The sequence below is a fragment of the Bos taurus genome, chromosome X (assembly GCF_002263795.3).
Source record: "Bos taurus isolate L1 Dominette 01449 registration number 42190680 breed Hereford chromosome X, ARS-UCD2.0, whole genome shotgun sequence".
In the NCBI taxonomy this organism is placed as follows: domain Eukaryota; kingdom Metazoa; phylum Chordata; class Mammalia; order Artiodactyla; family Bovidae; genus Bos; species Bos taurus.
Genome location: NC_037357.1, coordinates 50625079 through 50696818, shown reverse-complemented (window position 1 = coordinate 50696818; position 71740 = coordinate 50625079). Strand labels below are relative to the sequence as shown.

Below are 71740 nucleotides of genomic sequence, written 5' to 3'. Positions count from 1 at the left end.
TAAGCTACTTAAGAATAAAGTTTAAAAATATGCAAAATATATTCATTCACACAAGTATTTAGTGATAGCCTACAGTGTGCCAAGCAATGTTCTACATTTGTTTATAATTTGTAAAAAACACATTTCAAAATAAAAAAATCCCACATCATACAAATGTTTATAATGATTAATTAATCTAAGCAACACACATACATGTTCAGTTGTAAAATGTTAAATTTCTGTGACAAATATGCTTTTTTAAATACCAAGAACATTACAGAGTTAACAAGAGTCCTACAGATAATCTAGTAGTCAATGTGTTTTTCTTAAGTCTTCACTTTAACGGTGTTATTTCAGCACAGGTAAGCAAGCAGAGTCTTTCATATGCAGGAACACCGGAATCTTTGGTTGCTACCGTATCAGCTGCCTTGCAAACAAGAAACCAACCATTTAAAAAATGTTTTAAGTGAACAACTTGCGGAACCCAGGGGTGAATAGACCTTAAGAATGCACAATTGTGAGCATTTACAACCGTCTCATGGCAACCCACTCCAGTGTTCTTGCCCGGAGAATCCCAGGGACGGGGGAGTCTGGTGGGCTGCCGTCTATGGAGTCACGCAGATTCGGACACGACTGATGCGACTTTGCAGCAGCAGCAGTAGCAGTAGCACAACCATCTCAACTGTGGCAGAAGACTGTTCATGCCCTGTTTCTGAAACGAGATCTCAAAGCAACATAGTTGAAAATAAACGATGTTAACAAAAAACTGGCATATGCACAATTTCTCCACCAATGTGTGTGTGAACCAGTTAACTTTTCCACCTGAAAGAATGCAACAAAAAACTGGACAACACGTTTCACAATCTCATTAATATTCACAATTACAGCGGCTACAACTCAGCACACTGCATCACCAATGCTGCCCAGAGCCAGTTTATACTTAAATTACGTTCTTTACCCCAAGTGAACGTTTGTCCACAGTCACTGGCCAGTGTACATATGAACGAAAATTTCTAGATTTGGGGAGAAACATGCTGCTGCAATCATCTTACTCTGCTGCTTCTGCTCCTTGACTCGGGCTTACAAACCTTTTCATGTTACTCTTTTTTTTGGTCAGTTTTCTTGCCTGTGGTGGTGGCGGTTTGGGCCTGCTGACCCTGCCCACTTGAAGAGGCTGCCTGCTGTGCTGCTCTCTGCTTTAATATCCAATCAAATGCGTAGTCATATTGGTAATTCAGGGTCCTGAAAAGACTGCGGAAAAGCTGCCTGAGGTAGGTGTAATCCGGGGCTTCCTCAAAGCGCAGTCCACGACAATAGTTTAAGTACGTAGCAAATTCTGAGGGAAATCCATTACATAAAGCTTCAATAGGTGTGGCCATCTTACTTTCGCAAATCTTTTCGTATTTTTGCTTCATTGTTGCAGTCTTTATTCCTTGCCACGGCAGGCTGCTTCTATTAAAATACATCAAAACATATCCTAATGATTCCATGTCATCTCGTCGACTCTGTTCAATACCAAGATGTGAATTGAGGCTAGCATACCGAGCAGTACCAGTGAGACTTTTCTTTTCTTTGTATGGAATGTGTTGCTTTGTCTTGCTGTCTCTGTACCTTTTGGCCAAACCAAAATCAACAAGGAATAACTGGTTTGAGTTTGAGGAAGCTGGGTCCTGAGAAGTACTACCAGACATGCCCCTTTTCCTCTTCCTTGCTTGACATTCTAAACACATATTACAGTGAGACCCAGCACCCATTAGAAAGTTATCTGGTTTAATATCTCTGTGTATAAAATCCTTTGTATGCAAATATTCGATTCTACTGATCATCTGGTCAGCTAACATAAGTACAGTTTTCATTGTGAACCGTCTTGAACAGTAATTGAAGAGCTCTTCGAGGCTGGGGCCAAGAAGATCCATGACTAGCACATTATAGTCCTTTTCCTGACCATACCACCATATGCGGGGAATGCCAACCCCGCCCTGAAGAAGCTTATAGAGTCTGCTCTCATACAGCAACTGGGGTTGTCTCGCTTTCTGAGGTTCTAGCTTCACTGCCACTTCCTCACCGTTGGTGATATTGATCGCCAAATAGACTTTCCCGAAGGAGCCAGACCCAATCTTTCTTACCAGCTTGTATTTCCCTCCAGCAATGAATTCGGACCTGGAGCCACTGCTGCTCGCCATTCTTCGAGACAAAGATGGAGGCTGGGGCTAAACCCGGACACCTCTGAGGAGAAGATAGAGGCCTCGAGAGCTCGTCCACCGAGCAAAGCAGCGGAAGCCGGCAGGAAACCGAAACCGCTGGCTCTTTCTTGGGATTACAGACCCCAAAATAGGCCAAGCAGAACCGGATCACTGCTGCCGTCAGTTTCTTTTGGCCAAGCCGCTGATGGTTGAGGGGGTTCTCGAGGTTACTAGGTTTCTGGTGGTTGCCACCTCTGCCTCACTTTCTCAGTGAAAAAGGCGAGCACTGAGTTAGGCCGCGAAACCGCTGCCACGGGCTCGAGGGACTTCCGTTACACCACAAACGCCACCATCTCGGGAGTCCGGCACCAGCCAACCCAATATGTCTCCAGCTCCCAGAAGCCTCTTCTGCAGCGCGGGGCATTCTGGGAAAGGAATCTGGGAGTCTTATATTTTTAACGTACAAATTCTGCTGGGAAAATAAATGAAGGCAAATAACTAGAAAAACTGGGTTCCCAAGGGGAAAAAATATTCGTTTCCCCAGAAACTTATTTATCTTGTAACTTCATTTAGATTCCTCAGAACTTATTCATCTTATAACTGGAAGTTGGTACCCTTTGACTAACAGTCCCCCATTTCCCCTTTCCCGCAGTCCCTAGCACCCACCATTCTACCCTGTTTTTATGAATTTGGCTTTTAGGTTCCACATATAGTACCATCCATCTTGTCAAAAATAGAATTTCCTTCTTTTCTATGGCTGAATAATATTCCGTTATACACATATAAAAATAAGCTACTTAAAAATTAACAGGTTTTTCTCCACATCCTCACCAACACTTGTTATCTCTCTTTTTTTTTTTTTTTTTAATAGCCATTCTAACTGAGGTGAAGTGGTAATATTGTTTTTAATGCAAGGCTTTATTGGAGCCTCTGCAGCAGCAGCAGGGAGCAAGAACAAACAATAGATTCCCTTGCTTGCTCGCTCCCTGAGGGGAGGTGAACTTGTTCCTTATATGGGGTGAGGGTAGGGGTGTGTTCAGGGGCTGGGCCAGAGGGGTGGCTTAGGTGGTTTGCAGGGGGCATGCTCAGTACCCTGCTTTTACACCCTGTTTTTGCTCCACTCTCTTCAAAAGTGGCAGTTGAGTTTTTTTTGTCTGTATCTTGTGTCCACAGTTTGCCCCAACCGTGTATTCTTGCAGTTACTTTTAGTCCCATAGTGTCTTTGTATTGAGTTGCTCTAAGAGAGGTATGTCTAAGTACAAGCATTGCAGCACTGCAGCAAAAGGTCTCAGGTCCCTGCCTGTCCCTTTCCCCTCTGAGAGACTCCACATCCTTATTCTTAATCTGTAAGGACTTGACTGTCTCTTCTTCTGACACTTCTTCCAACTGGATGGGGGCCACAGACACTAGCCTATCCTAGAGATGTAGAAGTCCCTCAATGACTGTTTCAAGGATCTGTTTTGACCTGGGCCAACTGCTGGAATAGGTTGAACTAGAAGCATCAGGAGCCTTACTTCAAGCTTTGTATCCTAGAAGACACAAACTTACAAACTTAACCAAAATGTTAAACAAACAAGTGCTAAAAAAGGAGAACTATAATAGCCATTAAAGGGCCTAGAAAGGGAAGGAACCAGGTTAACTTTGGGAGGGTTCCCTTAACTGTTGACCAGACAGAGGAAGTGATGTTGCCCCTGCCAGGACCATTCTGCTTAGGTATATATTTTTGTTAATCTCAGGGTTAAAGCTTAACATATTTATCTATTTTAGAATGGAAGATCTGGACTTGTTGGTCCTAGGAGTCCTCCCTTGGACTGAAAAGTCTTAGTCACAGGTTTACAACAGTAGGGAAGACAACAGAGCACTAGAGAAGATACAGTATAAATCAGTATGACTGATTTACTGAAAAGAAAAGCGTTATAAAAAAAATGAAACTCTCCTGCCAGAAATCTTTTTATACCTTGTGAGATCCAAGAGAACAAACTAGAGAACCATTTTTCAGTTTTCCCACCCATATTGAATAGTGAGGATTGGTGGTTAATTGCCTGCTGAAATCCAAGTGGCTTGTCGAATTTTCTCAGTGTTGGTTTCTACCTGTTATGGGCATCAGGGTTGCTTTTTCTGGGAAACCCTGGTGCCCCAGGTTCCAAGGAAATTAAGGACTTCAATAGTATTCTGATCTGAGGCCTCCATGGTGGGGATGCATATTAATATGTCCTCTACATACTACAGAATGGCCCCTTCTTTTAGGTGTATTTCCCTCACCCAGGGCCTAGGTGAACAAGTGTGGCCTGTCCTGAAAACTCTGAGGCAATACTGTCCAATTATATTGGCCAGAGTGGGGGTTAGTCCACCTGGAGGCAAATAGATACTGAAGTGAGAGATGAACTGGGATGCAAAAGACGGCATCCTTGAGGTCAAGCACAGTAAAATATTTGGCACCTCCAGAAATCTGGACTAATATATTATAAGGATTGGCCACAGGTGATGGATAGGGATCACTGCATTGTTTACTACTCTAAGGTCTTGTACCACTCTATATTCCCAATTTGGCTTAGCTGGCAGAATAGGGGTATTGCATGGAGACTGACAAGGTACTAAGAGGTGATGTCTTAAGTATTTATCTATGAGGGATTGCAAACCTTTTTTTCTTCCAACTTTATGGGATCCTGTCTCGTTAGGATAAGCGACTTATGGCTTAAGGTTAATTTTTACAGATTGGACATTTATAGCCTTCCCAGGGATTCCTTTGTCCCAGACATAGGGATGGGTTTCTGCATGTAGAATATGGCTGTGAATAGCACCTTGCTACATGCAGGGTTTACTGCATGTAGAATATGGCTGTGAATAGCACCTTGCTCTTCCAGCTGGTCTGTCTTAGAGTCAAGAAAAGGGACTGCTCAGGGCCTCCTTATCATAATATGGCTCCTAATAATAACATGGATCCCAGAGGTCTTCCCTAGTAGTGGAGTAGAGCACTCAGGCACAACCAAAAAGGCATGTGAGATCAAAAACTGTTCAAACTGGCAAGTGAGAGGCCCAGTGAAGTAACAGGCATGAGTCTTTCCATCAACACCAGTCACAGTACAGCTTTTGGAGGAAAGATGCTCAGTGCAAGAGATCAGAGCAGAGTAAATGGCTCCTGCATCCATTTAAAAATTGAATTTCTTAACCTTCTATGTTAGGCTTCCCTGGTGGTTCAGTGGTAAAGGATCTGCCTGCAACGCAGGAGACTCAGAAGACTTGAGTTCAATCCCTGGGTTGGGAATGATCCCCTGGAGAAGGAAATGGCTATCCACTCCAGTAGTTTTGCCTGGGAAACCCCATGGACAGAGGAGCCTGGAAAGCTACAGCTCATGGGGTCGCAGAGAGCTGGACACAAAAACTGAAGTTACTGAGCACACACCTGCCATGTCAAGAACCATCCAAGGCTCCTCAGTGGAGGTACACATTTAGTTGGGGGTTGCCACCAGAATCCCTGGGCCACCTCAGTCATCCAGCATGGCCATATCGGGAGCAGGAGCCCCCTTTCACCCTCAGAACTGGGGACAGTTCTACTTCTAATGACCTATTTGTTTGTAGACTGGGCATGGGCCAGGGGGTTCTTTTGGTACTTTGGAGCTCAATGGCCAGTTGACTTACATCTGAAGCATTCTTCCTTGCTGGTTTACCTCTAAGGTGGATGGTTAAACTTCCTCAGCCCCCTTGGGCTGTCCTGAGTTTGCAATGCATGGCTAACAGCTATAGCCATCAGTTTAGCTTGATCCATGGCCTGCCTGTTTTCACACTGGGTTCTCTCTTCCTCCTCAGCTTGATCTCTATTATTAAATACTCCAAAAGACAACTGTAGGAGTTGTGTAATTGGGGTTTGTGGGCCTAATTGTTAACTTTTGGAGTTTCTACCTAATATCAGGGGCAGACTGATAGGGTGCTGTCCCAGCAGGGACTGATCTTTGGGAGTGGATGAATCAGTGTTAGTAAATTTTCTAAAAGCTTCCACAAGCCAACCTTGAAAGAGAGTTAGATTTTCTTTCTTTTCTTGGGTTACTCCTTTAACCTTTTTCATAGTTAAATGGCTTTTTGATATATTTTCTCATCCTTTCTAATACACATTGGATTGTGTGCTTCCTGGCTTCTCTTCCATCCTGGGGCTTATAATTCCAATGGGGCTCCTGATTTGGGACTCCATCTCCACCCATAATGAAATGTTTGAATTAGTCCTTGCCAAGTTGGTCACCATGCACCTGGGCTGCTGCCCAAATTCTTTGTTTTTCCTCAGGGATATAGCAAGTAGACAAGACTATTTGAACATCCTTCTGAGTTAAATCAAAGGCCATAGTTAGGGCCTGAGGCCCTTCAACAAACTTACTAGGGTCTTCCAGTCTCTGTTTGGGTTGGTCTAAATTGGTTACAAGGAGGGGGGGCATATATTCTGATTGTCCCTTCACCATTTGCCACTTCCCTAAGAAGGCACATTTTTCCTGATCCTGGGTGACAGGAAGTTTCACTATGAGTTGCTCCAGAAGGACTAGTATCTCCCTTCTGAAGTAAAGGAGGCTATAAAAGGACATAGGGAGGTGAAGTGTGGAATTGGTCAGAGGAATCTGAAGAAATAGATGCTTCTAGGGAAGTAGGTAGCCCTGGAAAAGCAGGGGAGACTTGGTTTCCTCCCTGAAAATTGGGGTAATTAAAGGAGGATCATCTAAAATGTCAGAAGTGTTTTCTGATTCCCCATGCTTTCAATTACAGGAGCCACATAGAGTAGGGTTTTGGTAACGGACCATGAAGGCTTGAACATAGGGAACCCCAGTCCATTTTCCTATCTTGGGACAGTAAAGATTCAATTTCACAGTGGTATTGTAATTTAGAGACTCATTTTTCTCCACCCCTCCAACTTATATAAAGGCCAGACAGTGTTAAGAGTTTAATTTTTTCCATTTTATGCAATTTCCAGTTTTTGAGGATATATTCCAGAGGTGTTTCTTCTGGCTTAGAAGAGGATCCTCCCATGTTGAGTAACTTGCAACTAAGACTGCTCCTAGAAATGATGTCCAGCATCTCAGAGACATTTACTAGGAAGCTTTTGTCAGAAGAGAGTCAGAGAGTTCTCTGAATTCCCTTCTTACCTAATGGGATTTTGAGCCTCCACTACTCTCCCATCACATAACCAGATATCTCTGGTTGACCCAGCCCCTCATGCTATAGTTCTGTGATAAGGGATGTTTGAACCAGTGCCAGTGCATTGCCAGGGCTCTCTTTGAGGGGGATCTGTTGTCTATAAGGCTTATGGACTAGCAACAATTTCCCCTAGGTTGGGGTGTATTCCTTGAGACTGAACATTTATGAAGTCTAAAGGATGTGGCCTGCTTGGAAGTGCCCAGCAATAGGTAGTCTGTAACAGTGTATGGGCTGCCAAGGCCTGGAGTAAAGGGGGTCCCTGGGGTACAAAAAGGAACTCCTGGAGGAAATAGAGTTGGGTGCAATAGACAATGCCACAGGATCAGGCCTAGAGGTGGGAGTATTCCCACAGGGGATTTTTTTGAACATAGAGTAAGGTGAAAGACTAAACAGCAGAAGAACCCCAAAGCCTTTCCCCTATCTGTTTGGTGGCTGTGATAAAACTGGGGAGAGCCTGATGATCCCATCTGATACGTGCAGCAGCAAGTGTGGACCATGTTTCTCATGTAATTTAACATAATAAATGAACCAGTTTAGGATCTCTCTTTGGGATGCTCCAGAGATCCTTTGAAGCATCCAAAGTTAGTTGGAGGTCAAAAGTACTGTAATTAGAATTTAATATTTGGGAAATTTGTAAAAAAAGATAGCAAAAATTTTACCTGGTCAGATAGGATCATAGGTCACTGTGAAACAATTATTCCCTGAGCCAAGGTGAAAAAAAAATTCTCAAAAGTTAATACAGATCACTTAAAGGCACAGAAACTCACATAATCTGTTATCAAGAGCAGCATTCCAAGAAAACTGTTCTTTTATGACAGAAACCAAAACCAGACTTTCATCAACCTACTCCTAATAAAATTCACTTACTTAATTAAATTTAATCCAACTTTAGAAAATCCTAGCCACATACAAAATTCTTTTCTCAACTTCCTCTTCTGCAAACTTTCTGTAGTCATACTTTGTGCCTTATTCTTTCCACTTAGAATTAACAAGCTTTAGGACAAAATCACCCCTTTTTCCTTTAAAAAAATATATATTTCCATTCCTCATACCTTCTTTTCTGAAAACACACATCCTACTTTCCTTAGGCAACCATGAACTGTCTTTTACATTAACATTCTACAGATTGGTAAAGAAAATCTCAAGATGACACAAAATAGCTTTAGTTTCTCTCTCAGAAGAAGGTAAATTTACCTTCTCAAAAGTAGGCAAATTTAGACCTGTTTTGCAATTAATGTTCCAATTGCTTGCTTGCTTCCTTTGCTTTAGTTGTATCTGACTTCGCAACCCTATGGATTGTAGCCCACCAGGCTCCTCTGTCCATGGGATTCTCCAGGCAAGAATACTGGAGTGGGTTGCCATTTCCTTCTTCAGGGGATCTTTCCAGGCCAGGGACTGAACCCATGACTCCTGTGTCTCCTGCATTGGCAGGCCAATTCTTTACCACTAGTAGCACCTGGGAAGCCCAATAGTTTATTTAAAATGGCCTGAATATTCAATGAATTCCTATTATTTAACTTGATTTAGGTTACCAAAATTTGAAGAGACTATCTTTAGATGGGCATTTCCAAAGCATAATTATTCTTGTAGAGTTAACCAAAAAGCTCTTATCCTAGTTACATTTACTTAAAAATGTAATCATATCAGGTTGTTTTCCCTGTTGACAAATCTCATAACAGAAAGAATGTGCACTTATTGACTTTCAGTAACCCTAGCTGCAATAAGAATATAATACTTGACATTGATGATTCTAAAAACAAGACTATATTAATTAAACCCACAAGCTTAAGCTAGCTCTAATAACAGATATTAATTAAATACTGACTATCTCCCAGACCACATGAATGCAAAATGTATTCTGGTGAGTTTTCTTTTATATTTCTAAGAATGTGTATAAACACTTAATTTCCTTTAAGCTAATTAAATACAGCTCATTTACAAGTTAATTTTTATATAAAAACAAACAGAACCAGAGACCTCATAGTTTTTCTGCTTGAATTTAGAATGGCCCTTTCCCCACCTCCGTCTGGAGGACTGCAGGTGGATCAGGTAGTTCCTGAGAGCCCAGGGAGAATAGTTACATTGCAAAGGCAGAGAAGAGAGATGCAAGCTCCTGGAGCCAAGTTTAAAAGCTTAGTTTGCGAAGGCAGAGGAGGGGAAAATGCAAGCTCCTTTCTTTTCGTTTTGTTCTTTTACATCCCACCAAGGGGACTTCCCTGGTGGTCCAGTGGTTAAGAACCTGCCTGCCAATGCAGGGGACAAGGGTTTAATGTCTGGTCTTGGAAGATTTCACATGCTGCGGAGCAACTAAGCCGGGGTGCACCACAACTATTGAGCCCACATGCTGCAACTGCTGAAGGTCTTGTGCCCTAGAGCCAGTGCTCCACAACAAGAAAAGCCAGAGCAATGAGAATCCAGTGCACCACAACTAGAGGAGCCCCTCACTAGCTGCAACTAGAGAAAGCCCGTCTGTAGCCACGAAGACCCAGCACAGCCAAAAATAATTTTTTTTTTAATCCCACTAAGTAATGCAAGGCTGGAGTCTCAGGCAAGGTGGGCTGTGTTTGTATGTCAAGGTTTAAATGTTCCACTGTGCCCAAAATTTTGGCAGAGACTTGCGGAAGCAGTTGGACAAACAAAACTACATAGAACAAAGATACCAATTACAAAAACTTACAGACACAAACAAGTAGTTTTCAGGATAAAGGGGATGGGAGTGTAGGTATAAGGATCAAGGGAGAAGTAAAGGGAGGAGGTACAGAAAAGACTTAAAAAGAGAAAGAGATGATAGAGAAATAAAGGTGAGAATACTGGGATGACAGGACTTCCAGCCACTACATGATATGAGGTTTAAACCTCTATCACTTTCTTAAATGTCCCGTCAAGCAGAGCATGCTGGACTGCTCTCCTTGAGCAGTCTGGTCTGCAGGGTGTGAGGTGAGCCTTTCCCATCTTTGCTTGTCACCTGTCAATTGCTGGCCAGAGGAAGCATGGTCTCACAAGCTTAGAGGAATGATACTGTAGCTGCCCAATGTCCACTCTCTTGTAAGGAGAGGACAGAGAGAAGTAGAGAGATTTCAAGAGAGGGAAAAGGACAAATGGGAGGGGAAAGCATTGCCTGAATGAGGGTATTGAGGCCCCCAGGGCCCAGGAAGGCAGACTTATTAACCTCCATGACACTGAAACAATATGGTCAGGTGGCTACTTGTCACCCATGGGGAAGCTGTATTCAGTGGTCCTGGAGGTGCCCAGATCCTCTTCCCAGAAAGTACAACTGCCCCATGTTGGGTGCCATAAATCTGATACCAACCAGGTTTCTTGGCCTTCCTCAAGCAATAGAAATTGACTAGAGGTCAGACAGGAAATCCAGGCAAGAGTTTATTGGTGCCTGTGCTGTCTTGGGAGGTGGGGGAGGGGTCAGGATGGGGCAATCAAGAGCAAACAAGTTCCCTTGTGTGTTCTGTAACATAGTCTTATAAAAATGCCAATTAACCCTCAGTTAACTTTCGAATTAACTATAATCCAAGTGGAAATAAAAGCAAGATTTTTAAGGGAATTTAACAAAATAATTAATTTTATCTGTAAATAAACACATATGACTCAGAAGGTAAATCATGAAAAAGGATAATTAGAGAGGCCTTACTCTTCCAGATATTAAAACATAAAGACACTATAATTAAAACAGTTTTGTACATAAAAAGAAAAAATAAGAGATTAAAGGAACACAGAGAATCAAAAAATAGATCCAAATATATGTGGATATTTAGGTCATGATAAAGGTGGCATTTAAAATCAGGAACTAGAGAGGTATTATTTGATAATTGATATTAGGAATATTTGCTAACTATTTGGAAAGAAATAATTCATATGTTAATAAAGCTGTAAAAATATATTCATAATAGCATTGAGATGTCATTTGCTTTTTTCACTGTGTTGACATTTATACAAATGGTGCAAAAGGAATGTTGGGTAAAATTTCTAGCTTACTGATAACAGAGACAATACAACCAAAAAAAATTGTATATGGACCAAAATTTAAACATTAAAAAACACATCTACAAATTAGAAGAACACACAGGTCTTCCTAAGCAGGACACAAAACTCAAAAAATGTAAAGAAAGAGTTGATAAATTTTGTATCATAAAGATTTTAAAAACACAAAAAATCTATAAAGCATAAGTCCAAAGAAAATTATAAACTGGGAAAATGATTATAATGCTTATGACAATCTAAGAGCTCATTTTCTTAATATACAGGAAGTTCTTGTGTATTAATAAGAAAAAGATGAAAAACCTAGTGGAAAAATGGGGAAAAGTAGTTCACAGAAAGAGAAATACAAATAGTTAAAGTTATGGGAAGATGTTTGATCCCACTTATAATTTAAGAAATCAAAAAATTTTGAATCTCAACATGGAATATAAAACCAAAATTTAAGAGGTGAGAGTTGGGAGCATGGATAAAATTTAAAATGAACTTCTGCATAGAAGGAACATAACTCAACATAATAAAAGCCATATATGATAAACCCACAGCAAACATTATCCTCAATGGTGAAAAATTGAAAGCATTTCCCATAAAGTCAGGAACAATACAAGGATGCCCACTCTCACCACTACTATTCAACATAGCTTTGGAAGTTTTAGCCACAGCAATCAGAGAAGAAAAAGAAATAAAAGGAATCCAGATTGGAAAAGAAGAAGTAAAACTCTCACTGTTTGCAGATGACATGATCCTCTACATAGAAAACCCTAAAGACGCCACCAGAAAATTACTAGAGCTAATCAATGAATATAGTAAAGTTGCAGGATATAAATTAACACACAGAAATCCCTTGCATTCCTATGCACTAACAATGAGAAAACAAAAAGAGAAAATAGGGAAACAATTCCATTCACCATTGCAATGAGAATGTACCTAAAGAAACAAAACACTTGTATATAGAAAACTATAAAACACTCATGAAAGAAATCAAAGATGACACAGATAGATGGAGAAATATACCATATTCGTGGATCGGAACAATCAATATAGCAAAAATTAATATACTACCCAAAGAAATCTATAGATTCAATGCAATCCCTATCAAGCTACCAACAGTATTTTTCACAGAACCAGAACAAATAATTTCACAATTTGTATGGAAATACAAAAAAAACCTTGACTAGCCAAAGCAATCTTGAGAAAGAAGAATGGAACTGGAGGACTCAACCTGCCTGACTTCAGACTATACTACAAAGATATAGTCAAGACAGTATGGTACTGGAACAAAGACAGAAATATAGATCAATGGAACAAAATAGAAAGCCCAGAGATAAATCCACCCACCTATGGACACCTTGTCTTTGACAAAGGAGGCAAGAATATACAATGGAGAAAAGACAATCTCTTTAACAAGTGGTGCTGGGAAAACTGCTCAACCACTTGTAAAAGAATGAAACTAGAACACATACTAACACCACATTCAAAAATAAACTCAAAATGGATTAAAGATCTAAATGTAAGACCAGAAACCATAAAACTCCTAGAGGAGAACAGGCAAAACATTCTCTGACGTAAATCACAGCAGGATCCTCTATGACCCACCTCCCAGAGTAATGGAAATAAAAGCAAAAATAAACAAATGGGACCTCATTAAACTTAAAAGCTTTTGCACAACGAAGGAAACTATAGGCAAGGTGAAAAGACAGCCTTCAGAATGGGAGAAAATAATAGCAAATGAAACAACTGACAAAGAACTAATCTCAAAAATATACAAGCAACTCCTGCAGCTCAATTCTAGGAAAATAAACGACCCAATCAAAAAGTGGGCCAAAGAACTAAACAGACATTTCTCCAAAGAAGACATACAGATGGCTAACAAACACATGAAAAGATGCTCAGCATCATTCATTATCAGAGAAATGCAAATCAAAACCACAGTGAGGTACCATCTCACGCTGGTCAGAATGGCTGCTATCAAAAAGTCTACGAAGAATAAATGCTGGAGAGGGTGTGGAGAAAAAGGAACCCTCTTACACTGTTGGTGGGAATGCAAACTAGTACAGCCACTATGGAGAACAGTGTGGAGATTCCTTAAAAAACTGGAAATAGAACTGCCATATGACCCAGCAATCCCACTGCTGGGCATACACACCGAGGAAACCAGAATTGAAAGAGACACATGTACCCCAATGTTCATCACAGCACTGTTTATAATAGCCAGGACATGAAGGTAACCTAGATGTCCTTTGGCAGACAAATGGATAGGAAAGCTGTGGTACATATACACAATGGAGTATTACTCAGCTATTAAAAAAGAATGCACTTGAATCAGTTCTCCATGTGAAATAGATGGGGAAACTGTGGAAACAGTATCAGACTATTTTGGGGGGCTCCAAAATCACTGCAGATGGTGACTGCAGCCATGAAATTAAAAGATGCTTACTCCTTGGAAGGAAAGTTATGACCAACCTAGATAGCATATTCAAAAGCAGAGACATTGCTTTGCCAACAAAGGTCCATCTAGTCAAGGCTATGATTTTCCATTGGTCATGTATGGATGTGAGAGTTGGACTGTGAAGAAGGCTGAGCACCGAAGAATTGATGCTTTTGAACTCTGGTGTTGGAGAAGACTCTTGAAAGTCCCCTGGACTGCAAGGAGATCCAACCAGTCCATTCTAAAGGAGATCAACCCTGGGTGTTCTTAGAAAGGAATGATGCTAAAGCTGAAACTCCAGTACTTTGGCCACCTCATGTGAAGAGTTGACTCACTGGAAAAGACTCTGATGCTGGCAGGGATTGGGGGCAGGAGGACAAGGGGACGACAGAGGATGAGATGGCTGGATGGCATCACCGACTCGATGGACGTGAGTTTGAGTAAACTCCTGGAGTTGGTGATGGACAGGGAGGCCTGGCATGCTGCGATTCATGGAGTCGCAAAGAGTCGGACACGACTGAGCGACTGAACTGAACTGAATGAAGTGGATGAAACTGGAGCCTATTATACAGAGCGAAATAAGTTAGAAAGAAAAACACCAATACAGTATATTAATGCATATATATGGAATTTAGAAAGATGGTACGATGACCCTATATGCGAGACCACAAAAGAGACACAGATGTAAAGAACAGACTTCTGGACTCTGTGGGAGAAGGCAAGGGTAGGATGATTTGAGAGAATAGCATTGAAACATGTATATTATCATAGGTGAAACAGATCGCTAGTCCAGATTTGATGCATGAGACAGGGTGCTCAGGGCTGGTGCACTGAGATGACCCTGAGGGATGGGATAGGGAGGGAGGTGGGAGGGAGAGTCAGGATGGGGAACACATGTATACCCATGGCTGATTCATGTGAATGTATGGCAAAAACCACCACAATATTGTAAAGTAATTAGCCTCCAATTAAAATAAATTTTAAAAAAAGAAAAAATAAATAAAATGACCTTCCACTTTGACCCAGTGATTTCACTTCTACGAATTTCTACTGAGGAAATAGTGCTACAATTGTAAAATATATATGTAAACAAAGGTTCCCAGGTGGTGCAGCAGTAAAGAATCTGCCTGCCCATGCAGGAGACACAGGGTTCAATCCCTGGGTCTGGAAGATCCCCTGGAGGAGGAAATGACAACCCACTCCAGTATTCTTGCATGGAATATCCATGGAAAGAGGAGCCTAGCAGACTACAGCCCATAGGGTCATAAAGAGTGGGTCACAACTGAGCACACATGCATATGTAAACAAAGGTCCCCACCGTTGCAGTTTTGTAATAGACAAAGATGGGGACACGACTGAGTGACTGAACTGAACTGAACTGACTGAAGATGGGGAAGAGGCTAAATATCAACCAGTAATAGATCAGTTGAATTTTAGTAAATTCACACTATAGAATACTATTGCAGCTGATAAAATGTTGTATATGGTATATAAGGTGAAAAATAGTGTGCAGAATAATTTGCATAGTATGATCTCAAATTATTTTTAAAAGGCACATGTGTACACACACTCACATATAACGTATCTACATTATTTTCTTTTTGGTGGTGTATGTGAAACAAACAAACAAAAAAACCTGAGTCAATTGAAAAGTTAGCAGCAGTTTTCACAGGATTTATCCTAGGATTGAGGTAGATGGGTTATCATGGTGGTTATAAGAAGAGTGGAAAATTTGAGACATTTTTATTTTCTGCTTCTCTCTTTTCCTAGTTAACACTTTCTTTCCTTAATGTCAATTCAAAATTTCTCTCCTTTCACTCAGCAAGGAAACCTTACCCAATCCCCAGACACTGCCTCTTCTTTCAGCATATTAACAGTGTTCCTTTCCTTCAAAGTATTTTGTTCAGTTTGTATGTATATGTGATTATTTCATTATTTTGTTCACTATGAGAGCAGAGTTAATGTCTGCTTTTGCTCATCAACTTATTCACAATAAGCACAGTATTTGTGACAACTCTCTCTCTTCATCTCCCACTCCCAATATTTTGATGTAGACAATTACATTTTCTCAGTCTTACATAAAGAGTTATGAGAGTGCAGTTGTTAAACATCTCCTCCATCACACAAACAAAGATGAAGGAAAACACAGCAGAAACAAATAGCAAACATCACACTAAATGGTGAAATTTTAGGGGCATTCTCAAAGACAAGGTCAGGAGGCTCTCAGTCACCATTATTATTCAACATAGTTCTGGAGGTTCTGGCTGATGTAGTACACCCAGAAATTTAAAGAATAAGAGATATAATGATTGGAAAAGGCAAAATTTAAAAAAATCATCATTTTCAGATTATCATGTATGCATACTTAGAAAAACCAAAGTTATCAACTGAAAAACTACCAGCATACCTCTGAGTATTGTGGGTTCATTTCCGGACTACCATAATAAAGCTGGTATTTCAATAAAGTGAGTCATGTATTTCTTTGGCTTCTCAGTGCACAAAGAAGTTTTGTTTATACTATTGTTAGGTAGGAAGTTAGGCATGAGTAAGGAGGGGTGGCCTAGCCAAAAAGGATGCAAGCTGATCTCTAAACCCCATCCCAGACATCCCCAGGAGAGCTCACAAATCCCTACAAAAATAACCGCAGAGACTTTTCCAACTCCTGCACATGTTCCCTAAGCACACAGTGGATACAAACTAACCACAGGGGCTTCTCCAAGTAACCTTAGGCAGCTAGGAGCCCATTGTGCTGTGCTGAGTCGCTTCAGTCCAGTCTGACTCTTTGCCGTCCTATGGACTATAGCCTGCCAGGCTCCTCTGTCCATGGGATTCTCCAGGCAAGAATACTAGAGTGGGTTGCCATTCTCTTCTCCAGGGGATCTTCCCAATCCAGGGATCGAACCCACATCTCCTTCAGCTCCTGCATTGCAAGCAGATTCTTTACCCACTGACCCACCTGGGAAGCAGGAGCCCATTGCTGCTGCTGCTAAGTCGCTTCAGTCGTGTCCGACTCTGTGCGACCCCATAGACGGCAGCCCACCAGGCTCCCCTGTCCCTGGGATTCTCCAGGCAAGAACACTGGAGTGGGTTGCCATTTCCTTCTCCAATGCATGAAAGGGAAAAGTGAAAGTGAATTCGCTCAGTTGTGTCCGACTCTTCACGACCCCATGGTCTGCAGCCTACCAGGCTCCTCCGTCCATGGGATTTTCCAGGCAAGAGTACTGGAGTGGGGTGCCATTGCCTTCTCCAGGAGCTCATTAAAGGCTCATAAATATTCTACACATATATACTTCATGGCAAATAGATGGGGAAACAGTGGAAACAGTGGCTGACTTTATTTTTCTGGGCTCCAAAATCACTGCAGATGGTGATTGCAGCCATGAAATTAAAAGACCCTTGCTCCTTGGAAAGAAAGTTATGACCAACCTAGATAGCATATTCAAAAGCAGAGACATTACTTTGCCAACAAAGGTCCATCTAGTCAAGGGTGTGGTTTTTCCAGTAGTCATGTATGGATGTGAGAGTTGGACTATAAAGAAAGCTGAGTGCCGAAGAATTGATGCTTTTGAACTGTGGTGTTGGAGAAGACTCTTGAGAGTCCCTTGGACTGCAAGGAAGTCCAACCAGTCCATTCTAAAGGAGATCAGTCGTGGGTGTTCATTGGAGGGGCTGATGTTGAAGCTGAAACTTCAGTACTTTGGCCACCTGATGCAGAGAGCTGACTCATTTGAAAAGACCCTGATGCTGGGAAAGATTGAGGGCAGGATGAGAAAGGGACGACAGGGGATGAAATGGTTGGATGGAATCACTGACACAACGGACATGGGTTTGGGTGGACTCTGGGAGTTGGTGATGGACAGGGAAGCCTGGCGTGCTGCAGTTCATGGGGTTGCAAAGAGTCCAACACAACTGAGTGACTGAACTGAACTGAAACTGATAACACATTGAATTAATGGAAGACATACATAGGCTGTTATGTAACTTGCAGTTGTCAACTGGCCTTGAGTGTATGCCCATTTGCATTCCCTTTCCTTGATTGGTGGTGGGTACAAGCCGTATTTTGTACAGGGCATAACCAAAAGGAGGAGACAGGAAGTATAAAAAGGTGGAGAGCCAAGGAAGTATAAAAAAGGGGAAGCCAAGAAAGTATATAAAGGGGGAAGCCAAGAGAGATTATGAGGACAGCTCCTTTGGGATTGGCCTGTTCCCATGTCTTGGGAGAGTCTGTCTAATAAAAGATCTGTCTGCTTGAGCTAAACTGAGCTGTAACTTGCCTGGTGTTTTAAATCCTTTAGTCCACCATTCCAAATATTTGTTACAATGAGATAAGAACAGAAGAAGAAAAATAAACTGATCTGACACTATAGTGTAGCTTATTAAGTGTACAAAAGTATTATGTCTTTAAAAATGTACTTAGGATGCAGGATACAGGAAGCTTGGGGCTGGTGCACTGGGATGACCCAGAGGGATGGGCTGGGGAGGAAGGTGGGAGGGGGTTTCAGGATGGGGAACACATGTACACCCGTGGTGGATGCATGTTGATGTATGGCAAAACCAAGACAATATTGTAAAGCAAAAAAGAAAAAAAAGAAAAAACAAAACAAAAACAACAAAAAAAAGTTTGTGAATAAAACAAAGTTTTAGCAGTAAAAAAAAAGAAAATGTACTTAGGGACTTCCCTGCTGGTCCAGTGGCTAAGACTGGGCTCCCAATAAAGGGGGCCTAGGTTTGATCTCTGGTCATGGAACTGATCCCACATGCCCCAACTAAAAGTTTGCATGCTGCAACTAAAGATCCTGTGTGCCTCAACTAAGACTTGGCACAACCAAATATTTTTTTTAAATGTGTATGCTTTAATTTAAAAATGTTATTAGTAAAAAATACTAATCATCATTTGAGCTTTCAATGGGTTGTAATGTTTTTGCAATAGTAACATCAAAGATCACAGATCACCATAACGAGTATAATAATAATGAAAAAGTTTGAAATATTGCGAGAATTACCAAGCTGTAATACAGAGACATGAAGTGAGCACATGCTGTTGGAAACGTGGCACCAATAGACTTGCTTGACACAGTTGCCACGAACCTTCATTTTGTGAAAAACTCAATATCTGTGAATCACAATAAAACAAAGCACAATAAAATGAGTTATGCCCGTATTAGAAATATTAAGAAAGGTCACTAAAAGTAAACATGTCAGAATTATTTCCTTTGACAATAACCTGGTAGAAAATATAATCATAAAAGGAATATCATCCCTCCAAAGCAACAAAACCATAAAACACCTAAGAATAAACTTAACAAGTAATGAATATGAACTACCTGAAGAAACATAAAATTTATTGACGATCATAAAGCCTGGCATGCTGCAGTCCATTGGGGTTGCAAAGAGTTGGACACGGCTGTGCAACTAAACAACAACAAGCAAAGGTTGACATGGATAGAAAGACCCAATTTTTAAAGATAGCAGTTCTAAAATTAAAGTGCAGATTCACTGCACTTTAATGAGATTGTTAAAAGTGATTGCTTTCGGAACAATTACTGGTGGAACAGGCATTACAGGGAACTTTCACATTCCACTTTATACATTTCTGCATTGTTTGCACATTAAAAAATATAAAGAATGTGTATAATGTGGGAGAGAGAAAAACAGAGGTTGATTACCACTAAAGGGATATATATTTTTTTTCCTAAGAGAGTACCTCTTAGATTTTTTAAGTCATAAATGATGCCTATCTGATGAGAGTTATGACCCTTCTTTGAACTAAAATGAACACATGCATCCACTTGACTTTGATACAATTGTAGGTAGAGCACAGAGGTGGCCAGTTGAGAACGCCTACTCTACATTTATCAGGACAGTCAGTGGGGAGAGGTGTACATATGGCTGAGGGGGCACCAAGGTGAGTGTGGGCTGTGGGCAGTGACCCAGCAACAAGGCTGGGTTCCCCCTGGATGCCCTGAGGTAAGAAGGCCAGAGGTGAGAGGCCAGCAGGCTGCATCTCTCAGGTCAGGTGGATTCAGCAGACAGAATAAGGAACAAGGACAACTGGGCCACCGTGAATCAGGGCAGGGCAGGGCTGGCAGGCCTGGATGTTTCCCACCCCCCGCAATTGCTTCTTTAGGCTTCATGGAAATCTGCAGGAGTCGGTGGGAACAGCAGTCCCTTCTCTGCATCCCTGAGTTATCTCTGTGGGAATGTGAAGTATGGAGGGAGGAAAGAAGTCTAAGGTGTTTACTCAGGTTGGTCACCTGAGTAAAGTGGCATTTACCACCTTGGTCACCTGTCCATGTATATTTTAAGAGTGAGCAAAGAGAGTCAGGTGCCAGAATGCAGGGGACAAGAAACTCTGGAATATAGGGGAGGTGGGAAGGCATCACCTTCCTCCCTCCCCTCTTGACAAGGCAGGGACAACTTCTCCATCCCTCACACCCTCAACATTTTCAGCCATAGTAGGTGGTAGTTTAGTTGCTAAGTTGAATCCAACTCTTTGCAACCCCATGGACTATAGCCTGCCAGGCTCCTCTGTCCATGGGATTTCCCAGGCAAGAATACTGGAGTGGGTTGCCATTTCCTCCAGGGGATCTTCCCAACCCAGGGATCAAACCTGTGTCTCCTGCATTGGCAGGTGGATTCTCTGCCACTGAGCCACCAGGGAAGCCCTAGTAGATAAAAAGTTAATCTGGGACAGGTATTTAGAAAAGCCATAAAATCACAAGAGGTTCACACAGCAGTCAGTCAAAACTTTGAGGTTATTGAATGTCTTTCTTTCTTTAATCAAACTAGATATGATTGTATTGCTTTTATCAAATTGTAAGTTGACCCAAAATTTGAAAAAGTAAAATAGATCATTTGTTTAAAATGACCAAGATTAGACAACAAGTCATCTTTGTGGACTAATACATAGACCATGTGAAAAATAACAGTTTTCAATTTTAAAACTGTATTATATTTAGAAACTTTCTATATTTAGAAAGCTTCTTTTTGACTGTAACCAGTGGAAACATTTTCCTTGTGTTAGAAATAAATATAATAAAATTAATGAGGCCTTTGGGGTTATTCCCTCACACTTAAATTCTTCTCCACTCAAACAAAAATAGCATAATTTTCTCTATATAGGAATAATGCATTACTGATTTTTTTAAAATGAACAGAAAAGTTTAAGAAAGTAAGCTATTCCCACCGCCCATCTCCTTTTCTGAGATCTTAAATCTAATTTCATAGAGGAGTGTAGGAGAGAAGCTGTTCATTTGAGGCTGGGAAGGGGTGGAGGTGAAGGGAGAGGTGGGTGGACAGGGAGTAGAGGAGAGAAAAATTACTCCTCAAAGAGTAAGAAAAGACCGATGGACATGGGAACAGATGTTGTCTCTGTTAACCAAAGAAAGGCAAATGCCAACTACAAGAGAAGCTACTTCTGGTTTCTGGGATCAGCAGAGGAACATGAGTGGCAGGACCTGCTGTGGAGGGGAAAGAAGGGGGGTGGGCCAGCTCCTGCCGCACTGCTGGTGGGAGTGGTAATTGGGGTCCTGAGCTCACGAGTGACGTGGCTCTCACGTGAGCAGGAGCTAGACATTTGCAGACGTCCTTCTAATCCTGGTCTTCGTTTGGTCCGGTTGCCATCTCCCTTTTACCTCGAAGGCGGGCGGGCTTGTGGCCAGGAGAAGAGGAGGAGGAGGAGGTAACTCTGCTCTGCTGCCAGCAGGTCTATGTGTGGATGGGCTCTTGCCTGGGGGATTCCTGCGGTGCTAGTAGCGGAGGGTGGAGGCTACAGAGGGACACGGCTCGCTTTCTCCACACCCTTGCACTGTTTCCTCGGCATTTCCAAGAACAAAAATGGTGGACACTTGGGAGCCAGATTCCAGGGGACATCCCAGACCAGGAAAGGGGAAACCTGAAACCTTTGACATCCAGGGCCTTGTATCGGGAAGGACCCGTGTTAAGATTCTTGTCCGGTGTGCTGCTCCATCTAGCAACCAGAATCTTGGAGCTGTGCGTCTGTCTTGTCATTCCCCGTGTCTTTCAGTAGGGCGCTGTACCACTCCGAGCAAAGGAATAAAGAATCTGCCCCGAAGCCCAGCAGGTCCGTGTAAAGGTGGGATTGCCCCGCGACTCCTAGAAGGTTGAGGATGGCTGGGCTTCTCGTTCTAACCCGGGCGCATTATTGACTCCCAGTTAGCTCCTTGCTATTTGATACAGGAAATAGGATATGACAACGCGTACAGGAAAAAGAGTTGTCTTTGGGGCCGCGAATGCATTGGGGAGGGGGAATCAGATCTTGGGGTTTTCTTTGGCTCCTCTGGTTATCCGCACTCCTTCGCCCCGCCTCCCCTCTTTCCAGTTGTTCCAAAGGGGTGTGGTTTTTCCTGGGAAAATGGCTGACCGCTGGAGTTGAGACCGAGACTCTGGGCTGGGGGATGGGGTGGATGGACGCCCTTGCTGGAGAAGGCTGCTGTTATCAGAGTCCTGAGAAGTGGGGGTAGGGTGAAAGACCAAAAAGTGAAATCCGTTTGACAACCAGGACCTTGGATTCGGAAAAGCTGGTATTGGGACTGTCTGAAGTCCTATTCTGTCTGCCTAGCCATCCCATCTCTGCCGTGTCGCCTGTCTGTGTCTGTGGATCTTGCGCCTGAAGGCCAGTTCAACCCTAGGAGCAGGAAGAAGAGGAAAATTGCCCTGAAACAGGTAGGTTAGAGTGAAGGTGGTGGCACTATTTAGGGATCCCTGAGGTGGAGAAAGGTGAAGACTGCAAACTCCAGTGGGCCTATGGACGTCCCCCTCATACCCCTCCTTCTCTCTGGACCATTGCAGAGCTTGCAAAAGAAAGCGCTCTGCAGGGAAAGAAGTGGCTGGGAGGATGTAGGTGTCTGCGAGAGTTCTGGGGTGAGAGTGGGGGTAGGGAGGACCTTACTCCAAATTACTCTTCGGTCCCAGAGTTGTCAGTCCTTAGGTTACATGGGGGCGGAAACCTAGACGAGGAAGGAAGGAAATTGCTCCGGAGCAGTGAATGTAATGGGTGGGGGTAGGAGTATCCTGGTACCTCTGAGATGGTGGGGGTGGCGGAGGCCAGGGCGGAGTTCGAGAGTTTTGTGCATTTTACGCCTGTCTGGCTTCTAGATACTCACTGTGGCTCCACCACCATCCATTTTGTTACAGGGAAGGAGTTGTGGCAGTCACCTTCGAAGGCGGTGACTTTTTTCGGGGGAGGGGGTAGGGTGGAGGTTTGGAGGAGGTCGTAGGAGCGGAGTGGGGGGAGGGGTGACGGGTCAAAACAAACTTTCAAATCAAAGCCGCAGCTCAGTGAGGAGGGGAGGGTAACCGAAGATGGGAAACACTGGGCTCCGCAGGACTAGGGCCAGTGATGCCAGAGAGGAACGTGTGTCCCGTCTCGGGTGAGGTTCATCTGTCTGTCCCCTGAGCGCTCAGCTCCACCTTCCCCACCCGCTTTGTACGCATTTTTGCAGGAAATCGGTGTTACTCCAGGCCAGAAATCGAAGGAAGAAACTGCCTGGACCTGTGCGGGTGTATGTGGGGGTGCCTCTGTCCCCGGGACATCTGCAGGGGCAGGGGAGGTAGGGAACTGATTAGTTGTCGTAAATTTAACGTACTGGAGTGGGGTAGTTGAAGAGGACGTTGGAGAATCTGGAGGTGGGGAAACTTCCAAAATTCCTGATTGAAGAAAGGAATCAGTGATCTCACTTTGAGTCCCTGCCATGTCTCTATTTGTTTGGTCTGTTTGTAGGTCTGTAGGTCAGTCTGGCTGCATGCAAAGGCGCAAAAAGGAGGAGACTGAAGCCTTAAATCTTTTATCCTTATGTCCCCAAGTACATGTAGCTGCAGCAGAGCCTGCTGGCTGTAGCTGAAGACTCCGCAGCCCCATCTCCCCCGCATCTCGACTTGGGAGCACTCCTCCAGCCAGAGCAAGTCCTCCAGACACTCCCTGTATCATGGGCCGAACTCGGGAAGCTGGCTGCGTGGCTGCTGGTGTGGTGATCGGGGCTGGAGCCTGCTACTGTGTATACAGGCTGACCTGGGGAAGAGATGAGAACGAGATAATCTGGAACGAGGACGACGATGAGGAGGGGGAATCTCACGATATTTCAGAGACTGGGAAAGGAGCTAAGGCTAATGCTGGGGCGGGGGCTGGAGCCAGACTTCAGGGTGAGTCAAAGGCCAAGGCTGAGGTAGCTGTGGAACTCAAGAGTGGACCTGATGTAAAGGCAGAGGCCCACTCAAAGGCCGAGCGTGGAGGTGGCCTAGAGGCCAAGGCCAAGGCCCTTTTCAGCACCCTGAAGGAACAGGCAAGTGCAAAGGCAGTTAAAGCTGCCAAGTTGGGTACCATCTTTGGGACCAGGGCCCTCGCACCTGGTTTACCCTGCCCAGGAGTCAGGGGTGGAGGCTGCCACCCTGTGAGGAACGGAGCTAGGGCTGGGAGCAAGGCTAGTGGCAAGTCCAAGGGAAGGGCCAGAAATAAGAGCACCAGGACCCCAGCTATGTTATGGCCTGTTCGAAAGGGCAAGTTCAACTTTCCCTATAAAATTGATGATATTCTGGGTGCTACTGACCTTCAAAAGGTCCTTAACATCTTAGAAAGATCTAACGATCCTTTTATTCAAGAAGTAGCCTTGGTCACTCTGGGTAACAATGCAGCATATTCATTTAACCAAAATGCCATTCGTGAATTGGGTGGTCTCCCAATTATTGCAAAACTGATAAAAACGAAAGATCCCATTATTAGGGAAAAGGCATACAATGCCCTTAATAACCTGAGTGTGAATTCGGAAAATCAGGGCAAGATTAAGACATACATCAGTCAAGTGTGTGATGACACCATGATCTGTCGTTTGGACTCAGCTGTGCAGATGGCTGGTCTAAGACTGTTAACCAACATGACTGTGACTAATCATTACCAGCATTTGCTTTCCTATTCTTTTCCAGACTTTTTTGCTTTGTTATTCCTGGGAAATTACTTCACCAAGATTCAGATTATGAAACTAATCATAAACTTTACTGAAAATCCAGCCATGACAAGAGAACTGGTGAGTTGTAAAGTGCCGTCAGAATTGATTTCCCTCTTTAATAAAGAATGGGACAGAGAGATTCTTCTTAATATTCTTACCCTATTTGAGAATATAAATGACAACATAAAAAATGAAGGGCTTGCCTCATCCAGGAAAGAATTCAGCAGAAGTTCACTTTTTTTCTTATTCAAAGAATCTGGAGTGTGTGTCAAGAAAATCAAAGCATTAGCAAATCACAGTGATCTGGTCGTGAAAGTAAAAGTCCTAAAGGTATTGACCAAACTCTAATTGGGAGACTGTCCCAAAAAATATCGAGGAAACTTTTTTAGTTTGCAGTTGGGAACAATGCATTTTGTAAATTCTTTATTTTTCACTGTGCTTATAAGGCAAAGAGATCCTCTCAGCTGCTATTTTGGAATAATGACTATTACATGTCATCAACAGTGATGCCGACTGTGATGGTTTGTTTTAGGCTAGATCATTTTAAGGATGTCAGATGAATAATAGAGCTTGTACAAAGAAAGCATTTATTGATTTTATCTTGCTAACTAGATTGAGATATTTTTACTCTTTACTTAAACTGACAGCAAACTAACCACAAATAAACTATACTTTTGTATTGGTTTACATCTGTTAATCTTGTGTTTCATCAATAAAGTTGTATGTTTTAACCAGCAAAAAATTATCATGTTCTTGAGTTGATGATATATATGGAGAGGCAAGATGTATGGAAACAATATGGTGGTAACAAACCTGGGAGCCTCTAATCATGGCCAGCTCTTTCCTATGGCAGAAACTTATGCAGGCAACAATGCTCTCCTCTGAAGAGGGGATGCTTAAGTAGTGGGCATGAAAGATGGGATAAGAACAGGGCAGAAGAGCATTGGAGGAGGGAGGAATTGTGGGAAGAAAGGCATGGAGGTTGTAACTTTCCAGAGGAGGCTGGCCTGCATGGAATACAAAGTGTGGGGAGGGGAGTGATGGGAAATACAGTCCAGCAGTTGGGGTGAGTCCCATGCATTGAGGACCCCCAATTTCTAAACTGAGATGTCTATGTATTATTCTACACACCCCTGGGAGACACCAAAGCCTTTTGTGACCAGAGGAATGAATGACAGGATGAAAGGGAAATTATGTGACTGACTTGTGTGCAGAATGAGTCAGTTGGCTTAGGGATAGGTGTAGCCACTGGAAATTGCAACATCATATAAGGAATTTATCACCATATTTCAGTCATAGATGCTAAAGGTGTGAAATTTCACTGATGACCATGGGAGTGGTAAGGGGAGGAAGGATGTGAGAGATGCTTTGAGTGAAGAAGTGCTGCAACCTATCCTGGGAACATACAGAAAGGGACAATTTCATTGTAGGGTCCTGAGGGCATTTGACAGAAAAATATCCTCTTTTTTGTCCAACTCTGGTGTCTATGGGAGTGAATACATTAGTTATTACTCTGAAGTTATGAGAAAATAGAATAAATAATTTTTAGTGTTTCTATTAGCTTTTCTTTACAAGGTTAGTTGGGGCAGGGCCTATATGGAACCATCGAGGTGGCTGATGACATCCATACTGGAGATCTACCTCCCTTCCATCCCAGAGTGTGGTGAAGTGTAGGAGGGGCACCTTCAAACTGTACTAGTGGGACCATACTTGATACAAGATCCATCTGGATACATGTTTCAGAAGCTTTCAAGATGTGCATGCTCTTTGACCCAGAGATTGTACCTGTAGAAATTTGTCTTGAAAGAGGCACTTGGCTAAGAAATTAAGGTATGTATATGCATTAAACATTATTTAACTCTTGAAAATGTTGATGGTCAACCACGCTTTTTCACATGGAAAAAATTCAGCATATAATCTTAAGTGGAATAGCCAATTACATTACTATATTCAATTTTTGATAAACATAAAATATTTATATATATTATAATTTCTGAAAGGTTATATACCAAAATTTGAAAAATGGCTATGAGTAACAGGATAATGAATGAGTTTAATATTAAATCTTTTCCTTCATCTATATCAAAATGATTAGCTATATCTCCATCCTGTCACATAATTGCCATTTCTTTTTCTTGGTAAAAACAGTTAAAATGTACTCCATTAGCAATATTAAAGTATATAATACAGTATTACTAACTATAATCACCATGTTATACATTAGATCCCAGAACTTGTTAATCTTATAACTGGAAATTTGCACCCTTTGACCAATATCTCCCCGTTTTCTCCACCCCCCCCCAGGTCCCAGTAAATACCACTCTACTCTCTGAGTTTGTCTTTTTTAGATTCCACATGCAAGTGATATCATACAGCATTTTATTTTACACAGTCTGACATTTCACCTAGCATAAGTGCCCTCAAGTTTTACTGAAGTTGTTGAAGACAGTAAGTTTTCCTTCTTTCTCATAGCTGTGGTATATATACTGCATCTTCTTTATCTATTCATTTGTTGTTGGAAACGTAGATTGTTTTCATATCTTGGCTATTTTGAATAATGCTGCAATGCTCATGGGTGTGCAGATATCTTTTTTAGATCTTGTTTTTATTTTCTTTGGAAATATATCCATAAGTGGATTGCTGGATCACATGACAGTTCTGTTTATCAAATTTAATTTTATCAAATTTAATTTCATACTGTTTCCATAGTGACTGTACCAACTGGCATTTCCACCAGCAGTACACAAGGGTTCCCTTTCTCCATGTCCTCATCAACACTTGTTATCTCTTGTCTTTTTGATGATACCCATTATAACAGGTGTGAGGTGATACTTCGTTGTGGTTTTGATTTCTCTTTCCCTGATGATTAGTAGGTGTTGAGTACCTTTTTGTGTATCTGTTGGCCTAGGAGATTTTAAATAAACTGATACATTCCTCAGAGAAATAGGATCTTTGTTCCCTTCTGAGAGCTGAAAATGTTTCCTCAATTCCATCTCATCAATTTTTACAGCATTGTATGGGTTTAGACATGAAGACATGAAGCATAAGTGTTTCTAAGAGTAGGAGTGGTGGAATTTTGGAAATATACATACATGTTTCTGGATTTAACACATTCCTTATAAATGTTTTTTAAGTGTTCTGTTTTCATTAAAGAAATTCATTGTAAGTATACTCTGTATTTTCAAGTGTCAGTTGGTGACTTGAGAGTCAAATTTTGTGTTTATGTTAAAATATTGTCATGGCACTAAGTAGCGCCACTGTATTCAGTGATCATAAGATGGACATTTCCTTACCCCACCCCCAGTTTTAGTATTTCTGAAGTTATGATAGGTCTTACAGTCTTGTCATAGTTTAAATAAAAGTATTTTTTTCATTCTCAGTAGTATATAAAATAATGATGTATCTAATAATCAAAGGCATCTTAGATCAATGAAATTGTTTCTTGTCAATGAGACTATGCAAAGACATTTAATACACAGAAGATGCATTTGTTTCATGTTAAGTATCACTTTCTACTGATAAGAAATTTTGCAGTAGTTTGAGTTAGGAAACTGGCAGAGGGTTGAGGGGTAGTTAGGAAACTGGCAGAGGGTTGAGGAGTAGTCCTCAGACTCCCCCTACTGAAGGAATGTCTCAATCAAGAGAATCTGATTTAGGTGGAGGCTGCCACCCTGTGAGGAACGGAGCTAGGGCTGAGAGCAAGGCTAGTGGCAAGTCCAAGGGAAGGACCAGAATTAAGAGCACCAGGACTCCAGCTTTGTTATGGCCTGCTCAAAAGGGCAAGTTCAACTTTCCCTATAAAATTGATGATATTCTGGGTGCTACTGACCTTCGAAAGGTCCTTAACACCTTAGAAAGATCTAAAGATCCTTTTATTCAAGAAGTAGCCTTGGTCACTCAGGGTAACAATGCAGCATATTCATTTAACCAAAATGCCATCTGTGAATTGGGTGGTCTCCCAATTATTGCAAAACTGATAAAAATGAAAGATTCCTATTAGGGAAAAGGGAATTAGAATAATATTACTCAAATTTTGTAAGCAGGGTATTTATGTCCAAGACATGCATGTTATAGAAGAAAAGAGGTGGGTAGTACCTAGCATTTGTCAGACACTAGCATTTTATATAATTCCCTCCCACCTCCACCTTAATCTCAATAATCCTGTCAAGTAAATATTATATATTTGCTAAGGAAGAAATGAGATGTAGATAAGTTGGGTAAGATTCCCAAGATGACTCAGCAAGAGGTAGAGGCTGTGGCCTTCCAAACATGAGCAACTGTTTGCTTTAAAATCCTCATTATAGAGCCAAACATCAGTGTAATGCCTCCATAGATACCCAGCACAAAACTCCTCTTGATGAAGACAGAGATGGAGATGAGGTTCTGTATATTGATTATATAACTTTGTAGATATCCACACAGCAAAATGTAGAAGAAAGAATAAAGTCTTAGAAGTTGCCTATAGGTGAGGCTTGGGTGGGTAAGAAACAAAGATACTGATATGTATATTACTGCTCCTATGTGTCAGGTATGGTGAATAGTTGGAGATTGGAGTAAATAATAAAAAACTTCTATATTGATAACTTGAACTTGTAGTGCTGAGTGACTTTTCGACCTGGGGTGGCAATGAGGTGAAGTTGGGTAATAAAAAGCCACCCTGCAGCAGGGGCACAGGCCTGACTAGTGTCCTTCTGCTCCGCAGGTCTCTTTTCTCATCCTCTCCTCCCTTCCCATTCTCCTTCCCTTTCCCTCCTTCACACTTTTCTCTTATTTCCTCCTCCGAGAGACCATTGACAGTAGTCTCTTTGTGCTTCTGTGTCTTTTGGGGGTGATCGTTTCATCTCCATGACACCAGGTCATGCACCAGTGGGCATTTGATACAGAATGATAATTGTCGTTGCTGTGGTGACAAGATGACCCTGGGTATGTATGGCTGGATGCCAAGACTTTTCGGACCGTTGTTGAACAGAAACTGAGAAAGCACCGGTCTTAGTGTGGAACAGCCCTATGTGCATTGCATGAATTTTGATGTCCCATACCTGGTGTTATTTGAAACTGAGTCACCCGGACTTTGGGAAGTGCTGTGTGAGACAGATGTGTGACTGCCTGGTCCAGGGAAGACACAGGGCCAGCCCAGCCACACTCTGATGTCCTGATGCTTTCACATCAGAGGTTGCCACTCAAACATTTTGGGAAGGGCACCCTTCTAGTATAGTAGCCGTGATTGTGGCAGCTCATGGGGGCAGGGAGGAGCCAGTGTCCTTTCTTTAGAAAGGATGGCAGTTTCTTGGAAACTGAAGAAATATAAACTCAGGATATTCTGCTATTTTGGTTTTTATCTCATCCAATGATTTTAGTGGAAACAGTGGCAGATTTTATTTTCTTGTGCTCCAAAATCACTACGGATGGTGACTGCAGCCACAAAATTAAAAGGCACCTGCTCCTTGGAAGAAAAGCTATGACCAACCTAGTCAGCACATTTAAAAGCTTTGCTGACATCACTTTGCTGACAAATGTCCATATAGTCAAAGCTATGGTTTTTCCAGTAGTCATGTATGGATGTGAGAGTTGGACCATAAAGAAGGCTGAGTGCCAAAGAATTGATACTTTTGAAGTGTGGTCCTGGAGAAGATTCATGAAAGTCCCATGGACAGCAAGAAGATCAAACCAGTCACTACTAAAGGAAATCAACCCCGAATATTCACTGGAAGGACTGATGCTGACACTGAAGTTCCAATACTTTGGCCACCTGATACGAAGAGCTGACTCATTGAAAAAGACCCTGATGCTGGGAAAGACCAAGGGCAGGAGGAGATGTGGAAGAAGAGAGGATGAGATGGTTAGATAGCATCACCAACTCTATGAACATGCATTTGAGCAAACTCCAGAAGATAGTGAAGGACAGGGAAGTCTGGCATGCTGCAGCCCATGGGGTTGCAAACAGTTGGACATGACTTAGTGACAGACCAACATCAATGATTTTAGGAATTTGAGTGGATCTATTCCAGTCAAGTGTGTTCAAAGGCAATTTTACAAAGATGGAGTATAGTTCTCTTATAAATTGTCACCCAAAGCATAATATTTCAAGGCTCAGGAAACTGGTTTTCTATTTTTAAATTCATATTTTACTTGCTTTGTTTCAAAAGAGATTCTAAGTGTAGATTTAGCAAATTGATGTGGTTCAGGGAAATTTTGTGTTTATGCCTGTGGTTAATTTCTCTGCTGTATTCTCTTGAGACTGGTTTTGTGAAGAATGATTATGACTATTTTCTATGCTAACATTTTACATTCATTCTTCATCATAGCCCAGACCGAAGTTTTTTTTCCTGATTTCTCTGTTCAAACTGTGGCTCTTCTTGCTTTTAAACCAGAACTATCATGCTGCCATCTCCGGGTGCAGAAGACTAGGATATTGACCCCTGAGGAGCGGTATCAAGCAGGATAACACATATTTACTTTCAGAGATATGTATCTCCATGTGTCCCTCCTTTTCCCTGTCCACTGTGTCCTTCTCAGGCCTTGTGTTAAGGGCTTGGGCATTGTTGGGTTTGGGGATAAACCTGAGGGGAGGGAGGGAGTGGGAAAGAAGCCTTACTGGGGGTAGCTTCATTCTAACAGGTTCATGTCAAAGGAATTTGATCCAGCACTGACAGTGGGCTAAGTGTAACTCTTTGACCCTTGTTGACCATTTACATTTTAAAAAGTGAGAGAGTAAGTGTAGTACAAATATCTTTGGGCATTAGAACCTTCTGTTATAGAGTATTTCTAAGTTTGCACATGGACATAACGTTATTAAATTGGGTGGATTTTCATTTTGAAAAAAAAAAAAAAGAGAGTGAGAGTCTATGTTACTCTAAGAAATGTAATTACCAAGTAGAACAGATTCTTAGTGTTGGTTGCTCAGAATATTCTGTCCCTAAGATTGATGTACATCAGGAACCACATTATCATCAGAAGGTTGTTTATTTAGTGCTCAGGGAATTGGGGCGAGCTGACTTACCTAGATGTTAGTGCTGTCAAAATAGATTGATATCTAATTCATTTGGTGTTATTCTTTTTTTCCCTTTATAGGTGAACACCTATAGGTGATCTAATTTTTCATGTTTTCCCTTTCTGGCTTCTGGGTTTTTTTTCATTCTGAGGAAAGTCTTTCCTACCTCTAAGTTATAAAAATAAACTATAATACATCTTGATATTTAGTAGTATAAATCTTTTTTTTTTTTTTCAGGATTCTCTTATTCTTGGCTCTTTGTGTTTCCATATAGATTTTAAAAATTAACTTGCCAATTTATGCACACACAGACACGGACACAGGCACACACTGCAGCTGTTTGGATTTTAACTGGGATTGCAATTAATCTAGAAATCAATTTAGAAAGAATTAACATATTTACAGGGGCTTCCCAGATGGCACTATTAGTAAAGAACCAGCCTGCCGATTCAGGAGATGTTAGAGACACGGGTTCGGTCCCTGGGTCTGGAAGATCCCCTGGAAGAGGCCATGGCAACCCACTCCTATATTCTTGCCTGGAGAATCCCATGGACAGAGGAGCCTGTGGGGCTACAGCTCATAGGGTGGCAAAGAGTTGGATACTACTGAAGTGACTTAGCACGAACCAGAACATATTTACAATATTGAGTTCTCCAATCCATTAACATGATATATTCCTTCCTTTAATTATGTCTTCTTTAACATCTTTCAATAATGTCTGAACTTCCATCTTCAGTCTTCCAGGTATTTTGTTTGAATTATTAATATTTCTAAGACTTGGTAGTTTTTCAATGCTATTTCTAAGTGACTTAGTTTTTAGAATTTCATTTTCTGATTTCTTGCTGCTGATATAGGAATAGAGCTGATTGTAAAAACCATACTGACATTGTGTTGCGTGATCTTGTTGAAATAATTTAATTTTAATAGTTCATAGATTCTTTTTTGTTTTCTACATATGTAATACTTTTGTATGCAAATAGTCTTCCTTCTTCTTCAGTTTTCTTGAACTTGCATTTCTTTTTCTTCCCTTGTTGCACTGCATAGAATCCTCAGGACGGTAATGAATAAAAGTGGTGATAGTGGCCATCCTTTTCTTGTTATGCATCGCAGGTGGAAGCTCCTGATACTTTAACATTAACTATGATATTTGTTCCTTTGTTTTTGTAGGTAGTTTTTAATCAAATTATGGAAGCTTCTTTTTTATTTCCTGATGGCTAAAAGTTTAAAAACTGTTTTTAATGGAAGTACAGTTAATTTACAATATTGTGTTAGTTTCAGGTGCATAGCAAAGTGATTTGGGTATTTTATATATATATGCATATATATATGCAATTCTTTTCATCAGCTATTTGGTTCTTCTTTATTTTTCTACCTCTTTGTTGAAATTCTCACTGTGCTCATCCTTCTCCAGAGTTCAGTGAGTATCTTTATAAGCATTACCTTGAATGCTTTATCAGATAGATTGCTTATCTTTACTTCTTCTGGGGCTTTGTCTTATTCCTTCATTTGGATCATATTCCTCTGCCTCTTCATTTTGTCTAACTGTTCTGTTTATTTCTATATATTCAGTAGGTCAGTTATGTTTCCCAATCTTGGAGAAGTGGCCATATGTAGGAGATGTCCTATAGATCACAGCAGTGCATTCTTCTCTGGTCACCAGAATTATATGCTCTAGGGTTACCCCATATAAGGGGCTTCCCTGGTAGCTCAGCTGGTAAGGAATCTGCCTGCAATGCAGGAGACCATGGTTTGATTCCTGGGTCGGGAAGATCCCCTGGAGAAGGAATAGGCTTTCCATTCCAGTATTCTTGGGTTTCCCTGGTAGCTCAAACAGTAAAGAATCTGCTTGCAATGTGGGAGACCTGGGTTTGATCCCTGTGTTGGGAATGAACTACTTGGACCCTTCTGTTGTGATAGGGTTGCCTATTGTGGGCATGCTGATAGGTAGGGCTGGCTCCTGGTCTGGTTGACTACCACTCTCTGCCTCTTATGGTGGCTGTCAACCCACTGGAAGGTGGGGCTGGGTCTTGGTGCAGCTGAGCGCATGCCTGAGGGTTTCCAGGGCTGGTGCCAACCAATTAGTAGCTGAGGCCAGGTTCGCAAATAGATGGCTGCTCAGCTTGTGGTGTCCCAGGACTTGGGCTTGTCTGCTGGTGGTGAGTAAGCCCCTGGTACTAATAGGCTAGAGAGTGAAAGTGAAGTTGCTCAGTCGTGTCCGACTCTTTGCGACCCCATGGACTGTAGCCTACCAGGTTCCACCATCCATGGGATTTTCCAGGCAAGAATACTGGAGTGGGTTGCCATTGTCTGGAGGACTCCAAAATGGTCCTCATTAGCATCAGTGCTCTCATAGGAGAAAGAACTCCCCAAACAGCTGCACAAGTTTTAAGAGCAGAATCTTTGTTCCTATAGCTCTCAGGCTCTTCTGTTTGCAAGCCTCATTGGCCTTAAAAGTCAGACATTCTGGAGGCTCCTCTTCCTGACACATGACCCCCAGGCTGGGGAGCCCAATATGGGGCTCAGATCCTCTGCTCCTTGCAGGGAACATCTGTGATTGTGTATATCCTTCCATTTGTGGGTCACCTACCCAGGGACGTGAGTTTTGGCTGTATTGTGTGTCTTCCCCTCCTACCCATCTCATTGTGGTTCCTTCTTTGTATCTTCAATTGTGGAAACTATTTTATGTTAGTCTTCAGGTCATTCTCATTGATATTTGCGCTCTAAAGGCTGTAATTTTGATGCTCCCTTGGGAGGAGGTGAGTTCACAGGTGAGTGCCACAATCCTACTATCTTGGCCATAGCTGTCCTCTTTCTTATTTTCTAATACAGGTTTCCCCTGCTGTCCAAAAGTAGAGTGTTCATGTGAAACCTTTCACAAGCCAAAATGGCTTAAAGTGAAGACCAATTATCTTAGGATAAATATTATTATGATTAATGGACACACAAAATAGATTGAGATAAAGCCTCTGTACTATGGCACAGTGCAAAGCTATGGCAGCTCGATGCTGAGATGATGAGTGTAGTTCACAGGGAAGGAGCTTGGCAGTGAATGCTGCTCTCACTGCTTGGGGTAAATGCTGCTTCCATAATAGCTCAGCTTGCTGCAAAACAAATGCTGAATGCTATTTCCTCTTTTCACCTTTTCCATAAAAGCAAAAATTGCCTTTGGATTTCTTTCAGTTAGCAAAAACAAGTATTAATGTAGGTCTTTTGTAAAACAAAAACAAAAACCACAAGTACTATAAAGCAAACCTTAAAAAGCAGGGGAAATTTGTATATGCATTAAATTCCATAAATTTCCGCTAAGCACCGTTTTCATTGGATACCATACATTTTGATAAGTTGTATTTTCATTTTCAGTTATTTCAAAATGTTTAAAATATTCTTTTCAGACTTCTTCTTTGACCCATGTTTTAGGAGTGTATTTGTTTAATCTTCAAATATTTTGAGATTTTGCATCTTTCTGTTATTGATTTCTAGTTTAATTCCATGTGGTCTGAGAGAATACTTTGTATGCTTTCTACTCTTTTGAACTTGTTAAGGTGTGTTTTATGGCCTAAAATGTGGTCCTTCTTGGTTAATATTTTATGTGAGCCTGAGAAGTATGTGTATTTTTTGCTGTTGTTGGATTAAATATTCTACAAATGTTAATTATATCCAGTTGATTAATGGTGCTTTTTTTTCTCCCTTTACATGAGACAGGAAGTCTAGATGGAGCTGGAGCCAGCAAGTTGCCCTTCCCCTAGGTCAGATAAAGCCCTGGTAAAATAGTTTCCCTTTCAGGATAGCCTTTGTTATGGAGAACATTTTGGATGTATTTCAAAATGGTTATTTTTCCCCTGGGTATAATTCAAAATGGTTATTTTCCCCTCCCCCTGACAGAAACAAGAGGGAAATTTTCTCTGATCTTTGTTATGATAACCTGTTGGGTTCCTTCAGATAAAAAAATAATGGAAATGTGATGACCCTCCCAAAAGTATCCCCACCCCTAGATTTTTAACTCTTAAGCTAGTCCAAATCCATTCTCTAGCAATTCAAAACGACCGTTTAAGATGTTCTGACCAGTTACTGGCTCCTGAGCTTTCTGCTTCAAGTAATCTCTTTGTAACTGTGATTCTTCCTGTATCTCCAGACTTTGGGGGTGTTGTTTTGCCCTGTGAGCTCAATTATCTGATGTATCTTAGAAAAGTTGTTGATTTCCTGTTTATTCAACATTTTTCTTATTATAAGAAGAGTAACGAGGACTTTCAAACATTTTATATGTTGGAGTTGAAACTGAAGGTCACTGTTACATTTTTTACTTTGAGAATTTCCGTTTGATTCTTTTCCCACCACATTTCAATTCTTGGGTGAAATTCTCTTTCTTGTTCTTGGTTTTCTTAAACATATTTATTACAATTCCTTTAAAGTCTATGCCTGATACCTCTAATAGCTTAATCTTCTATAGGTCCATTTCTATTGTTTATTTCCTTTTCTCCTTTAAAAATTTGTCTGTAGTATCTCTTGGTATGCTTTTATTTGAGTGCTAAACATTATGAATGAAAAATTCTAGAAAAAATAGGTGAGTTTTTCATGATTTGAAAAAGATTTGCTTTGACTTTGGGAACGCAGTATAAGAGTAAATTATCAATACTGTAAGCATCAAGAGTTGAACTAATTTGAGGTTGGACTTTATTTATCTTTCTTTATATTATATATACATTTAACTGACATATAATTAACTTGCAATGTTTCAGGTGCACAGCAAGGTGACTCAGTTATACATATACACATATATTATTTTTCAGATTATTTTCCATTATCAGTTAGTTCAGTTCAGTCACTCAGTCGTGTCTGACTCTTTGCGACCCCATGAACTGCAGCACGCCAGGCCTCCCTGTCCGTCACCAACTCCCGGAGTTCACTCAAACTCACGTCCATCGAGTCGGTGATGCCATCCAGCCATCTCATCCTCTGTCCCCTTCTCTTCCTGCCCCCAATCCCTCCCATCATCAGGGTCTTTTCCAATGAGTCAACTCTTCGCATGAGGTGGCCAAAGTACTGGAGTTTCAGCTTCAGCATCATTCCTTCCAAAGAAATCCTAGGACTGATCTCCTTTAGAATGGACTGGTTAGATCTCCTTGCAGTCCAAGGGACTCTCAAGAGTCTTCTCCAACACCACAGTTCAAAAGCATCAATTCTTCGGTGCTCAGCTTTCTTCACAGTCCAACTCTCACATCCATACATGACTACTGGAAAAACCATAGCCTTGACTAGGTGGACCTTGGTTGCCAAATAACGTCTCTGCTTTTGAATATGCTATCTAGGTTGGTCATAACTTTCCTTCCAAGGAGTAAGCGTCTTTTAATTTCATGGCTGCAATCACCATCTGCAGTGATTTTGGACCCCCCCAAAATAAAGTTTCTCACTGTTTCCACTGTTTCCCATTCTATTTGCCATGAAGTGATGGGACCAGATGCCATGATCTTCGTTTTCTGAATGTTGAGCTTTTAGCCAACTTTTTCACTCTCCTCTTTCACTTTCATCAAGAGGCTCATTAGTTCTTCTTCGCTTTCTGCCATAAGGGTGGTGTCATCTGCATATCTGAGGTTATTGATATTTCTCCCTGAAATCTTGATTTCAGCTTGTGCTTCATCCAGCCCAGGGTTTCTCATGATGTACTCTGCATATAAGTTAAATAAGCAGGGTGACAATATACAGCCGTGACGTACTCCTTTCCTGATTTGGAACCAGTCTGTTGTTCCATGTCCAGTTCTAACTGTTGCTTCCTGACCTGCATATAGGTTTCTCAAGAGGCAGGTCAGATGGTCTGGTATTCCCATCTCTTTCAGGATTTTCCTCAGTTTATTGTGATCCACACAGTCAAAGGCTTTGCATAGTCAATAAAGCAGAAGTAGATGTTTTTCTGGAACTCTCTTGCTTTTTTGATGACCCAGTGGATGTTGGCAATTTGATCTCTGGTTCCTCGGCCTTTTCTAAAACCAGCTTGAACATCTGGAAGTTTATGGTTCACATATTGCTAAAGCCTGGCTTGGAGAATTTTGAGCATTACTTTACTAGCGTGTGAGATGAGTGCAATTGTGTGGCAGTTTGAGCATTCTTTGGCATTGCCTGTCTTTGGGATTGGAATGAAAACTGACCTTTTCCAGTCCTGTGGCCACTGCTGAGTTTTCCAAATTTGCTGGTATATTGAGTGCAGCACTTTCACAGCATCATCTTCTAGGATTTGAAATAGCTCAACTGGACTTCCATCACCTCCATTAGCTTTGTTCATAGTGATGCTTTCTAAGGCCCATTTGACTTCACATTCCAGGATGTCTGGCTCTAGGTCAGTGATCACACCATCATGATCATCTGGGTCATGAAGATCTTTTTTGTATAGTTCTTCTGTGTATTCTTGCCACCTCTTAATATCTTCTGCTTCTGTTAGATCCATTCCATTTCTGTCCTTTATTGTGCCCATCTTTGCATTAAATGTTCCCTTGGTATCTCTAATTTTCTTGAAGAGATCTCTAGTCTTTCCCATTCTGTTATTTTCCTCTATTTCTTTGCATTGATCACTGAGGAAGGCTTTCTTATCTCTTCTTGCTATTCTTTGGAACTCTGCATTCAGATGCTTATATCTTTACTGTTCTCCTTTGCTTTTCGCTTCTCTTCTTTTCACAGCTATTTGTAAGGCCTCCCCAGACAGCCATTTTGCTTTTTTGCCTTTCTTTTCCGTGGGGATGGTCTTGATCCCTGTCTCCTGTACAATGTCATGAACGTCAGTCCATAGTTCATCAGGCACTCTATCAGATCTAGTCCTTTAAATCTATTTTTCACTTCCACTGTATAATCATAAGGGATTTGATTTAGGTTATACCTGAATGGTCTAGTGGTTTTCCATACTTTCTTCAATTTAAGTCTGAATTTGGCAATAAGGAGTTCATGATCTGAGCCGCAGACAGCTCCCGGTCTTGTTTTTGCTGACTGTATAGAGCTTCTCCATCTTTGGCTACAAAGAATATAATCCATCTGATTTCGGTTTTGATCATCTGGTGATGTCCATGTGTAGAGTCTTCTCTTGTGTTGTTGGAAGAGGGTGTTTGCTATGACCAGTGCGTTCTCTTGGCAGAACTCTATTAGCCTTTGCCCTGCTTTATTCCATATTCCAAGGCCAAATTTGCCTGTTACCCCAGGTGTTTCTTGACTTCCTACTTTTGAATTCCAGACCCCTATAATGAACAGGACATCTTTTTTGGGGGGTTAGTTCTAAAAGGTCTTGTAGGTCTTCATAGAACTTTTCAACTTCAGCTTCTTCAGCGTTACTGGTCGGGGCATAGACTTGGATTACTGTGATATTGAATGCTTTGCCTTGGAAACAAACAGAGATCATTCTGTCATTTTTGAGATTGCATCCAAGTACTGCATTTCAGACTCTTTTGTTGACCATGATGGCTACTCCATTTATAATGGTCATCTGAGTTAAATTCACCCATTCCAGTCCATTTTAGTTCGCTGATTCCTAGAATGTCAATGTTCACTCTTGCCATCTCCTGTTTGACTACTTTCAATTTGCCTTGATTCATGGACCTAACATTCCAGGTTCCTATGCAGTATTGCTCTTTACAGCATCAGACCTTGCTTCTATCACCAGTCACATCCACAACTGGGTATTGTTTTTGCTTTGGCTCCATCCCTTCATTCTTTCTGGAGTTATTTCTCCACTGATCTTCAGTAGCATATTGGGCATCTACCGACCTGGGGAGTTCCTCTTTCAGTATCCTATCATTTTGCTTTTTCATACTGTTCATGGGGTTCTCAAGGCAAGAATACTGAAGTGGTTTGCCATTCCCTTCTCCAGTGGACCACATTCTGTCAGACCTCTCCACCATGATTGACTATAGTTCCCTGTGCTATACGGTATGAGGTTGGATTTTGATCTTTGTCTGATCTATTCTGTTTCCAGTTCATTCATTTCTAGGGTGTAATTCTTCAGGGGTTCTTACTGACAGCCTAGGGAATTTATCAGGTCTCCCACCTTTCGAAATCTACAAGCTCCAATTTTTATCTTCCCTACACTGTGAAGTTGCCAAATAGCTCAGTTTATCTTACTAGACTCTTAATTGCCTTTTTCTACTTGGTTTCTTTGCTTCTAACTCTACACCTATTAAGAATTGATGAATGCCTCCAGGAGAAAATCAGCTCATACTGCTTGTTTCCTTTCTTTGTAATTTCCTTTCTCCAGGATCATAGTCCATCAAATTCTGGATGTGTAGGTAGCCCTAAGTTTTAGATTTTGAATCCTTAACTCTGTATAACTGCTGAAAGTTCTACTCAGGTTTTTTGACTCTCAGTAGCTTATTTTTCAGCCTTTCCACCCATGTTGATTACTAATTGACAAATGCTTTAAGAGGAAAATTGCGGTCAAATATGTTTCACTTCAAGTTTCCCTTCTGGCAGTGATTTGATACTTCAAATTCTGGCTGCTTTCCTAGCTCTCCAGTGTCTTTAAACAATTTGTTTAAATATAATATACAATTTATTTTTCAGCTTTTCTTGTCCTTCAAAAGGACAGGATTTGTCTTCTATTAGTAGGCTGTCATAGCCAGAAACAAACTATCCTTTATAACTTTGAATATAATATTTTCATTACCATCCCATGCAAAATATTTTCAAATTTTAATTGTGATTTTTTTCTTTGACCCATGGGTTATTTATAAATGTATTTCCTAATTCTAAAAATATACAGATTATTAGCCATATTTTTATTATTGATTTCTAGTTTATTGCATCATGGGTAGGGAACACACACCGTATAATTTTAATCTTTTGAAATTTGTTAACACTTGCTTTATGTCCCAGTGTAAGATCAATTTTGACATAGACATACCTCAGGGATATTGAAGGTTCAGTTCCAGATCACCACAACAAAACGAATAGCACAATAAAGCAAGGTACACGAATATTTCAGTTTCCCAGTGCAAATAAAGGTTAGACTTACACTATACTATAGTCTATTAAGTGTGCAATAGAGTTATGTCTAAAACTCTAGACAACTGTTTCAGGGAGTTGTAATTATTTATTTTTTTTGCAATAGTAACATCAAAGATCACTGATCACAGATCACCATAACAAATATGATGATAATGACAAAGTTTAAACTAGTGTGAAAATTACTAAAATGTGACACAGAGACATGAAGTAAGCAAATGCTGTTGGAAAAATGGTACCAATAAGCTTGACAAGGGTTGCCACAAACCTTCAATTTGTAAAAAATGCAGCATCTGTGAAGTGAAAGAAAGGAGAGTACAATAAAATGAGGTAAGCCTTGTACATGTTCTATATGTTTTTTTGATGGAATCTTTTGTGATTGTTGAATGTGGTATTATACCAATTAGGGACTGAACTAAATGAGTCATGTTTTCTAATCATGTTCAAATCTTCAATATTTCTGCTATTTTTATCTACTTATTCTTTCAGTTACCAAAAAAAGGACATTTTATAATCTCCCACTATGATTGGGCACCTCTATTATTTCTTACAGTTCTGTCCATTTTTGTTTTATATACCACATCCTCTTTTTTTCAGCGATAAAAGACCATTTATTACTCACATCAACAGCAGTAACTGGAGTATCAGCATTTTAAAAAAAGTTAGTTAATCAACTAATTTTAATTGACGGATATTTACTTTACAATATTATGATGGTTTTTTGCCATACATTGACATGAATCAGCCACAGGTGCACATGTGTCCCCCTATCCTGAACCCTATTTTTACATCAATTGCTGCATCCCAATTCCCAGCAGGTGATATGAAGAGAATCAAATGACACCGGCACATGCAGAAATGTGTTACAAAAGAACTCAGGGCTTGAAGAATCTGAGTCTTTTATCCTTACTATCAAATCTTCCCTTTGCTCATATTCAGTTATTGAGGGAGAGGCTATGTAGAGTTTTGGATAGTCTTGGGGGACTAGACAGACAGATATTAGAATCAAAATCTTACCAAGAGGTGAGTTTATCTTTGTGTATGGTGTTAAGAAGTGTTCTAATTTCATTCTTTTACCTGGAGCTGTCCAATTTTCCCAGCACCATTTATTGAAGAGGCTGTCTTTACCCCATTGTATATTCTTGCTTCCTTTGTCAAAAATAAGGTACCCATAGGTGCATGCATTTATTTCTGGGCTTTCTATCTTGTTCCATTGGTCTATATTTCTGTTTTTGTGCCAGTACCATACTGTCTTGATGACTGTAGCTTTGTAGTATAACCTGAAGTCAGGAAGGTTGATTCCTCCAGCTCCATTCTTCTTTCTCAAGACTGCTTTGGCTATTCAGGGTCTTTTGTGTTTCCATGTGAATCGTGAAATTTTTTGTTCTAGTTCTGTGAAAAATGCCATTGGTAATTTGATAGGATTCACATTGAATCTGTATATTGCATTTGGTAGTATAGTCATTTTCACAATATCGATTCTCTAGTAATTTTCTGATACTATCTTTAGGGTTTTCTACATACAGTAGCATGTCATCTGCAAACAATGAGAGCTTTACTTCTTCTTTTCTTTTTTTTCTTATTTATTTATTTATTTATTTTTACTTCTTTTCTGATTTGTATACCTTTTATTTCTTTTTCTTCTCTGATTGCTGTAGCTAGGACTTCCAGAACTATGTTGAATAATAGTGGCCAAAGTGGACACCCTTGTCTTGTTCCTGATCTTAGGGGGAATGCTTTCAGTTTTTCACTATTGAGAATAATGTTTGCTGTGGGTTTATCATATATGGCCTTTACTATGTTGTGGTAGGTTCTTTCTATGCCCATTTTTTGAAGAGTTTTAATCATAAATAGGTGCTGAATTTTTTCAAAGGCTTTTTCTGCATCTATTGAGATGATCATATGGATTTTATCTTTCAATTTGTTAATATGGTGTACCACATTGATTGATTTCCATATATTGAAGAATCCTTGCATCCCTGGAATAAACCCAACTTGATCATGGTGTATGAGCTTTTTGATGTGTTGCTGAATTCATGTGTGTGTGTGTTTTAAACCTTCTGTAAACAAAGTCACACAGTATGTATTCTTTTGTATCTCTTTTTAATTTTTGCTAATATTGTAAGATTAATCCATACTGTTGCATATATAATACTCATTGCCATTTATGACTATAAACACCACTTACAGGTGGTGCTAGTGGTAAAGAATCCTCCTAATAATGCAGGAGCCACAGGAAATGGGGGTTCAATCCCTGGGTCAGGAAGATATCCTGGAGGAAGAAATGGCAATCCATTCCAGTATTCTTGCCTGCAGAATCCCACGGACAGAGGGGCATCTCAGGTTATAGTCCGTGGGGTTGCAAAGAGTTGAACACGACTGAAGAGACTTACCATGTAGCACACATGTATTTACTGTATTTCATTTATCTTTCTTACTGTTAATGGATATTTGGGGTGTTTCCAGTTTGGGGCTAATATGAACAGTGCTACTATGAACATTCTTATCCTTGTCTTTTGGTGAACATATGTATGCATTTGTATTGTGCATAAGGTCATCAGTTGTGCATAATTTTAGTCTGAAGACAAAATTAAGATCTAGATCCTGGAGTGTGTGAACTCAGCAAAGTAAATGCTGCCTTGTAGGGACCTGTCTGAGAAACTGGGTGATCATTACCAAGAGACAAATCTGTTCATCTAGATGTCCCATTGACCTTAGCAGTTGGCTCAATACCTAGAATGTATTATGCCTTAAATATATATCTGAAATAACCAGTGGTGACATTTTGGCAAAAATCACTTTAGAAAACTCCTTATGCATATAAAAACATGTATATTTTTTTAAAAGACAGTATTTCCAAGAAAATAAGCAGAGGCTATAAAAAGTATCTAAATTATCTCACTCTCTATGCCTTATTTCAAGAAATTTACATTTTTATGGGTCCAAGAAAGATGGCAGATATCAATGACTGAGTGGAGGGGAAGTGAAGTGATGGGCTGTTGCCTTATATTCTGAGAGAAGATAAAGAAGTATGAACTGAAATAGTTGCTCCAGGAGAAGACAGATTCCTTTCTTGGAAATTATCAATTCAGTTCAGTCACTCAGTCGTGTCTGACTCTTTGCAACCCCATGGAATGAAGCACGCCAGGCCTCCCTGTCCATTACCAGCTCCTGGAGTTTACTCAAACTCATGTTCATTGAGTTGCTGATGACATCCAACCATTTCACCCTCTGTCATCCCCTTCTCCTCCCGCCTTCAATCTTTCCCAGCATCAAGGTCTTTTGCAATGAGTCCGTTCTTCACATCAGGTGGCCAAAGTATTGGAGTTTCAATATCAGTCCTTCAGTGAATATTCAGGACTGGACTAGTTGGATCTCCTTGCAGTCCAAGGAACTCTCAGAAGTCTTCTCCAAAACCACAGTTCAAAAACATCAATTCTTCGGTGCTCAGCTTTCTTTATATTCCAGCTCTCACATCCATACATGACCACTGGAAAAACCATAGCCTTGACTAGATGGACCTTTGTTGACAAAGTAATGCCTCTACTTTTGAATATGCTGTCTAGGTTGGTCATAACTTTTCTTCCAAGGAGTAAGCGTCTTTTAATTTCATGGCTGCAGTCACCATCTGCAGTGATTTTGGAGCCCCCTAAAATATAGTCTGTCACTGTTTCCACTGTTTCCCCATCTATTTCCCATGAAGTGATGGGACCAGATGCCATGATCTTCATTTTCTGAATGTTGAGCTTTTAGCCAACTTTTTCACTCTCCTCTTTCACTTTCATCAAGAGGCTCATTATTTCTTCTTCGCTTTCTGCCATAAGGGTGGTGTCATCTGCAACCAGTCCATTCTAAAGTCCGTCCTAAAGGAAATCAGTCCTGAATATTCACTGAAGGACTAATATTGAAACTCCAATACTTTGGCCACCTGATGTGAAGAACAGACTCATTGCAAAAGACCCTGATGCTGGGAAAGATAGAAGGCGGGAGGAGAAGGGGACGACAGAAGATGAGATGGTTGGTTGGCATCACCGACTCAATGGACATGAGTTTGAGTAAACTCCAGGAGCTGGTGATGCAGGGAGGCCTGGCGTGCTTCAGTCCATGGGGTCGCAAAGAGTTGGACACGACTGAGCGACTGAACTGAAGTGAACTGATCTGTTTCTTCAAGGAAATGTGAGGCCTGAACCAGTCAGAAGATGGCGGTAGAGGCAAGCCTGAAATCAGAAACTTCTCTTTCACTACCTCCTTTCAGAAAAGCATTACTTAACCCCAATCCTTTTTGGCTCTGGGGAAGCAGAGTCTATGGAGCAGAAACGATGGGTAGAACAGAAAAGTGGCTATTTGAAAGAAGAAAACAATGTCAAGAGAGTGACTGGGGCAGCAGGGAGTTGAAAATGCGGGCCTTTGTGGGGAAGCCATGGGGGGATGAAAGGGTCTGGAGGATAGAGGCTGTGCATAAGAATGTCAAATGGAAGAAATTTGAAAGCCAGATTTCTCACTCTGGAGAGAGGGCAGTCATATGTCTGTATATCTACCGATCTCCATTCTCTCTGTGTGTTTACATGAAGACATAAATCTAGGCAAAGGAAGAAGGAAATAGCTCCAGACATTGTGATCTCTTCGAGATAAGGAAAGGGAGGAGGAGGGAGGTTGGAGTCAGAATGCACGGTCAAGAGGCAACTCAGCGACCTCTCCCAGTCTTTGTTTTCTTCTCCTCTTACTTGGGTGCTAGAAAAGTTAAATGCTGTACCTCTGAGGAAACAGTGGGAACCAGCTTAAGGGAGATAAATACTGGAAGAGAAACATTTGAAAAGTAACAGGAATTTGATGCCAGAAAATCAACTGAGCTGAGTGTTGACATTTATATCTACAGAGACTCAAGAAAGCTCTATATATTTGCATTTTCCCTATTAACCTGTCGAATGACAGATAGTGCAGTTTGTGTCCAGGGAAAGAACATCCAACAGTCTCCTACCTAGAACACTACAGTAAGATGGCTTTTTAAAAGAGTGAGACCCTCCTGTGACTTGTCATAGATACAAACTGTGATCCAGTTCGTGATTTAGCAAAAGCAGTTCTAGAGGACAGTTCTAGAAGTTGCTACAGTTCACCCACTAATCAGAAAAGGATTTAAGCACAATGAGAAACAAGCAGAATTGTAGGGAACTGCGTATGGATAAGGGTGGATAAGGGGTCTAGTCTTCATTCAAAGATCCAGGAAATGCCAGATCCTGGGGATGAGGCTGACATGTGACATGGACAGTAAGAACCTAGGGCCTGTCAAAGAGGAAAGGGCCTGAATTAAAAAAAAAATCACATTTTCCCTAATGAAAAGTACAAGTTTTTTATTAAAAAGTGATGCTTAAGATATTAAAAATTTCAGTTGTGCTCTTGGCCTCTCCAAGGGGCCTTTCATTCAGGGAAAAATGTTGTTAGCTGAGCCCAAGGATGCGAGTTTTTCATTTAGCCATGATATCAACAGTCATTTGGCCAGCCTCTCCATTGATGGAAACACAATCCCGACTCCCGACCCTGCTGTTGAGGAGGGAAAGGCTTTGTATGTCCCAGATAACTTGAATGCCAGTGTTGAAAATCAGGGCCAGATGAAGACGTGCATCAGCCAAGTGTGTCGGGAGACTGTGTCACTTTGCTGCAACTCATTTCTGCAGCAGGCTGGATTAAATTTGTTAATAAGCATGACAGTTATTAAGAACATGCTTGCCAAGTCCGTTCCAGGCTTGATGCTTCCTTTGATACCAGAGGGAAGTGAATGTGCTGAGGGGCAGGTTGTGAAACCCCTGACGGGTTTGTCTGAAAAGCCAGCCTTGTCGGGGGAGTTGCTGAGAGCCCAAGTGCTATGGCCCTTCCTGCCCCTCTTTATCAGGAACACAGACAGACAGCTTCTCTCAGAAACCCTGGCCTCTTAAGTGGCCCCTCCAGCAGGGTGGGACTGATCCACTCCAAAACAAAGCCCAGTCAGTGGGTGAACACACACTTGTGTTCTCAAAGACTCTGCAGTGGGTGCTATTGAAGACCCAGCCTTAGCTGGCTCAGCACATCTCTGGGTGAAAGTTGCATTTGCTAAATCCAGGACCACACTCTTCCTGGTCAGGCAGGGGTTCCCACAGAGCTTTGAGTAACCTCTTGGTTTTTCAGTCTGCAGGCAATGTGCATTGTAAATTGCTCCCTTGCAGCCTTCTTCCTGTGGTAAAGGGGTCCTTTCAGCTGCCAGCTGTGGTTAAAGAACAACATGTTCTAGCCTCAGTGGGGATGCCTGGCCTGTGGTGGTCGCTGTGTCTAAGCTGGACCATGTTGGGGAGACCAGACCCATGTGGGGGCTTGTGCCAAAAACGTATCAGTTGCTGCTTAGATGGGATTCTTTCCATTTACACTCTTTTCTTTGCAAGCCTATGAACGATACCTATTGAGCAAAAAAGTACACCCCTCTTCTATGTGCTGTACTGACTTAACCTTGTCTACCAAGTCTGCATTTTTATGTATCATCAATAAAGCTGTGTGCTTTAACTGGCAAAAATGAGACACGGTACTTGGTTCTGAATCTCTAGTCTGCGTGAGGGGACAGAGCAAAATACAAGATCCATGCTAACTGACTGGGGGCATTTGCTCCTGGCAGATGCCCACTTAGCAGTGCCCACAGGAGGCTGGGGAAGAGATGAGCTGCAGGGTTCAGGAGGAGCCTCCAGAAGGGGCTGGGGGAGGGGCTGGGGCAGGGAAGGGGGTGGGGGGTGGGATTAAGAAGGACTCTTGGGTGGACTAGAAGAGGCAACACCTTGAAGCAGGCAGCACAGTGCCTGATGCAGAGAAATCCTTCCCTCGATGAAGGTGTCTTTCCTCGCCTGCTGGCCTAGAGAAGAAGGTCAGTACCGTTGGGTTGGTCTGTGTGTCCCTGTCGTCCCACTGGGCAACCCATCCCTGACACTTAATGCACAATTATAGCAGTAACAGTTGCTACTCGCTGAGGGCCTGCTTGGTGTTGTTCCCTCTCCTGAGAAGCAGCTGTGCAACCTACTTGCAGGCCTCCTCCCTTCCTTGGGAGGCCAAGCCCAAATTCCCAGCCAAGCAAGAAGGCTTGGCCCTTGCTTCCTCTGGGAAACCTCTTTTCTGCCCTCTCCCGGGTACTTCTGTGGGATCCAGGAAGGAGACAATGGAGACGTCCACGGATCCCCGAGGGGGTGGGAGGGCAGATGCTGAGGGGCGTGGCATGGCCATGGCTGGTCCACCCAGAAGGACACATATTCATGCCGTCCATGCAAGCTCCCGGCACCCCTGGAAGGAAAGGAAGAATGTGGCTCTGCACACTGAAAGCTCCATGAATCTGTGTAACCCATTGCACCGCCCCTGCCCACATTTCCAGACCCCTCCCAGCAAGCCTCAGCCCCGGGTCAGCAAAGCCAGGTTCCCTGGGTGTTTTGATGTGTCATGAAGCGGTCCTCCTCCTCAAAGGCCAGGCTCATGTAGGGGACAAGAAGCTTCCTTTGAGCGGTGCTGCCTGTGAGCCCAGTGCCCTCTCCCGGTCCCCCTGGGGTGTGGCTCTGGGACACTGCTCCCTGGTCATCAGCGATGTCCCAGTGTACTGCTTCTGACTGCCCTCCTCCGTGCAGAGCACAGTTTTATTTTATTTTATTTTTTTCAGAGCACAGTTTTATTTCAATGTTTTCCTCCCTTCTCCTGGAGACTGGGGCAGGGGGGTGCAGATGGGGTGCCACTCTCCTGCTTGTACTCATTCCCCCCCCCAACAGTTTGGGTTGCCTAGTGATCATGGGGGCCTGCCAGAACGCTGCCCCTTCCCGGGCCCTGGCGCCTTGCTGGATAGCATGTGACTGTGGTTGCTGTGACACCACACCCCCAGCAAGGTTCACCAGGCTGGGGCTTCGTTTGCTGGCTCTGGGCCCCTGTTTTCTAAGAGCTACTTACCTGATCCTCCCTTTGTGCCTAGCCAGCCTCAGGTGGGCGGGGCAGTCTGTTTCCCAGGCAGGACTGCCCTCAGGCAGCCCCTCATCCACTTGTCCAGTGGAGCCTGCTGGCCAGGGACATCTTCAGCAACACTTTATTGCTCAGCCTCAGCGATCTCTGCCCTAACCACAGCATTTCTGCTTGCTCCTGGCCTAGGGTCCCAAATGGCCATGTGCTTCCTTCCTCCTCTGCACTCTGCCGAGTCCCCGCTTGAGTCCCGCCACAGGCAGCGCTCCACCATCTCCGAGGCAGGCACTAGGCTCTCTCAGGCCACAGCTGACTCCGATCTCAGGCAGGGCCTGGGAGCCCTGTGCCCACCTCCTGAGCACCTCTGTCACAGGACAGCCTGCCAGCCCTGAAGTGTGTCCACAGTGGGGTCTTGGCCCAAGACACGACCCCTCTCCACGAGCTGGCACTGCCCTCCCTGAAACACTCCCTGTGTGGGGAAGCTCCGGGCCCTGGCCAGCCTCAGTTGCCCTTGGCCGGCTGTTGTGCCAGGGCAGGAGCCCAGTTTCCCGTGGGTTCTGCCTTCAGATGTGGAGGGACCTGGAGCGAGAGGCATGCCTGTAGTCAGGGCCTGAGGAACACAGTCAGAGGCTTTCAGCACTGGAACGACTAAGGTGCCTGCCACCCCTGCCATGCTTAATTCAAAAATGAGACAGCAGGGGACCACCCAGCACAAACTTAGACCCACCCGTCTGCTACAATCCACCGAGTTTCCTGCCGGGTTTCCCTGTGGCAAACATTAGCCAGGGTTCTCAAAGCTTGAGCTTGTTGCACTCTGTGGGGGGTGCCTGCCTTGATGGGACTGCCCCAGCCAAAGCTGTGCCTTGGGTAAGTCTGGAAGTGCCTCCATACACTGTCTTCCGGCCGGCTCCAGAGAGAGCCCTGCTTTCCCTTCTTCATCATTATCTTGTCTACATTTGTGCCTGTAGGTATGAACTTTTACACCAACTTCCAGTACCCTCCCAGCCTGCTTCCTGTCCTGGGAACTTTGTTATATGACCCCCCCACCCCGCCCCTCCCTGACATAAGCCCAGGTGGGGTGGCTGGCAGGCATGCAGCTTCCTGCCTGGTACACCCGCCTGCATCTCCCAGACTGCATCCCCACGGGGCCCTTCGTGCCATGCTTGGGGCAGTTCCAACCACAGTACCCTCACTTTGAAATGTCACCGGGGACAGGCACAGCCCTCATCAAGTCAATCCCTCTGCTGGGCCACCACAGCACTTTTGGTTAAGTCTGACAGCGGTGCGGAGCACTGGCCCCCACCTCTCTCCTGGGGCAGTAGTTGGTCTAAGATGGCATGGGCACTGCAGCACCGCCCTGCTGGGCATCAGCCAGTCCCTTGTCTGATGCTCATGCCACATGCATCACCTCACTCTGTCTCTCACACACACACTCCCTTCACTTTGCTCAGGACCTCCTCTTCCCCAGAAGGCTCATTCTCCCTTATTGCTTCTTGCTTTTGTGTGTGGCTTAGGATGGCCTTCCCCATTTCCCCTTGACAAAAGGAGCCTCCTCTGTGGGTTCCTAATTCTTTCTTACCTTTCCACTTCAAGGCTTGTCTCAAGGATATACCTGGAATTTCCTTTTGTGCAAGGTGGGAGCTATCATCCAAACTGACTCCTTTTCCAAACAGATAACCTGTCAACACAGCACCACTTATCACTCCAATCTCATGATATATAGTTGGTGCCTCTGGGACCTCATGCCCCCAGCTGAGCAGCCCCTCTGTGGCTTCCTGCTGTGGAATTCCTCTTGGGGCACACCCGTTTCTCCCAGGAACCCCTCACTGACTCAGGGACCCTCTGGGTTACTGGGTCGTCCGTGGCAAGTGAGGTGTGTGCGTTGTCAGGGAGGGTGTGCTGGGGCTTGTGAGCAGGTATCAGGTATCCTCTGATACCATCTCAGGATGCATTCTGGCCCACAGGAAACTTAGGAACCCCCTGCCCTGCCTGCTTTAGCGCCAAGCAAAATGGGACTGATTTATTCCCTCACCAAAACTGCCTTATTTTGCAAGAGAAAACATGTTGGAGCACACTGTGTTTTTTGTACTGTAATAAATCTATTATATATTCTATCATTTATGACTTTGTTTTCTTTTATAGTAAAAATTATCTTTCAGAATGTGTAGTCATTCACAATTGAAGGCAAAACACTCTTTTGCCTCTTTGTGTGTATGTTGGGTTTGCATGGGAAAAATTCAATAAGAGACTTGTTTTTATGTATTTTGTAGCTTTTGAATTTTGTACATATATACATATATATTTCCATCAAAGGTAATCAAAATAGGAAATAATTTTTCCTGATTTGTATAAAAACTCTTGATGTATTATGTTTCTACAGTCAGGTTCCTTTGGTGAACTCTCGTATTATATTTATTATTTTGCCTCTTTTTTATTTCTGACTTTTCAACTAGACAAACATAGTTTACAAATTATGATATTTTTATCTCTTCTTATTCAATATTTTACAGCTCATTTCTTTTTCTTATCTCATTGCACTGTCAAGGACCTCCAGAGCAACAGCACTGATGACCAACTGCATACTTGTCATGTTTCTGATTTTAATGATTGATGTTTCAGCCTTAAGGTTGATGTTTGTTGTAGGTTTTTGAATAATATAATAAGTCATCTATCTATATAATTGAATTCATAAAGCAGTAAAAATTGGTGAACTAAATCTCTACTGTTCAGTCTAGATATCTCAGACACCTAAAGTTGAGTGAAATAAGAAATTTGTAGAAAGATACAATATAATGCCATTTATATAATTTTAATATTATTTTAGATACATATATTTATAGCAAAATTAAAAATGGGTACTGAAAGATGCACATCAATTTTACAATACCACTTGCCTTTGGTAGGGGACTGAGGAAAATGTAACCCTAACAATTTTGTAGTTTAATTTTATCTATTAACAAAGAACTTATAAACAAATACAACAGAGCCTTAATGTTTGTTGTTAATTATGGATGACATATATAGATCCTCATTATTTTTTCTCCATAATTTTTTTTAATTAAAAAGAAAACTGCATTTTGTGGTCAATACAATTAATTTGCAATTAATTTTAATTGAAAAGAAAGCTGCATTTTGTGCTCAATACAATTAAAAACCTCACCTAGACATATCCCCAAGAAATTTTATAATAATAAAAATTAAAAGGAAACCCCAAACTTTCCCAAGGGTGGGGATAAAGTCATCTGCAAAGCAGGCTGGCATCAGACATGTTATTCGTAACACTGGATGTGATATATCAATATGTAAAGGCCTTTGGATTCTTAGAAAATGAGATTTTCTCTAGTATTCTATTTCTAAACAGACATACCTACAATATCATGTAGGTATGTGATGACCATAAAGATGTTTTCAGGACTGAAAATACTCAAAGTTTGCCTCTTGTGGACCTTCTCTTAGGAAGTTACTTGAACTTGCACTCCAAGCAAAAAGGTAGTAATCAAGTCCAAGGTAAATATGGAATCAAGGAAATCATGATCACAACTTGGGAATGCAATAAAGGTGAGTTTTAAGATGACAGCTAAACAGCAGGCCCTGGTTGACCAGACCAAAGTGGAATAAACGGACAGAGGATTTGGGGTAGTGGGTGAACAAACAGGAACTTGTTAAAATCAATTGAGGGTGTTATATAGGCAAATAAGGGGAAAAAGTAACAATTAGAATGACCTCTGAGAAAATATTACAGTAATAGCTACAATGAACCATGCCTCCTTGTTACCATAGAAGAAAAGAAAGTGAAGTCTCTCAGTTGTGTCCAACTCTTTGTGACCCCATGGACTGTAGCATGCCAGGCTCCTCCATCCATAGGATTTTTCAGGCAAGAATACTGGAGTGGGTTACCATTTCCTTCTCCAGGGTATCTTCCCAACCTAGGGATCAAACCTAGGGTCTCCCTCACTGAAGCCAGGCTCTTTACTGTCTGAGCCACCAGGGAAGTCATATCATTGTGTAATCCCCTCCTGCATTGAATCTGGGCCTGAACATGTGATTTGCTTTGGCCAGTTTGAACATTAGAAAACATGACCCACAAAGAGGCTTGAACAGTGCATTTTCAGTGGGCATTACACTCTTCCTGCTCTGAAACCACCATGTGCTAAGTAGATTGGTCTGCTAGAGGATGAGTCCATGCAGAACAGACATGAACTGCTCTAACTGAGGACCCCTAGGAAGAGCTGCCAGATAAAATACAGGACTCCCAGTTAAATCTGAATTCCACATGAACACAAAGCATTTTTTCAATATAAGTATGTCCCAAATATTGCACTGGGCATACTTAAAACAATTATCATTTATCTAGAGTTCAGATTTAACTGGCATCCTGTATTTTTATTTGCTATATCTGCCAACCTTAGTTATTATACAGGAAAATCAGCCCCCAACTGATCTGCCAGCTGATCTGACTCCAGTTACATTAATGACCTCAGGCAGGACTAGCAGAAGAACCAACCAGTGCAAATTCCTGATACGCAAAACAATGAGCAAGTAAGATGGTTGTTCTAAGCTACTGAGTTTTGGAGTACTTTGTTAGGTACACCTAGTTCTACCACACCAGAAGACTGTACATGAGTGAACCATGGCTACATGGCTCCCAGAACAGTCTGAAGTGATCAAGTAGATATAAAGGCAACCCTTCTATATCCCAAGAAAGACCTTTGAACAGGTGAAGGCACCTGAGGGAGTCAGGTGGTATCATCATTGAAAGCGTGTCTTCATGGGGTCTTGAAAGCAAGAGAAACTTACCCTTCTAATGGAGAGAATGTTCCTAGGTTTTCTGCTTTACATAGCCATATCTCTATTTCTCTATCTCTGTCATAAGTTCCCATTTACTTTTACATTATGTTTTATAACAACCAAGTCTCCCATTAAGGCTTTCTATACATTGAAAATCATAAACAGTATATACTTTTTTATTGAAGTATAGTTGATTAACAATATGATGTTAGTTTCAGGTACACAGCATACTGACTCAGTATTTTACAGGTTAAAAGTTATTGTAAGAAAATGGCTATAATTCCTTATATAATACTGCTATACAATATATCCTTGTTGCTTATCTATTTTATACACAGTCGTTTGTATCTCTTAATCCCACACCCCTAACTTTCCCCTCCCCTCTTCCCTCCCCCCTCTGGTAACCACTAGTTCGTTATCTAATATATCTGTGAGTCTGTTACTGTTCTGCTATATTGGATTTTTTTAGATTCTACATACAAGTGATGTCATACAGTATTCATCTTTCTTTGACATTTCACTAAGCATAATATTCTCTATCTGCATTGCTGCAAATGGAAGAATTTCATTCTTTTTTAATGGGTGAGTAATCTCACATCTTCTTTATCCATTTGTCTGTTGATGAATACTTGGGTTGCTTTTTTGTGTTGGCTATTGTAAGTTGTGGTGCTCTGAACATTGGGGTACCTGTATCTTTTCAAATTAGTGTTTTCATTTTTTCCAGATGTATACCCAAGAGAGGAACTGCTGGATCATATGATAGTTCTACTTTTAATTTTTTAGGAACCTCCATACTATTTGCCATAGTGACTGTACCAATTTATATTCCCACCAACAGTGTACAAGGGTTTCCTTTCTACACATCCTCTGCAACATCTGTTATTTGTAGCCTTTCTGATGGTAGCCATTCTGACAGATGTGAGGTGGTACCTCATTTTGACTTGCATTCCTGCAATAACTAGCCATGTCAAGCCTCTTTTCATGTGCTTGTTAGCGATATGTATAGCTTCTTTGGAAAAATGTCTTTTCAGGTCTTTTGCTCATTTTTTTATTGAGTTGTTTGGTTTTTAATATTGAGTTGATTCATTTTGATATTTGGCAAAACTAATACAATTATGTAAAGTTTAAAAATAAAATAAAATTAAAAAATATTGAGTTGAATAAGCTGTTTTTATACTTTGGATATTAATACCTTGTTGGTCATATCATTTGTAAATATTTTCTTTCATTCTGGAGGTTGTCTTTTCATTTTGTCAATGGTTTTCTTTGCTGTGCAAAAACTTTTAAGTTTAATGAGGTCCCATTTGTTTATTTTTGTTTCATATCTTTTACCTTAGAAAACAGATCCAAAGATATATTGCTATGATTTATGTCAAAGAAGGTTCTGGCTATGTTTTCTTCTAAAATTTTATGGTTTCAGGTCTTATATTTAGGTATTTAATCCATTTTGAGTTTGTTTTTGTATGTGGTATGAGGGGATGTTCTAATCTCATTGTTTTTTTATGTAGCTACCCCATTTTCTCAGCACCACTGATTGAAGAGCCTGTCTTTTCTCCATTGTATATTCTTGCCCCTTTTGTTATAGATTAATTGACCATAGGTGTGTGGGTTTTCTTCTGGGCTCTTTATTCTGTTTCATTAATTTATGTATCTGTTTTGTGCCAGTATCATGCTGTTTTGATCCTGTAGCTTTGTAGAATTGCCTTAAGTCTGGAAGAGTGATACCTCCAATTTTGTTCTCCCCTCCCCCAAGATTCCTTTGGCAATTCAGAGTCTTTTGTGGTTCCATATGAATTTTAGGGTTATTTGTTCTAGTTCTAGTTCTGAGAAAAATGCCCTGGGTATTTTGATAGGGATTGCATTAAATATATAGATTGCTTTGGGTAGTCTGGCCATTTCAACAGTATTCTTACAATCTGAGAACACAGAATATCTTTCTGTTTCTTCGTATCATCTTCAACTTCTTTCATTAATGTTTTGTGAACAGTATATCCCAGGTGGTGCTAGTGGTAAAGAACTCACTTGCAATGCAGGAGATGTGAGAGACACAGGTTTGATCCTGGTCAGGAAGATCCCCTGGAGGAGGGCATAGGGTTGCAAAGAGTTGGACACGAATGAAGAGACTTAGCATACATGCATGAACAGTATTTAGATGATTATGACTTTATAAATGCTATTCATTGCTGAGCTGAAGTAGAGTCCTAACATGTGAAACTATTTTATATAGTTTTGGAAAATGATTCAGATATCATCTGTGGGAATGAAATTTTAAGTAGGCATGAGACAATAGAATATAGCTGACAGAATGTGGGATGTAGAAGAAGATGATAAAAGACAGAAGAAAAGGCAGCAGAGCTAAGAGCCTCATTTTATAAAGTGAGAAGTGAACAAGTCCTGGTGGAAGTTTATGAAGCAAAATAAAGGTTTATATATATAATTTAAAGTTTAAATTTAGCTACTTTATTTAGTTAAATTGATTTTATGGCCTATTTCCTCCATAAGAAAGCAGACTTAATAAAGCCTATCTCTGTCTTACTTGTAACTGAATTCAAAATGCTTTGAATAGTACCTGACACACAATGGTGTTCAATAACTAATTGACTGTATGATTAAACTAAAATTATAATAACACTACAAGCATCAGGAATAAGAGAAAGGAAGGAAGGGCTGTAAGACTAATGAGCTAAGACTAAGCTCATTAAGATTAATGAGCTATTTTCATATCAGAAGGTTATTAGGGTACAAGTATATTTTTGGAGTTTGTGAAGATAACCACAAGAACAATTCTCAGTCTTGGCACTATCAGCACTTTGGACTGGGGAGTGCCTTCTACACTGGAGGATCCCTGGCCTCCACCCACAAGTAGTACCCCTGTCCTCAGCTTTGACAACCAAAAACGTCTCCAGACACTGACAAGTGTACCCTGGAAGCACAATCACCTCTGGTTGAGAAACACTGCATCAGAAGAAGCTAACATCAGATAAGGGAAGAAAAGTTGCTTCTGTAGTCTAGACAGTGGTCCTGAGCCTAGAGAAGAGCAGAAGGGGAAATGACTTGTTTTCATCATAAACTCTGTACTAATTGCTTTCCTATCATGTATGTATTGTTCTGATAAATACTAACATTTGTAAAAAAAATAATGAAGTATAATCAATGGGATTTTGAGATAAGCTAGCAATATGGGATGAGGGAGAAGGAAGGAGTCTGTAATGACTAGGTTGCTGGGTGCAACTGGGTAGATTGTGGTTGTATTCACCATGCCAGGGAAGACAGGAAGGAAAACAGTTTGAGTGTGGGACTAGGGTGACAACTCCAATTTCAATTGCTTAACTTGAAATATCTCTGAGATATGAAATTTGTAGGTATCAGATAAATTAATTTTGAACTCTGAATATATAGACTTGTGAGTCAGAAATGGTATGGACCTAACAGAAGCAGAAGATATTAAGAAGAGGTGGCAAGAATACACAGAAGAACTATACAAAAAAGATCTTCACGACCCAGATAATCACGATGGTGTGATCACTCACTTAGAGCCAGACAGCCTGGAATGTGAAGTCAAGTGGGCCAAAGCATCACTACAAACAAAGCTAGTGGAGGTGATGGAATTCCAGTTGAGCTATTTCAAATCCTGAAAGATGATGCTGTGAAAGTGCTGCACTCAATATACCAGCAAATTTGGAAAACTCAGCAGTGGCCACAGGATTGGAAAAGGTCAGTTTGCATTCCAATCTCAAAGAAGGGCAATGCCAAAGAATGCTCAAACTACCACACAATTGCACTCATCTCACACGCTAGTAAAGTAATGCTCAAAATTCTCCAAGCCAGGCTTCAACAGTACGTGAACCGTGAACTTCCAGATGTTCAAGCTGGTTTTAGAAAAGGCAAAGGAACCAGAGATCAAATTGCCAACATCTGCTGGATCATCAGAAAAGCAAGAGAGTTCCAGAAAAAAATCTATTTCTGCTTTATTGACTATGCCAAAGCCTTTGACTGTGTGGATCAGCACAAACTGTGGAAAATTCTGAAAGAGATAGGAATACCAGACCATCTGACCTGCCTCTTGAGAAACCTGTATGCAGGTCAGGAAGCAACAGTTAGAAATGGACATGGAACAACAGACTGGTTCCATATCAGTAAAGGAGTACATCAAGGTTGTATATTGTCACCCTGCTTATTTAACTTATATTCAGAGTACATCATGAGAAATGCTGGTCTGGATAAAGCACAAACTGGAATCAAGATTGCCGGGAGAAATATCAATAACCTCAGATATGCAGATGACACCATCCTTAAGGTAGAAAGTGAAGAAGAATTAAAAAGCCTCTTGATGAAAGTGAAAGAGGAGAGTGAAAAAGTTGGCTTGAAGCTCAACATTCAGAAAACTAAGATCATGGCATCTGGTCCCATCATTTCATGGCAAATAGATGGGGAAACAGAGACTTTATTTTTCGGGGGCTCCAAAATCACTGCAGATGGTGATTGCAGCCATGAAATTAAAAGACACTCCTTGGAAGAAAAGTTATGACCAACCTAGACAGCATATTAAAAAGTAGAGACATTACTTTGCCAACAAAGGTCCATCTAGTCAAAGCTATGGTTTTTCCAGTGGTCATGTATGGATGTGAGTGTTGGACTTTAAAGAAAGCTGAGCGCCGAAGAATTGATGCTTTTGAACTGTGGCATTGGAGAAGACTCTTGAGAGTCCCTTGGACTGCAAGGAGATCCAACCAGTCCATCCTAAAGGAAATCAGTCCTGAATATTCATTGGAAGGACTGATGCTGAAGTGGAAACTCCAATTCTTTGGCCACCTGATGCAAAGAATGGACTCAATGGAAAAGACCCTGATGCTGGGAAAGATTGAAGGTGGGAGGAGAAAGGGACGACAGGGAATGAGATGGTTAAATGGCATCACCAAACCAATGGATACGAGTTTGAGTTAACTCCGGGAGTTGGTGATGGACAGGGAGGCATGGCGTGCTGCAGTCCATGGAGTCGCAAAGAGTTGGACACGACTGAGCAAATGAACTGAACTGAACTGAACTGAACATACAGGTGATAACTGAAGCCATGGCAATGGATGAGATTCCGGAAAGAGAAGAGACTTGAGAATAGGACCTCAAGATTCAGAGTGTGTAACATTCTTCTGTTTTTCATGCACTGCATTTTAAAATTAGTAAAGACCATATTATAAACATTGTTTAGCACACTTTCAAAACAATTTTCTCTTTGAAAATTGATAGTGCACATTTATTGAAGATATTTCTCACAGATAACTAGATAAGCACAAACTACTGTCCAGGGCCAATCTTACAGCTTGAAAGCTAGAAAATCAAATTGAGTAGACAATGAGCACTAATTATGTGCAAGGCAGATGGAGATTCAATAGCAAACAAAACAAGCACCATTCTTGTGTTCATAGAGCTTATCATCTTGTGGGGAATACCGGCAAAGAAAAAGGAAAATACAATGGAGTGTGATGAATGCTAAGAAAATTAATCGTGAAAAGCCACTTCAACTAAAGGTGCAATAGGATGTGATTTAAGCGTCCTTTGTGTCACTCAGTTCAATTTTCTCTCAATTGTCACAAGCTAAGTTGCCAGAACATGAAGAAACTGTGTTGTGTGTTACTTTGCCCTGTGTGTCATGTCGAAAGAAAGCTCAGGAAGGCTGGCATAGAACATGCAGTTATTTGTCTTTCTGGGCCTGACTAGAGGCTCTGTTAAACCAAGCCTTGCAGTATGCTGGGTTCTAACTCTTTCACAGAGAACATCTCCATGAATTGTAAATTAGTTTTATGCTTGACAGTCTGTTCAGTGAATTTTCCAGAAGCACTCACTGCTATTTAAGTAAGCACTCACTTACTTTAAGTCAGCCTCTGGACAACACCGAATTCCAGAAAAGGAGGAGACTCTATCTTTCTCTCTTTCTTTCTTATCATGGTAAGAACACTTAACATGTGATCTACCCTCTCAAAAGTTTGCATATTTCTTGAAGTTAAGAAGCCTGTACAAGTTGACAGCTAGAGCCACCATGAAGCAGAAGATCCATAATAAGAAGCATAGTGAGACTGGACCAAATAAGGAGTCACAGAGACAAGTTATATTTGTAGGAAATAATCTGTCCCCAGTGAGCATTAGAGATGAGTCCAGCCTCAAGCAGCAGGAGAGAGGAGAGACTATACTTTTAACACTGCCCCAGCTACCTCTTTTGAATGACTTGGGACTAAAAAAATTCTTGGTATCAGTGAAGACAATCCTGGCCTTTGTTCCAGATGTAGTGGTGGTGGTTTAGTTGCTAAGTCATGTCCAACTCTTGCAACCCCATGGACTATAGCCCACCAGGCTTCTCTGTCCATGAGATTCTCCAGGTAAGAATACTGGAGTGGGTTGTCACTTCCTTCTCCTGGGGATCTTCCTGATCTAGGAATCGAACCCAGGTCTCCTGCATTGCAGACCTATTCATTGTTCCAGATGATTCATTCATTATTACAGATCATTGTTTCAAACGATCAATCTGTAAATAACTGGTTCAATAAAACCCAATATCCCTCAAAGATGGGGATTCAAAATAGAACTGGCACAAAAGGTAAACATAAGTAATGCAGGGGGGAAAGGAGAAAAGGGACCTGAAAAATGCATGGTAGATAAAGAAAACTCATATGAAGAAAATAGGGAAAATTGTCAATAAATATTTCACCATGAATTAGAAAGTTTTAATGAAGCAATTAAGCAACAGTTCAAGAAAAGGATGGCAAGACAAGAATGAGCTGAAATGTGAGCTGTCAGGCCTCAGGGAAAATGTAGAAGAAATTTAACAATCACAGAGATGAAGGCAAAAGTGACAGGAAAGAAAGAAACCTTAGCAAAAGTCTAGCAATTAGTGTCAAATCTAGGCAAATTTAGGACGAAGACCAAAACAAATGTGGTGATTATAGTTACAGAACAATATAATGGTGATAAACCCAGATGAAGTAGAAATGATTTCATTTGCAACAATTGGGAGAGAAAGAAAGAAAAAGAAAGTGAGAGGTAATGTAAATATGTTGATTTTCTTATTCCTAGGGCCAGGGTGGGGGGTGGGGTGTCAACAAAAATAACATCTAAAGCAGACAAATCTGGCAATAGAGGTCTAAGTGTATTGAGTAGTCAAAAGACAAACACTAAGAAATATAAAGATCTTCACGACCAAGATAATCATGATGGTGTTATCACTCATCTAGAGCCAGACAGCCTGGAATGTGAAGTCAAATGGGCCTTAGAAAGCATCACTATGAACAAAGCTAATGGAGGTGATGGAATTCCAGTTGAGCTATTTCAAATCCTGAAAGATGATGCTGTGAAAGTGCTGCACTCAATATACCAGCAAATTTGGAAAACAGCAGTGGCCACAGGACTGAAAAAGGTCAGTTGTCATTCCAATCCCAAAGAAAGGCAATGCCAAAGAAGGCTCAAACTACCGCACAATTGCACTTATCTCACATACTAGTAAAGTAATGTTCAAAATTCTCCAAGCCAGGCTTCAGCAATATGTGAACCGTGAACTTCTAGATGTTCAAGCTAGTTTTAGAAAAGGCAAAGGAACCAGAGATCAAATTGCCAACATCCGCTGGATCATCAAAAAAGCAAGAGAGTTCCAGAAAAACATCTATTTCTGCTTTACTGACTATGCCAAAGCCTTTGACTGTGTGGATCACAATAAACTGTGGAAAATCCTGAAAGAGATGGGAATACCAGACCACCTGACCTGCCTCTTGAGAAACCTGTATGCAGGTCAGGAAGCAACAGTTAGAAATGGACATGGACCAACAGACTGGTTCCAAATACGAAAAGGAGTACGTCAAGGCTGTATGTTGTCACCCTGCTTATTTAACTTATATGCAGAGTACATCATGAGAAACCCTGGGCTGGATGAAGCACAAGCTGGAATCAAGATTGCTGGGAGAAATATCAATAACCTCAGATATGCAGATGACACCACCCTTATGGCAGAAAGTGAAGAGGAACTAAAATGCCTCTTGATGAAAGTGAAAGAGGAGAGTGAAAAAGTTGGCTGAAAAGCTCAACATTCAGAAAACGAAGATCATGGCATCTGGTCCCATCACTTCATGGGAAATAGATGGGGAAACAGTGGAAACAGTGTCAGACTTTATTTTTTGGGGCTCCAAAATCACTGTAGATGGTGATTGCAGCCATGAAATTAAAAGACGCTTATTCCTTGGAAGGAAAGTTATGACCAACCTAGATAGCATATTCAAAAGCAGAGACATTACTTTGCCAACAAAGGTCCGTCTAGTCAAGGCTATGGTTTTTCCAGTAGTCATGTATGGATGTGAGAGTTGGACTGTGAAGAAAGCTGAGCGCCGAAGAATTGATGCTTTTGAACTGTGGTGTTGGAGAAGACTCTTGAGAGTCCCTTGGACTGCAAGGAGATCCAACCAGTCCATTCTGAAGATCAGCCCTGGGATTTCTTTGGAAGGAATGATGCTGAAGCTGAAACTCCAGTACTTTGGCCACCTCATGCGAAGAGTTGACTCATTGGAAAAGACTCTGATGCTGGGAGGGATTAGGGGCAGGAGGAGAAGGGGACAACAGAGGATGAGATGACTGGATGGCATCACTGACTCGATGGACGTGAGTCTGAGTGAACTCTGGGAGTTGGTGATGGACAGGGAGGCCTGGAGTGCTGCGATTCATGGGGTCACAAAGAGTTGGACATTACTGAGCGACTGAACTGAACTGAAGAAATACAATTTAATCAAGTAAAATTGGGTATATGAAAAGAGGAAAGAGAAGGGAAGAAAAAGAAATGTATAATATATAAATAAGTATAACCATTGAATCATTATTTCTACGTCCATGAAAAATGATGACAAAACCTAAATATCCATACATACTGCTGCTGCTGCTAAGTCGCTTCAGTCATGTCTGACTCTGTGTGACCCCATAGACGGCAGCCCATCAGGCTCCACTGTCCCTGGGATTCTCCAGGCAAGAACACTGGAGTGGGTTGCCATTTCCTTCTCCAATGCATGAAAGTGAAAAGTGAAAGGGAAGTCGCTCAGCCGTGTCTGACTCTTAGTGACTCCATGGACTGCAGCCTACCAGGCTCCTCCTTCCATGGGATTTTTACTGACTAAATAATTATGGCATATTTATACAATAAAATACTATTCAACTATAAACTAAAAAGTAATTTTTATGTAGTGATATCAAATGACAAGATTATGTTTGTGAATATATATATATATACACAAATGTATATTACGTATTTTGCTACATATCCCCCTATATATAGATACACAATAAATTGATAATATTGATGGAGGAAAACTAGGTAGTGGGGACAGAGAGGTGAGAGAAAGATTTACAATGTATACTCTCTGTTATCTTTTGAACCACTAGGACAACAGAGGATGAACCACTAGAATTTTGAACCACTAGGATGACAGAGGATGAGATGGTTGGATGGCATCACCAACTCGATGGACATGTGTTTGAGCAAGCTCCAGGAGCTGGTGATGGATGGGGAAGCCTAGCATGCTGCAGTCCATGGGGTTGCAAAGAGTTGGACATGACTGAGCTATTGAACTGAATTGAGGCTCATACTTATGTTTTTAACAAATTAAATCTACATTTAAGTTGAAATATAAAGAATTAGTTGAGCTGTCTTTGTCCAGCCTTGTGGACATTATGTTATGGGAGATGACTGACAGATGCTTTGTGGAGTTTCCTGACTGCATATTCATCTCTCTCTGTACTGCCCCCTGAGGACTAAGGCAAACATACAGGGCAGTGTTTCCTATTTGCCTACCTGGCCCCCTGTGCCCCTGCCCGTTCTTGATCCTGCTCTGGTGCAGTCTCATTTGCATGTAACAAGAATGATATTGTAAAAAATATTTAACCAAACTATATCTAATTCCCCCTGTAATGTTCCCATATGGCCCATTCATCATTAAGATTAAATGATTAGGATTATAACCTCACACAAAGAGAAACGACCTACTGCTTGTACCTGAATCAAGAAACTTAGGATTCTCAAACTCATAATGATCAATTTAGAGTTTTCCTGAATCCCCAAAGCTCTAATTACATATCAAAAAGCAGGCTTGGAAGACTCTGACCATAGATTTCTGCCGCAAGCTATAGATAGTGAGAACTTGGAACCTAAACGAAGTGTCCATCAGAGAGGAACTCTGTGGAGCAAGAGCAGGGAAAAGAAGGGAAAACAGCCAACCACATGTCTCCTGGCTCAAATCAATCCCTAGATTGAAACCCTATTGGGTGGGGGTGGGCATTAGCAGGACCAGAGGACTTATCAGAAAATATTGGAGCACTAGGATTAGTTTCTTATTTCCCCAGGCACAAGCTTTGAAAAGTGTGGGGTCTGACCAAGGGACAGAGTGACAGCAGAAAAGGCTGAGAGGAGGCTGGTGGGAACATTTCCCATCACTCTGCTTACCTCCATATGCCTTCCCTAGTTATGAAAGTCACGAAATCCATTTACTACTTAACAGCCTGGATAATGAAAAATACAGGATTCTGGATATATAGTTACACACTGACATTACTCTTTGTGAGTTGCAAAGAGGGGGAGTTTATTCAGAGGGGGATTGTGTGACATAGTTATTTGGAGTGCTTATTTGGGGTAATAACTTGAGCCATCAAACTACCCTTCCTTCCTTCAAAATCATCCTATTTCCAGATAGCAATTACAAAGAACAGTAGAATACTCATGGCGAGACTTAATGGAAACCTTGCCAGGGTTAAAGAAACGTGATTGAGTAAACCAGAAGAACCTGTTTGAACTACTCCACTGCCAGAGGACAGGGAGGAAGAAAATCTAAAAGTAAAATGAAAGAAAAGAAAGGTCTATACGGAGAGTTCTGAGAAAAGAGCATTGGTGGAATAACGGGGCTTAATGCCTTGTCTTTTCCCCCTTCCCTCCTCTTTAGGAGTAATGATGGTGAGACACTTGACTATCAACCCACTTCACTGCTGTTCCAAAGCAGCAGAAACTACAGATATGTCCAGTGTGCTGGCTCATGGGATAAGGAGAGCAGAGTCAAAATAGTATAGCATTGTAGGAGAGGTAAAGACCATGACACTTCACAAAGCAACAAAAATAGACCCCCACCCAAAAATGTGAAAGATCATTACAAAGAAAACATTCTTACAGAAAGGATCTAAATGAATGTGCCTAGATGGGAAAATTGTGAAGTTGCCAGTTAATCCATCAATTTAGCCCATTTCAATTAAAACATTAAAAACAGATTCTGCAATGATGACATTAGTGTAATTAATTACACCTTCAGAGAAAATTAGGGTACGAGGGCTAGCTCAAACCAAATGTACACACACATGCACACAAACACAAACCGCTAGTAGGTTAACAAAGCAGCTTACTTTGAAAGCAAACTATTTGTATTAGAAGGAAATACAGTCAATGTCTTCTAATAACCTTGGGCTGTCAAAGACTAAGTAAAAGAAAATTATAGAGTTCAACAGAAAAACACTGAAAGGCACAGAAATCATAAATTCCTGAATGACCAAATACATCACACAAAAGGAAAATCAAGGGAAGTGTTGAAAGAAACCATGGTGATTTCAACATGTAACAATAGCCTTATTTCAAATGTGGACAATGACTACAGTGTAAATTGTAGAGCAAGTCTATATATAGAAAATAAACTAGCTTTCTCTTGCAAAATAAGGCAGTTTTGGTGAGGGAATAAACCAGTCCCATTTTGCTTGGCGCTAAAGCAGGCAGGGCAGGGGGTTCCTAAGTTTCCTGTGGGCCAGAATGCATCCTGAGATGGTATCAGAGGATACCTGATACCTGCTCACAAGCCCCAGCACACCCTCCCTGACAACGCACACACCTCACTTGCCACGGACGACCCAGTAACCCAGAGGGTCCCTGAGTCAGTGAGGGGTTCCTGGGAGAAACGGGTGTGCCCCAAGAGGAATTCCACAGCAGGAAGCCACAGAGGGGCTGCTCAGCTGGGGGCATGAGGTCCCAGAGGCACCAACTATATATCATGAGATTGGAGTGATAAGTGGTGCTGTGTTGACAGGTTATCTGTTTGGAAAAGGAGTCAGTTTGGATGATAGCTCCCACCTTGCACAAAAGGAAATTCCAGGTATATCCTTGAGACAAGCCTTGAAGTGGAAAGGTAAGAAAGAATTAGGAACCCACAGAGGAGGCTCCTTTTGTCAAGGGGAAATGGGGAAGGCCATCCTAAGCCACACACAAAAGCAAGAAGCAATAAGGGAGAATGAGCCTTCTGGGGAAGAGGAGGTCCTGAGCAAAGTGAAGGGAGTGTGTGTGTGAGAGACAGAGTGAGGTGATGCATGTGGCATGAGCATCAGACAAGGGACTGGCTGATGCCCAGCAGGGCGGTGCTGCAGTGCCCATGCCATCTTAGACCAACTACTGCCCCAGGAGAGAGGTGGGGGCCAGTGCTCCACACCACTGTCAGACTTAACCAAAAGTGCTGTGGTGGCCCAGCAGAGGGATTGACTTGATGAGGGCTGTGCCTGTCCCCGGTGACATTTCAAAGTGAGGGTACTGTGGTTGGAACTGCCCCAAGCATGGCACGAAGGGCCCCGTGGGGATGCAGTCTGGGAGATGCAGGCGGGTGTACCAGGCAGGAAGCTGCATGCCTGCCAGCCACCCCACCTGGGCTTATGTCAGGGAGGGGCGGGGTGGGGGGGTCATATAACAAAGTTCCCAGGACAGGAAGCAGGCTGGGAGGGTACTGGAAGTTGGTGTAAAAGTTCATACCTACAGGCACAAATGTAGACAAGATAATGATGAAGAAGGGAAAGCAGGGCTCTCTCTGGAGCCGGCCGGAAGACAGTGTATGGAGGCACTTCCAGACTTACCCAAGGCACAGCTTTGGCTGGGGCAGTCCCATCAAGGCAGGCACCCCCCACAGAGTGCAACAAGCTCAAGCTTTGAGAACCCTGGCTAATGTTTGCCACAGGGAAACCCGGCAGGAAACTCGGTGGATTGTAGCAGACGGGTGGGTCTAAGTTTGTGCTGGGTGGTCCCCTGCTGTCTCATTTTTGAATTAAGCATGGCAGGGGTGGCAGGCACCTTAGTCGTTCCAGTGCTGAAAGCCTCTGACTGTGTTCCTCAGGCCCTGACTACAGGCATGCCTCTCGCTCCAGGTCCCTCCACATCTGAAGGCAGAACCCACGGGGAACTGGGCTCCTGCCCTGGCACAACAGCCGGCCAAGGGCAACTGAGGCTGGCCAGGGCCCGGAGCTTCCCCACACAGGGAGTGTTTCAGGGAGGGCAGTGCCAGCTCGTGGAGAGGGGTCGTGTCTTGGGCCAAGACCCCACTGTGGACACACTTCAGGGCTGGCAGACTGTCCTGTGACAGAGGTGCTCAGGAGGTGGGCACAGGGCTCCCAGGCCCTGCCTGAGATCGGGGTCAGCTGTGGCCTGAGAGAGCCTAGTGCCTGCCTCGGAGATGGTGGAGCGCTGCCTGTGGCGGGACTCAAGCGGGGACTCGGCAGAGTGCAGAGGAGGAAGGAAGCACATGGCCATTTGGGACCCCAAGCCAGGAGCAAGCAGAAATGCTGTGGTTAGGGCAGAGATCGCTGAGGCTGAGCAATAAAGTGTTGCTGAAGATGTCCCTGGCCAGCAGGCTCCACTGGACAAGTGGATGAGGGGCTGCCTGAGGGCAGTCCTGCCTGGGAAACAGACTGCCCCGCCCACCTGAGGCTGGCTAGGCACAAAGGGAGGATCAGGTAAGTAGCTCTTAGAAAACAGGGGCCCAGAGCCAGCAAACGAAGCCCCAGCCTGGTGAACCTTGCTGGGGGTGTGGTGTCACAGCAACCACAGTCACATGCTATCCAGCAAGGCGCCAGGGCCCGGGAAGGGGCAGCGTTCTGGCAGGCCCCCATGATCACTAGGCAACCCAAACTGTGGGGGGGGGAATGAGTACAAGCAGGAGAGTGGCACCCCATCTGCACCCCCCTGCCCCAGTCTCCAGGAGAAGGGAGGAAAACATTGAAATAAAACTGTGCTCTGAAAAAAATAAAATAAAATAAAACTGTGCTCTGCACGGAGGAGGGCAGTCAGAAGCAGTACACTGGGACATCGCTGATGACCAGGGAGCAGTGTCCCAGAGCCACACCCCAGGGGGACCGGGAGAGGGCACTGGGCTCACAGGCAGCACCGCTCAAAGGAAGCTTCTTGTCCCCTACATGAGCCTGGCCTTTGAGGAGGAGGACCGCTTCATGACACATCAAAACACCCAGGGAACCTGGCTTTGCTGACCCGGGGCTGAGGCTTGCTGGGAGGGGTCTGGAAATGTGGGCAGGGGCGGTGCAATGGGTTACACAGATTCATGGAGCTTTCAGTGTGCAGAGCCACATTCTTCCTTTCCTTCCAGGGGTGCCGGGAGCTTGCATGGACGGCATGAATATGTGTCCTTCTGGGTGGACCAGCCATGGCCATGCCACGCCCCTCAGCATCTGCCCTCCCACCCCCTCGGGGATCCGTGGACGTCTCCATTGTCTCCTTCCTGGATCCCACAGAAGTACCCGGGAGAGGGCAGAAAAGAGGTTTCCCAGAGGAAGCAAGGGCCAAGCCTTCTTGCTTGGCTGGGAATTTGGGCTTGGCCTCCCAAGGAAGGGAGGAGGCCTGCAAGTAGGTTGCACAGCTGCTTCTCAGGAGAGGGAACAACACCAAGCAGGCCCTCAGCGAGTAGCAACTGTTACTGCTATAATTGTGCATTAAGTGTCAGGGATGGGTTGCCCAGTGGGACGACAGGGACACACAGACCAACCCAACGGTACTGACCTTCTTCTCTAGGCCAGCAGGCGAGGAAAGACACCTTCATCGAGGGAAGGATTTCTCTGCATCAGGCACTGTGCTGCCTGCTTCAAGGTGTTGCCTCTTCTAGTCCACCCAAGAGTCCTTCTTAATCCCACCCCCCACCCCCTTCCCTGCCCCAGCCCCTCCCCCAGCCCCTTCTGGAGGCTCCTCCTGAACCCTGCAGCTCATCTCTTCCCCAGCCTCCTGTGGGCACTGCTAAGTGGGCATCTGCCAGGAGCAAATGCCCCCAGTCAGTTAGCATGGATCTTGTATTTTGCTCTGTCCCCTCACGCAGACTAGAGATTCAGAACCAAGTACCGTGTCTCATTTTTGCCAGTTAAAGCACACAGCTTTATTGATGATACATAAAAATGCAGACTTGGTAGACAAGGTTAAGTCAGTACAGCACATAGAAGAGGGGTGTACTTTTTTGCTCAATAGGTATCGTTCATAGGCTTGCAAAGAAAAGAGTGTAAATGGAAAGAATCCCATCTAAGCAGCAACTGATACGTTTTTGGCACAAGCCCCCACATGGGTCTGGTCTCCCCAACATGGTCCAGCTTAGACACAGCGACCACCACAGGCCAGGCATCCCCACTGAGGCTAGAACATGTTGTTCTTTAACCACAGCTGGCAGCTGAAAGGACCCCTTTACCACAGGAAGAAGGCTGCAAGGGAGCAATTTACAATGCACATTGCCTGCAGACTGAAAAACCAAGAGGTTACTCAAAGCTCTGTGGGAACCCCTGCCTGACCAGGAAGAGTGTGGTCCTGGATTTAGCAAATGCAACTTTCACCCAGAGATGTGCTGAGCCAGCTAAGGCTGGGTCTTCAATAGCACCCACTGCAGAGTCTTTGAGAACACAAGTGTGTGTTCACCCACTGACTGGGCTTTGTTTTGGAGTGGATCAGTCCCACCCTGCTGGAGGGGCCACTTAAGAGGCCAGGGTTTCTGAGAGAAGCTGTCTGTTTGTGTTCCTGATAAAGAGGGGCAGGAAGGGCCATAGCACTTGGGCTCTCAGCAACTCCCCCGACAAGGCTGGCTTTTCAGACAAACCCGTCAGGGGTTTCACAACCTGCCCCTCAGCACATTCACTTCCCTCTGGTATCAAAGGAAGCATCAAGCCTGGAACGGACTTGGCAAGCATGTTCTTAATAACTGTCATGCTTATTAACAAATTTAATCCAGCCTGCTGCAGAAATGAGTTGCAGCAAAGTGACACAGTCTCCCGACACACTTGGCTGATGCACGTCTTCATCTGGCCCTGATTTTCAACACTGGCATTCAAGTTATCTGGGACATACAAAGCCTTTCCCTCCTCAACAGCAGGGTCGGGAGTCGGGATTGTGTTTCCATCAATGGAGAGGCTGGCCAAATGACTGTTGATATCATGGCTAAATGAAAAACTCGCATCCTTGGGCTCAGCTAACAACATTTTTCCCTGAATGAAAGGGCCCTTGGAGAGGCCAAGAGCACAACAGAAATTTTTAAAGCTCTGAGCACTCCAAGTATTTTTGTGTTCATAAGGGAACGGGCGCTGTTTTACCAGGTATGTTCGACTGGCTTTGCCCCCACCTGAAGGTCTGTCCTCAGCACCACCGGGTGCCCCTGGTTCAGTCCAGTCCCCATCCTCACTCCAGGGCCGTGCCATAGTTGTCAAGTCAAACCAAATCTCGCGCTCCTCGTCATCCAGTTCCCGCTCATCATCCCATTCCTCTTCCTCCTCCTCCGACTTCTCACTGTCATCTCTTCCTATGGTTAGTTTGTAAACGCAGTAGCAGGCACCAGCCCCAATCATCAGTCCTGCAGCCATCCAACCCACTTCCCGAGCCCGGCCCATGTTCAGATCCGTTCAGCTGGGGGTGGGGCGTGGGGTAGGACAGAACAGGAGAGGGTCTTGTTTCACCTGAAAGAAGAGGGTTCTTAAGACCAGGGTGAGTGATGGTGGAGGGGAGACAGCTTCAGCCTATTCCAGGCTCCTGAGGCTCTCCTGTGATGAATCTATGGGTGAAAAATGATATTAGGGCTTTTGGCAATACCTGGATTTTTGCCTCACCCGACAGAGTGGAGTTTGAGTTCCAGCTGAGAGAAGCGGATTATTTGGCAATAAGTTCTTTGTTCTTTTCCGTTATCCTCTGTCTCCCCTCAGGACCCACCATTTGTGTCCCAGGGCCTACAGAGAAGGGCAGGAGTTGGGGCTGGGCTATAACCACCAGGGGGTGACAGGCAGTCTCCTCCTCCACCACACCCCCAGCCCCAAAGACTTAGAGGCAGTCTCACCTACCAACCTCTACCAAAGCCAGGTAAATTCCTTCTTCTTGTCTTCTGTGGTCAATAGTCCTTCCACAGTGATTGATGGACAGTCTGGCAGAAGGACAGAGAGAACGACAGATAGCCGGCTTTGGAAAACTAAAGTGTAGTGGATGGATCAGCAATGAGAACATAGGTCCCTTTTCTGAATTTCCAGCCTTTGAGCTTAAAATATTTCTCACACCCTTCTGACTTTCCTAACACTGATTTCCCCACCCCTCCCCCCTTGTCGTCCGCCATTTCCCCAGCAAAGGCCGCCACACCCCTTTCCCTGCGCTGAAATGGGAGGGGGTATGGAGGAAAGGGCCTGGAGAGGGCGGCTCAGACCCGGCCCGCAGCGATCCCAGCCCCCCTCCCTCATCCCCACCGCCATCCCCACCCAGGGGCCAAGGCTCATCCCACCTTCACACCGACCTGCACGGTCCCAAGGCACTTTGGTCCTTCCCTCGCCGCGACTTTCCCTGGCAACCTACTGGCCAACAGATCTACAAACCTGCAGACAGACGGTGGGGGGTGGGGGGGAGACAGAGGGGACGGAGTGCTTGGTGGACGGAGCAGCACTCTGGACAGGAGTGCCCTGATCCTGAAACCTTTCTTTCCTCGGAGACTCTATGCCAGCCACTCACTTCCCTCACCCGCCGCCCGAAGTCCGCCAATTCTTTCCATGAAAATGGGCATGAGGAGGGGGACGGCAGTATTTAGAAAGTAGGAGAGAAGGGGACACAGACCCCTGTCTGCCGGAACCTGGATCCGTGGCGCTCTTGGCCTTCTCCCAACCCCATCTCCCTCCAAGCAGAGCCCACGTTCATACCGACCTGCAACGCCCGTGGCCACTTTCCTTCTTCCTTCACGCGCCTGCAGAGTGATATAGGGGGCTGGTACCCAGACGGAGGCGACTAGCAGTACTTCTGCTCCAGGCAGCTCTGGTCACGTGACGACCGCGTCACCAGCGAGCTCTGGCCCCCAATTTCCACTCCCACAAGCAGTGCGGCAGGCGCCAGCCTGCCCCGTACCTCCCCCCATCACAAGGGGCCTTGTTACTCTTTTCCTCTGTAACAATGCCAGAAGTGCATGGCTCTCTGGTGTTTGCATTTGCCTTCTCTAATTACAGAAAAGGGCAACACTTTTCCTGGGTCTATCATTTACTTACACTTCTTTCGAGGGGAATGTCTTACTCCTTCTTTGGC

At 42.7% G+C, this 71740-nt stretch overlaps 4 protein-coding genes across 37 annotated transcripts; 2 read left to right on the top strand and 2 right to left on the bottom strand.

The window, feature by feature from the left end:
* Positions 1–208: 208 nt before the first annotated feature.
* Positions 209–3001, bottom strand: LOC613515 (casein kinase I). The gene is given in 2 exon segments (XM_010821679.4): positions 209–1090; positions 1092–3001. Coding segments are annotated over 2 exon segments (1134 nt in total). The 5' UTR covers positions 2163–3001; the 3' UTR covers positions 209–1027.
* An 18027-nt stretch (positions 3002–21028) lies between these two features.
* On the top strand, positions 21029–25455 carry ARMCX1 (armadillo repeat containing X-linked 1). 19 transcript variants are annotated; one of them, XM_010821657.4, is made up of 5 exons: positions 21029–21433; positions 21726–21835; positions 22334–22437; positions 23217–23324; positions 23495–23686. In XM_010821657.4, exons 1-5 carry the CDS (start codon positions 21099–21101, stop codon positions 23543–23545), a joined length of 708 nt encoding a protein of 235 aa, XP_010819959.1. In that variant the 5' UTR covers positions 21029–21098; the 3' UTR covers positions 23546–23686. The 19 variants fall into 19 exon arrangements, with proteins under 19 accessions (XP_010819959.1, XP_024843571.1, XP_010819962.1 ...); XM_059883303.1 differs by having other exon boundaries at positions 21036–21433; positions 22274–22437; XM_024987800.2 differs by having other exon boundaries at positions 21036–21433; positions 21726–21847; positions 22274–22437.
* Positions 25456–45935: 20480 nt separating this feature from the next.
* On the top strand, positions 45936–47218 carry LOC100297334 (protein ARMCX6). Its single transcript, XM_002699827.3, has 2 exons — positions 45936–45942; positions 46048–47218. Exons 1-2 carry the CDS (start codon positions 45936–45938, stop codon positions 46605–46607), a joined length of 567 nt encoding a protein of 188 aa, XP_002699873.2. The 3' UTR covers positions 46608–47218.
* A 21348-nt stretch (positions 47219–68566) lies between these two features.
* ARMCX6 (armadillo repeat containing X-linked 6) lies at positions 68567–71486 on the bottom strand. 16 transcript variants are annotated; one of them, XM_005227801.5, is made up of 5 exons: positions 71369–71486; positions 70968–71046; positions 70524–70607; positions 70300–70416; positions 68567–70149 (listed from the first exon to the last, which is right to left on the bottom strand). In XM_005227801.5, the coding sequence occupies exon 5, from the start codon at positions 70081–70083 to the stop codon at positions 69178–69180; it is 906 nt and encodes a 301-aa protein (XP_005227858.1). In that variant the 5' UTR covers positions 70084–70149; positions 70300–70416; positions 70524–70607; positions 70968–71046; positions 71369–71486; the 3' UTR covers positions 68567–69177.
* Between the last annotated feature and the right edge of the window lie 254 nt (positions 71487–71740).

Bases quoted from the DNA above. Each gene is read 5' to 3' on its own strand.
- ARMCX1 (XM_005227778.5), top strand. From the start codon at position 23,700: ATGGGCCGAACTCGGGAAGCTGGCTGCGTGGCTGCTGGTGTGGTGATC.
- ARMCX6 (XM_005227799.5), bottom strand. From the start codon at position 70,083: ATGGGCCGGGCTCGGGAAGTGGGTTGGATGGCTGCAGGACTGATGATT.